The 70567-nt window shown below is 54.6% G+C and overlaps 1 long non-coding RNA gene across 1 annotated transcript; it reads left to right on the top strand.

Annotated features, from left to right (window-relative positions):
• Positions 1–37438: 37438 nt before the first annotated feature.
• LOC122419782 lies at positions 37439–54843 on the top strand. Its single transcript, XR_006262997.1, has 3 exons — positions 37439–37715; positions 53935–54033; positions 54688–54843. It is a non-coding gene; the product is annotated as an uncharacterized LOC122419782 (long non-coding RNA).
• Positions 54844–70567: the final 15724 nt, after the last annotated feature.

The raw sequence follows: 70567 nt of genomic DNA, 5'->3' as shown, positions 1-70567 counted from the left end.
ACCTCACCTGCTTCCCAGACGGAGAGAGGGGTGAGAGGATGGTGATGGGCGGCATACTTCTTCCTTGAAGGCTGTGGCCTGGGAGCCGCGGCACCATTTCTGTTCACACCCTACTGGCCAGAGCCTTGTTCTATGCCCACACCTCGTGCGTTCACCCTCTGTCCTCTGTCAGACAGAGGACGACAGAGGGTGAGATGGATGGCATCACCTCCTCAACGGTCATGAGTTCGAGCAAGCCCCTGCAGACGGTGAAGGACAGGGAAGCCCGGGGAGCTGCAGTCCATGGGGTCACAGGGGGTCAGACACGACTGAGCGACTGAACAGCAAAGTGCACCCACCTGTCCATGTTCAGTGAGGAGCCCGGGAGCTTATTCTAACTGTGAGCGGGACACAGCCAGCCTCACATGATAGGGCTCTACCCAGTGACAACTGAGGACGGTTTTCAGCCTAAGTCTGCAGCTTGAGCGGAGGACGCAGACTGGGTAGCATAAAGTTAGGGAAGACAGGTGCTGTGGGCGGAGCGGTGAACTCAGGGTGAGTGACAGCGTGCGGCATCACTGACAAGACGGAGCTGGGAATAAACGACACAACCCACAGTTTCCCAGCAGAGCTTCTCGCTGGCCAGACGTCCCCCAGAGTGCAAAGGGCAAGGGAGCCCGGGCCACTGCTCACCAGGGCAGCCGCCCTGGGCACAGGGCTCAGTGAGGAGGCATAGCACATAGACGTGGAGAGGCACCCAGTCGATCCTAGCAGTCCCAGGTGCGTGGTCAGGAGGTAACAGGGTCCTGTGGGCTCCACTCAAAGTTCCATCCTTTGGGAGAAGAGGGACTGGACGCTGAAAGGCAAGAAGCAGTTTGGATGCTTCCTTCCCCTTGGGGCTGCCAAACTGGGAAGACTTCAGTCTGAGGACGGCAGACACCATTTGCTGTCAGGCATGGAAATCCTTCGAGAGAGGAGGTGGCCAACAGGGAAGAGAGTAAAAAGCAAAGGTGGAGGGCGGACGGATGACGAATCACGGAGTGCCTTGATCCAGCCGCGCCTGAAGTCACTCTCCTGGCAGACTTTTCAGTTAGACGCGCGTGTCTGTTCTGTTCAGGGCTCTTAATCCCACGGCAGTGTTCCTGTTTACTTGGCTGCACTTCAGCATTCTAGAGCTTGTTCCGGGTTCCTTCTGACATTTATCTGAGGCTGAAGCCAGGAAAAGACAAACGAGCTGCCCCCACAGCCAAGCCTTATGCCAACAACCCAGCCATCACTTCTCTTTCCTGTAGGTGACGCTTCTTTTATGCTCAAGGGGCTTGACTTCCAAGACTCCTTCCTTATGCAGGGCCCTCAGGCAGAGGGTTCCTTTAACTTCTGGTGAGAAGTTTAATGGTTGGCTGAGTGGGAGCTTGTTCTGTTCTCTCTGGCTTGTTGCAACTTATGTCAATGACCTCACAGGGTTGGAATGGTTCATGCCAGGTTCTGCCGGCCTCTCCTGGGGGTGGTTTATGAATTCACAGGTGAAGAAGGCAGAATTGCCATGTGGTGAATGAAGCCTGTGGGCTTCCTGAGTGGGGATCATCCAAGGAAACCCAACACATGCCTGCCTTTTATTCCTCCATTATTTGGTGAATGTACGTGGGTGGAATATTCCAAGATGTAGTCAGTGCCCATGCCTCGGCAGGAACATGAACACAGGCTGCAAGCCAGACCAGTGAAGTGAGTGTCTCTGGCATGGATCCTGGACATCAGCATTTTACCTAAATTCCAGGATGCAGACAAGTTGAAGAACCACTGCCCCAAGCCACTGTCACTCCCTGCTGGGTGGGGCCACCTCTTCTCCCAGGCTTCAACTTCCACAGCGTCCGTCAGCGTGCAGCTGCCTTGCGGGGGGCACAGACAAGCTCTGCCACCTCTTTGACCCGGGTGCCCATGCTTCTGCCTTTGGTCCCTGATTCTGAGGCTAGTTCTACTTCAGAACAGAACAACAGGGACTCCAATCTACCACCTTGATCTGCACGAAATTGAAGGGAAGCTCTTACACAGTCTACACCAGAAGCTTATACCAGACAGGGAGAATAGAGTCAGAAATCAAATGAACTCAACCACAAAGCAAGGTCAGAGTGCACCCCAGGAGCTCAGGGCGAACTTTGGAAAGTAACAGTGACCGTCGCTCCCCGTCGTGTCCGACTCTGCGACCCCATGGACTGTAGCCCTCCAGGCTCCTCTGTCCACGGGATCGTCCAGGCAATAATACTGGAGTGGGCTGCCATTTCCTTCTCCAGGGGATCTTCCCAACACAGGGGTCAAACCTGGTCTCCTGCATTGCAGGCACATTCTTTACCACTGAGCCTCCGGGGAAGACCTTTGAAAAGATAGCCTCAAATCCCCTGAGGCCAATGCCCAATCCACCCAAGGTGGAATCTCAATCTGCTAATCTCAAGGACTGTGAGCCAGACTGACTTTACCACTGAGCCCACAGAGATGCAAAGGATAATTCTGTGAAAACTTGATGCCAACAGCAACCTGGTTCCTTTTCCCATTCATGTAGCCGATAACTAAGCCAGTGCTGAAACTGGAATAGCACAAGCTTTGTTCAGTGGCCAAAGGAAGGAGAAGTGGGAACCTAGTTTGCAAATCAACTTCTTAATGCAGTTTGGGCCAGGACACCAAATACAAAGGAGGTTAAAAGGGAGAGAGTAAAGAGTGGGAGTAACATTCATGAACAGGAGTGTGGATTGGACCTGGTACTGAAGCAGCTCTCGTTTTTGAAGTCCTTGTATGGACTTTTCCCAGTGGTTGTCATGGCAACTGTCCTGGCACTGGTGGGCATGCCATTTAATCTATGCTAATATATTACAATGAGCGTATAAGGTCCGCTGGAGGGCAGGTCTTCCGCCATCTTGGGCCTAGTTGACTGTAAGCACTTCTTATTTTTTTCTCTTTACAGCTTCCTCTGGAAACCTACGGGCATGTTCCAGGGAGGGGTAGAGGCATGATTTTGGGGCAACAGCCTTGGAAGCAAAGAAGAATTTAGAATCTTATATACAGATGCTCTGCCCTCTGGAAGGAGGGTCACAGCTCCCCACTCACTTGTATCTACATCATATTAAACATGAGTTCATGCTGGAGTCTCCAACCCTAATCCATTATAGCATGGGTCATCCTAGACTCCTCCTCTTGCTTATCTGTAAATTCCCTTCCAACAATGAGAAGTCTAACTTGCATCCACTCACTCAGTGGTTTAAGTGTGGGCTGCAGAGAGACTTCCTTCTGAAGAGGACACTGCGGAAAGTCACTTCCCAGAGGAGACAAACACCCCTCAGATAATTCAACACCCACAGAGACACATCCTGTCGATAGGATGCCCCTGATAACGTGTCACAATCGTCACACTCAAGTTCTGTGATGCCTTCCTGAAACCCATAATACCAGTCAACCGTGAGAAAAGCATCAGGCCGTTCCCATAGCATTTGGAAGCCACTAAAAAAAATACCCGACCAGAATTCTTCAATCTGTCAAGGTCATCAAAAACAAAGTCTGAGATCAACTCTCTCCCAACACTGTGATTTTTTTTACCTACTCAAAACACTTTTGACACCTAATGTGTGGGTTTTCCACACCAAGCAATTCTTCAATTTTCTGTGGACATCAGCTGAGTGTCCTACAATTTAACTCAATCTTGAAAGTCCCTGGAGTTAGTGCAGACCCCACAAGTTAGGGGTTCAGCCCCTCTAGACTCCCCCCGCTTCAGACACCAGGCCAGTCACAAGTACAAGCCACTTATACTTCTGAACAACTGACCACAAGTCAGGGGTCCCCATGACTCCCTCCTTGGGCTGGATAATTTGCTAGAACCGCTCATCAGATTCAGAGAAACACTCTACTTTCATTTGCTCTTTTCTTATTTGGGGTGTTACAAAGGATTCAAATGGACAGCCAGATGAAGAGGTGCTTAGGGTGATATCTGGAAGGGTCTTGAGTATGGGGGTTTCTGTTCCCGTGGAGTTTGGGGTGCATCATCGCCCAGCACATGGATGATCACCAAGCAGGGAAGTCTCGGAATCCCATTGTTTAGTGTTTTTGTAGAGGTCCCCTTATGGAGGCATTCCAGGCCTTCCCAGATGGCACAGTGGTAAAGAATCCGCTGGCAAATGCAAAAGATGCAGGAGACAAACGGGTTTGATCCCTGGTTTGGGGGGACCCCCTGGAGAAGGAAATGGCAGCTCACTCCAGTATCCTTGCCTTGAAAGTCCCAAGGACAGAGGAGCCTGGCGAGGTAGAGTTCGTGGGGTCACAAAGAGTCAGACATGGCTGAGCAAGCACGCAAGCAAGGAATCTGGTGATCCCTGGAAGCACGCTTGATTGAATCATTGCGCATTGGTGGGTGCCTCGATCGCCAGCCCTCGTCAGCCCCATGGGGCTCAGGTGTGGGTGGGATTGGAGGTGCCGCCCACCTCTGGTCGCACAGTGGGTCCCTCTGGCCGCCAGCCTCCATCCTGAAGCCTTCCAGTGGCTCAGCAAGGTCACCTCATTGGAGTAAACTCGGGTGTGGCTGATCTTGTGCGTTCACTCGCGTCGGACTCTCTGTGACCCCACGGACTGTAGCCCACCAGGCTCCTCTGTCCATGGGATTCTCCAGGCAAGACTATTGGAGCAGGTTGCCATTTCCTCTTCCAGGGGATCTTCCCGACCCAGGGATCGAACCCGCATCTCTTTCGTCTCCTGCATTCCAGGTAGGCTCTTTACCTCTGAGCTACCAGGTGTGGTGGAAGGGCCTTTCTATGAGCAACAAAAAGCACTCCTCTCACCCCAGCCCTCAGGAGATTAAGGCTTTTAGGAGCTCCCTGTGGAACCAGGGACAAGACTAAATATACATTTCTTAGTATATCGCCATTTCACACTGTCACAGCCAAGAGGAGCCTGGGGAGACTTGATGACTAGATGGAATGTGGAATCCTGGATGGGGTCCTGGGACAGAAAAAGACCTCCGGGAAAACATCAGGGAATCTGAGTCGAGTATGAACTTCAGTTAATGCTGCTGTATCCGCACTGGTTCATCAGTGCTGGCAGGAGAACCACACCAACGTAAGATGTTAATTATAGGAAGCGTATGGGGGCTCTGCACTGTCTTCTCAATTTTCCTAAAACTGTTCTAAAAACTACAGTCTACTTTAAAAAATATAAACATGCTGCCAGCCAGTGGGTGAAGGCTCTGAAGAATGAGGGACGGCCCTCAGGGAGGCATTTTGCAAGAAATGTGTTGATCTGATCACAACAGGAGGCATTATAAGGGATGTGTTTAGAATTCCAGTGTCAAGAAAACACATATCTCGTTTTCCATGGAGCTGAAATATTTGTACAACCTATCGCCCACGTGTGTTGATTCCAGGACGCAAAAAGCCAGGCCCTTCCTTCAGCTGAGAAGTGGCAGGTTTGAGTTTGGTGGCTGTGGAGAGGCTCAGCGCCTCCCTCCTAAGCAGGAATCCAGCGACTATGTGCAGAGCCCCTGTCCTCCAAGCCTCGGAGGAAAGACCTGGAATCAGACAGGCTCAGCCACAGGACGGCTTCCCAGACCTCAGAGGGTGCAGCTCCTCTCCCCTTGCAAAACTAGGATGGTGGTTTTGTTCTAGTAAGAAAGATGCGTGAACTGAAGTATTACCTGCTGTATCAAAAAACTGGGCTTCCCTGGTGGCTCAGACGGTAAAGCGTCTGCCTGCAATGCAGGAGACCTGGGTTCGTTCCCTGGGTCAGGAAGATCCCCTGGAGAAGGGAACGGCTGCCCACTCCAGTATTCTGGCTTGGAGAATCCCATGGACGGAGGAGTCTGGAGGGCTACAATCCATGAGTTCACAAAGAGTCAGACACAACTGAATGACTAACATCTTAGACTTCTTATTTGGAAATAATTCCAAACTAACAAAAAACTTTCAAAAATAAAAATAGTAGGACCGTGGGGGAGGGGGACCCTGAGTCCGGAGACCCCGGGGGGAGGTGACAGAGACTCTCCCATAGTTGGAAGCCTTTGGGTGGACCCATCCCTCCCACCCGCTGATGAGGAGGAGGGGGCGGAAATGGAGGCTCAGGGCTGGGTTAAAAAAATAAATAAAAGTAGTGCAAGACACAGCCAGACACCCTTTACCCAGATCTACCTCTTGTTCAGTCCATCTGCTTTATCATTTACACTCTCCCATGCTCCCTTAAGCTTTCTGAAGAATTTGGGCTTACACATAGAGCGACCCTTTGGAATATGTCACTGTGTTTCCTAAGAACAGGGACATTTTCTTACCCAAAGAGTCACAGCTTCATAATTTACATCAACGTGTTTATCGAATGTACGCCCATATTCCATTGTTGTCAGTTGATGGCATCATAACCTTTAGAGCACCCCCCCACACACACACTTGATCATTTTGGGGGTGCAAGAAGGTGAGTTGTTAACAGTTACGCTGGACGCAGGGATCCAGGGCTACCCCAGGCTCTCTGACACCCCGCTGCCTCCCTATCGTGGGCTCTGTCTGTGTTGTTAAGTTCCTGAATACACGAGAGTTTTTTTCCTTTACTCTTAAATATGGATGGGAAATACAATTCTTGGGTCCTACTTTTTGTCCTCAGAACCTTGCAGCTACTGTCTTCTGATATTGAAATGTTTCCTGTGATCATTTTTAGGGGCTTCCCAGGTGATAATAGGGGTAAAGAACCCACCTGCCAATGCAGGAGACCTAAGAGACACAGGTTCGATCCCTGGGCCGGGAAGATCCCCCGGAGGAGGGCACGGCAACCCACTCTAGAACTCTTGCCTGGAGAATCCCAGGGACAGAGGAGCCTGGTGGGCTACAGTCCATGGGGTCACAAAGAGTCAGACACGACTGAGTGACTGCACGCATGATGATTCCTATATCCGTGAGATTTAATAGCTGCAGGAGATTGTCCTCAGGACAAGAGCAGCTTTGAGCTCCACATTCACGCTTAAGGGAAGGTTTTATCACATTCTAAGGGTTTTTTCTTTCTGTGTGTTTTGCTCTGTTTGGGAGCCTCAATTATGCATTTGTTAAATCTTCCTGGTTTGAATTCATCCTTACCAGACTCTCCATTACTTTTACACTGTAGTTATCTCACTTTACTTTCTGTGATTTCTTCAAGCCCATACCCTCCCTTTAAAGGCGTTTCTGGGCATGTGTAGCTTTCTCTGCGTTCAGGTGTGGGTCTCGTCTCCGCCAGGCTTTCTGCCGTCCTCCTCAGAGCTCGGACGCTCACTGCTGCTGTTAACTCCCTGGTCTCCTCTTTGAAACCGCGTCTCTTCCTGGAGCCGCTCCCCGCCCACAGGCAGATCGGCTTGTTGTGTTGGAGCAACAGACGTCTGTTGGTCTCCACGCCCTGTGTTTCTGGGGGTAATTCCTCTTGTGGATAATCTTCCCCGGTCACTTACGCCGGATAATTTCACCTTAATGCTGTGAAGCGTTCATGAGCAGCTGTGACACTTCCTCCTCTGTAATGAGAGCACTTCTGTAACTCGAAAGGGTTTTCCATGAAGTGCGTGTAGACAGCAGTGGGCAAGCATCGGTCAGGCCGGTTTTCCCCAAAGCCTTCCCCCATCCACCTTCGTGCCCCTTGGACAAGCTCCATGCCAGCCTTTGGTTTGGGCAGTTGACTCACTCAGCGGCCCTCGGGTGACAGCCCCTGCTGCAGTCTGCAGGTTGTGACCCCCACAGTCATATGCTGAGACCTAACCCTCAAAGGGGATGGTATGAGGAGGCGCGCCTTCGGGTGGTGCTGAGCTCATGAGGATGGAGCCCTCACAAGTGGAATTAGTGCCCTTCTAAAAGGCGGCCGAGCACTCCCCTGCCCATCCACCATGTGAGGAGTCTGCCCCCCAAAAGGGGCCCCATCCCAGCCGCACTGGCACCCTGATCTCAGAGTCCAGCCTCCAGGCTGCGAGGAATAAACTCCTGTTGTTTATAAGGTGCCCAGTTTATGTTGTTCTGTTACAGCAGCAGGAAGAGACTAAGCCAGCTCTTATGCCGTCAGCGGACGGTCATTATTATCACTGCCTTAAGTGTCTTCCAGAGTTCCTTCAGGCAGTCGCAGGCACATCTAAATCTATATGATTTCCCCACTTCTGTGCAAGAGGCAGCCTCCTGCGTTCCTTGCTGTGTGCCGTTCGGTTTCCCATTAGACGACGCGCAGTCGTGCCGGCCTCCTGGGGCTGCTGCGCAGACGGGAGCTTTTGCAGCCAGCCTTGCCCAGTGGCCACCTGCCAGGGCCCCTCCCCAGGGGCTGCCGCCGGCGGCTTTGGGGTGTCCCGCCTGGGCAGGGCCCACGCACCGGCTGTCACGCAGAGCATGTTGGTTTGAACTGAAGTGAGATGCACGCACGTGCAGTGTACAGCCTGAGGAGTGTGAGGCATGCATCCCCGGGGTCGCCCACATCTGTGAGACACTGATGATGTCCCCCCACCCGCACACCCAGAGGTGCTCTGGTCCCTTCCCTTTCAGCCTCGCTCCTTCCAGAGGCAGCTGCTGTTGTAGGCCTTTCGCTGTGTCTGTTCTGTCCGCTGGATGGAGTCCCCGGGGATCCCTCCACGCTGGCCACCCACAAGGCTCAGACCTGTCCTTCTTGGGTACTTCATGCCTCCCCTGGCGTACGGACCACTCGCTGTGTGGATGGCCCCTGCAGGTATTTATCCTCTGTTGATGGGCACTGCGGAGGTTTCCTTTTCAGCCGTGAACGTTCACACGCAGATCTGCTTGTGGACACGCCTGTTTCTCCTGGGAGAGGAGTGATGGTCAGAGGGGCATGTGCTGCCTTGGTGGGGCTGCCAAGTGACAAGTCAGCGAGCCCTTTACCATCTGCTCCCCCCACCACGTCCCGGGCAGACCTCCGGTCCTGCCGCTCCCCATCCTCGCCATGCCTCGCGTCTTGGCCCCGTCACCCTGGCGGCCAGCGGGTCTGGGCCATCTGTCGGGCACCCGAGGCTCCCCTCTCCGGTCATCGGCACAGCTGCTGTCTCTAGTGACTCCGACACTTGAAAGGAATGAGCTCTCCTTTAACTTTTTGTGTTTAAAAAGACAGTCCCTCTGGGTTTGCCTGAGAATCGCTGTGGGGTGGAGTGAGCTCGCTAAGATGGGGGTGGGTGGGGGTTGTGGGTGGTGCACAGCTGCTCACCCCATCCCTGGGAGGCTGCTGCCTTTGGCTCCCCTTGGACTCAGGACTAGGGACAGTTCGGTCCTCCCAGCTCCCCAGCACAGGAGATGAGACCTGGATCAGCCAGCCCCAAATCCAACAAGCATCCTTATAGCGTGTGGAGGGGAGACACACAGGAGGGGTCACGAGGAGACGGAGGGGTGACGTGAGGGAGCCGGCCACAAGCCCGGGGACCTGGAGCCGCCAGAGAAGGAAATGAGGGGTCCTGGCCTGCAGCCTCCGGAGGGAGCCTGGCCCTGCCCTTGACTTCTGGCCTCAGAGCTGCAAGCAGACAAATGCGTGTTGTTGAGAGCCCCGTGGTGTATGGGCACTTCATGCGGGGCCCCAGGGGCTGAGACAGAGCCTCAGGGGTCCCCAGTTTGTACGGGTCCAAGCTGGGGCCAGGGCCCAGCTTCCCTTCCTGTTCAAAGTTAGGGGTTCACACGGGACTGCACCGTCCCTGCAACAAGGCAGGCTCCGGCTTCTGGGTTCAAGGGCGACAGGGGGCCGTCTGCCGCCAGGCTTCCTGGGCTGGTGTGAAGGTGGTGGCCATGCACACCCCACCCACGTGCCCCCTGCCCAGGAGGCCTGCAGGCCCCGGGGCCCCCCACGTGGCGTTGTTGCTTTAGCTGCCATGGGCCCCACGGCCGGCTTTCAAGCCTGTGTTGTTTCCCATGGGACTCAGCCTCTCTGAACCAACAGCTTGAAGCTATTTGCATGTTTGTGTGGTTGGGACAGGGCCCTCATTCCAGGCATAGCTGGCCTGCCAGCCTCGCTGCCCGGGGAGGCCCAGCAGAAGCCACTGCAAGCAGAAAGGCTTGCCTTGTGACAGCTATGCTCAGCTCTCCCCCGCCCTGGACAGCTCCAGCCTTGCCGTCCCCGGGCTTGGCCTGGGCGAGTCCTGAACCTCTGGACCCCCCCAAGCCCCTCAGGTCCCACCTCCCACAAGGCTTGGCTGAGCGGTGCTGCAGGCCTGGGAGGCCGCATGCGTGAGGCGGGGTCCGCCCTCCCAGGCAGCCGAAGTCAAGCCCACTCCCAAGGGTGTGACCCCATTCCCCGGACGCACCTTCCAGACCGTATCCCTGTTCTCCATGGAGGCTGGCGATGCTGGGTGCGCTGAGGGGGTGCAGAGCCACCCGCTGGCTCTCCCACCGTCCCTGGGCCATGAGTGGGGCACCCAGGGCTGGTACAGGGCCTCCGCCCACCTCAGCCCCCAGGGAAAGACCAGGCAGCTTGTCATTCTTTCCTCACCCAGCCCTCGAGGAGGGTTAAGGGTCACAGAACTGGTCTTCCCAGAAAGCGGTCCGGGAGCCATGACTGGACTCGCAGTGTGGACTCACTGGCTGACACGGAGCCCTGAGCCAGGCATGGGCATCCCTGAGCGCGCTGGCAGCCCCGTGGTCCCAGCTGCCCCCTGCAGAACACCCCACACCCGCCCCATGGTCCCGGCTGCCCCCTGCAGAACACCCCTGCACCTGCCCCGTGGTCCTGGCTGCCCCCTGCAGAACACCCCGTGCCCACCCCAAGAGGAGCTGGAGAGCCTGTGGGTCCTGGGACCCCAGGGTGGGCCTCACTAGGGCCTGCCAATCAGAGGGCCCTGCAGACAGCGGGGCATGACCACCAGTGGCCCTAGGAACATGCAGATGGCCAGACGGGGCCTCCTCCCGGACAGTCTGACAAGCCTGTGGACGTGAGGCATCGTGATGTGTGAGCCTCCTCTTGGCAGCCCCAGAGAGTGGAGGAGGTGGTGAGGCGGGCCGGGCCGGAGAGGAGGGCCCGCCGGGAGCAGGGGTGCTGGGCTCACACACGGCCTGCCTCCCGGCTGCACCAGGACGCGGGACCTGCGGGGTGAAGGCCTGGGCCCAGTGGGCAGGCGTGTGTCACCGGGTGGGGGCCCCGCTGCGGCTGGACCTTCTCTGCTCCCCACCTCCTGCCACATCTGAGGAGCTGGAAGCAGGGGCCCGAGGGTGCCCCAAGTCCAGGAAAGGGGGTGGTAAAACCCCCAGCACCCTGGGAGGACAGCTGGAGAAAGGGGTCAAGGGGGCGGGGCAGGTAGAGAGGGCGGGTGGAGACGGGGGTTCTAGGGGCTTCAGTGAGGAACTCAGGGGCAGATGGGACCCCGGGCAGAGCCGAGGCTTGTCCTCTGAAAACACAGCAGCAGCCAGAAGAGAGGAAGGTCCACATCCGGGAATGAGTGAGACCGCTGGGCCTGGGGGTCCGGGACCCTCCGGCCCTGCCGGAGCCAAGCCTCCACTGCTTGGAAGAGGCAGAGTGGGCGGCCCAGACCTCTGAGAACGAAGGGCCATTCTCCTTTGGAGGGCTCCCTTGGGCCGGGCCCGCAACGCGGGGTGGGGTGATGCCCAGCCCAGCTCCCAACACCTGCCCCGAGGAGGGGCTCCCCCAGGGACATCCCTGGAAACCTCGCTCCGGGAGGTGGGACTCGGGGACCGCAAGGGCAGCAGGCGAAGAGCTTTGACTCTGCAGACCCCAAGTTATATCAAAATGGGCAGATCAGACAAAGTCCCCCGGGGGGAATCATACTAAAATGCGGAAAACAGGGAGCAAGGAGAAAATTGCTCAAGTCTCTGGAAGAGACAGATCATCTTAAAAAGCAGCAAACGCAGCCCACAGCCTTCTCCACAGGGACGCCCGAGCCCGCAGGACGACGAGACGTCACCGTGAGAGGACCTGAGGGGCGCAACTCGGAGTTGAATCCCACCCGCAGAAAACAGGCTGCGCACACGGGTGACCGGGGCGCATTCTCGGGCAAATCTGCCGCCAGCCTCTCTTCACTACAGTGAACGTGCTAGATCCTCAGCCGAGTCTGACTCTGCAACCCCGTGGACTGCAGCCCACCAAGCTCCTCCTCTGTCTGTGGGATTCTCCGGGAGACCCCGGGGCGGGACCCCGGTCTGCTGCATTGCAGGCAGATTCTTTACTGCCTGAGCTAAGGGCAACCCTAAAGGGGGCTCTCAGGGAAAAAGGAAACTGAACGCGAAAGGAAGGCGAATCGGATCCAGGTGCCACGCAGAGTGCTTTGGCCCTGCTGTGAGGATGGGACGTTTACCGCAAGGACTTAGTCGGGGGCCTTCCCCAGTGGTTCAGTGGTTAAGATGCTGCGCTTTCAACACAGGGGGTGCAAGTCTGATCCCTGGCTGGGGAACTAAGACCTCACATGCCACAAGGCACCGCCAAGGCAAAAAGGCCTCCTGGGTGGGCAGGGGGTTGCTGGTGAGGGCAGGAGAGAAGTCTGACGTGACAGTAGTGACAGGAGGTGACTCCAGGGTGAAGGGGCCGTGCAGGGAGCCGGGGGGGGGGGTGCTCCCTTTTGTCCAGGCTGAGAGCGAGGGCGCCCAGGAGACCGCGTGGTTGTGCCCCTGGAGGGGGGCCCAGTGAGGCTGGCGGATCTGGGCGTGGTGCCTTAGCTGGGATTGGGGGCTGGTGTCGGCCACTTGCTCATGCTGTTGGGGCCAGGGCGGGGAGGCGGTGCTGGTCCCTTCTCCCCACCCTCCTCCCCACCCTGGCCTCTGGAAGCCAGCACAAGGGCGGCTGGGGCGCCGATGGATTCACACGTGCGGGGGGGGGATTCTGTCCGGGTGTGAAGAGCCTCCTCTGCAGGGGGTGCCCTTTGCTGGGCGTTCACCTGGAATGCATGCCCCTTCACAGTTGGTGCTGCTTGGGAGGTCCACCCACATGTCTTTCCTCAGGCTTCCTGGTCACTAACCCTCCGGTCCCGTTCTCCCAGGTCCCTGACCACCTGGCCCATCTGGCAGCAGCTGCCCGTGACTCAGCGCAGATCTGTGCCCTGGACGCCGCTCACTCACATATGGGCCAAACGGACGGCTGAAGTTCTGCCCCTGGAGAAGGCTCCTTTGCTGTGTCCTGGGCCACCCTGAGCAGGGCTGCAGAGCTGTCCGCTTGTGGACGGTACCAGCAGACAAGGAAGGCCCATCTGTCAGCCGGGCTCAGCTTCTGTCCTCCTCTGATGGATTGTGGGGAACACCCCAGGGTGCCCTCGGCAGACCCGAGGGAGAGGAGGGCACGCAGCTGAAGTCTGTGCTGAAGGGGTCTGAGCCCCTGACGCACCCCGCATGCATAAGCCCCGGGCCTGTGGGAAGCGGGGCTCCGACACATCACTCTTGGAGGGCACAGGTGGCTTGTCCAGGCTCTGCCCCCTGGCCAGCGGTCAGGCAACCACCTGCTGTCTCATGGGGAAGTCCTCCTGGCGGGACCAGAAGCTATCTCTCAGAAGGAGAACAGTTATCTCCAGAAGAGAGGATGGATTCACCCCGAAGTCCCAGAGTGCTTTGGCCAGCCCCTCGCCAGAGGCTGCATACGGCCTTCCTGGGGCCCCGAGCACTTGGGGACGCTGGGTCACCGGCATCATAAGACCGTGGGCCAGGGCACCCCAGGCCGCGTCCTGAACCTGCCGCGTGCCCGTCTCTCCTGGCCCACCCACGCTGCAGCCTTGCAGGCACCTGTTGGTGGAGGGATCTGGAACCTTCGAACCTGTGACGTGAGGCATGGAGCCCTGTGTTCCACCTGGAGGGAATGTCTTAACAGACCGCAGCCATGGCGCCTCCGGGAACCTCACTGCCACAGCGGCCCCCTGGGCTTCCCGGGGTCTGCTGCCTCTCCTAGCTGGTGTGTGTCTTCAAGTGCTTGGAGTTCTCCCCGCCTCCTGGCTGGATGATACCATCCGTGTGGCGGCCAGCATGATGCTCTGTGCCGGGAAAGGTCTCTGGTGAAAAACACACACAGTCCTGGGGCACGGCTGTGAGTTTGGACCATTGGCCCTGCCGGGTAAAACCACGCTCCGGTCAGCCTTATAGATTGTCGTGGAGAAAAAAAAGACATTCCCAGGTCAGCGGCGGCCTCCCAAGGGTGAGGAGGGGGGTCCATTGGCTCCAGTGAAGGTACGACGAGGCTCAGGGGGCGGCAGGTGCGGGGGACGGACACCTGAGTGAGTTTACGGAGGGGCAGCCCTTCCCGGGACCCGTCCAGCTTCTGCCTGAGCTGCGCTCAGCCCCACTCGTAAGACGGGGACTGTGCTAGACTTTGGCTCTCCTGCTGCTTTCAAGCCTCTGATGAGGCACTGATTTCTGCAGTCTCTGCAGGGACCTGGCACTGCCCCTCATTTCTATCTGGATGGGAGAGGAAGTGCCAGGGTCTCCATTCAGCCCCTCCCACCATGCTGAGGATGTACTGGGATGGCGTAACGAGCCCCTGTCCACGGGTTGGAGAACTCATGTGGGGAAGTTACCTGTTTCCACCTCAACCCCAACCAGCTATGCCAGCCCTGGGGATCTAACCCAGCTGGGCTCTGCGGAAGGCTCCCCCCTGAGGATCAGCCTGCCATCAGTTACCTGACTGCAGCCAGTTCCCACGTGGACCCATTGGCTGCGGTCATGATTCGGGCCCCCGGAATTATTGTCAGTTCAGAGTCGGTTTTCAGGAACCCTCAAGAGGCCAAGGATTTCCTTTCTGCAGTTCAGTTACCACCGCAGGTGGTTGCAGCTCCCTTGGGAAAGGCTTGGGGTTTGCAGGCAGTGCCTGCACTTGCCTTGGGGCTACGACCTGACCTCGGCGTGGAAATGGGGTTCCAATCTGGTAAGGACAGTCCACTGTCAAGTGAGCTCGGAGTGGCCCAGGGGTCCTCAAGACGAGCTTCTGGTCCCAGTCTTTCCCAGTCGCGGCTGAACATTTAACATTAAACTTGGCAGGACTGGATTCAACTGATGGCGTAATTCAGCAACCTGCATAAGTAGATTTTATGGTTTAACTCATTAAGTGTTTTTATCGTAGAGCAGGTTTAGATTTACAGAAAAATTTGAAGGCAGTTGTCAGGTTCCCATGGAGCCCACATTCTGTCTCCTCTGCACCATCTTTTACAGAAATGGGGTGCGTTTGTTATAATTAACGAACCAGTATAGATACCCTGAGTTTCTCAGGTGGTGGTAGAGGTAGAGAACCTGCCTGCAAATGCAGAAAGTGTAAGAGACCCAGGTTTAATCCCTGGGTCGGAAAATCCCCTGGAGGAGGGCATGGCAACCCACTCCAGTGTTCCTGCCTGGAGAATCCCATGGACAGAGGAGCCTGTGGGAAACAGTCCATGGGGTAGCAAAGAGTCAGACACGACTGAAGCGATTTAGCAAGCACGCATGGATACAAGGTTGTTACCGCAAGTCCACGCTTTACTCAGATTCCCGAGTTTCCCCGTCAAGCTTACTTCCTATTCCAGGACCCCACCAGGACACCTTGTCACTTCACTCATGCTGTCTTCCTAGGCTCCTTGTGGCTGGGATGAGGCTCTAGGTTTTCCTTGTTTGGGTGACTGGCCAGCGTTGAGAACTGCTCAGGTGCCTTGTGGGAGGTTCCTTGGGTGGGGTCTGTCTGATGCTTCCCTTTTGGTTAGACTGAGGTTGCGTGCTTCTGGGGAGGAAGCACCCAGAGGGGAAGGGCCCTTCTCATGACTTCACATGTCAACATCACGTGTCACAGCAGCAGACACGTGAGGGGTGTGGTCAGGCTTCTTTCGGGGAAGGGACCCCCCTCCCTGTCCACGCTGTCCTCTGGGAGGTGTCCCTGCTCTGCCCTGGGGTGTTAGGTCCTGCTTTTGCCCCAGTTTACGTATGTGATCACTTTTATATCAACAGGACTTTATGGAAATTTTATAGCTGGTGTTAAAATCCAGCAGACACTCACTTGCTCACGCTGTTGCAGCCTTGCTCGTCAGGAGCTCTGCGGTGGCTCCCGCCTCCCTTTGCCAGGACCCGCGGGCGTGTGTGAGTGTGGTCTGTGTTTTATTGTTTAAATTTGTTTCTTTTTCTTGGAGGATGATTGCTTTCCAATGTCCTGCTGGTTTCTGCCCCACGTCAGCATGGATCAGCCACAGGCCCTCCTGGAGCTCCTCCCATCCGCCACGCTCCGGGCCGTCACCTAGACCAGGTCGCACTCCCCGCCTCACACGGCACACTCCCAGCCGCGCGCTGTGTCCCCGCGGCGACGCACGTTTCTCTGCTGTTCTCCCCACGCGTCCCCGCCTCCTTCCCAGCGTCCACAGGTCTGCTCTCTGCGCCTCCACTGCTGCCCCGCAAACCGGCTCACCGTATGTAGTCTGTGTGTGTGGTGTGTGTGTGTGTGTGTGGTGTGTGTGTGGTATTCATGCGGCACAGCCCCCCGGCAACTGGCTGCGGAGAGGGTAGGTCTGTTCATGGAAGCCGGTGGGGCCAGGACCCAGGCCTGGATCCCTTGACGGCTCCGACGTGGGGGCTGAGATGCAGCAACCCCAGACCCTCGAACGGGAGTGGCACGTGTAGGAAATACCCGAAACCGGTTCTGGGCTCTGCAGACTCAGGCAGCGAGACGATGTGCTGGGGGCCCAGCCCTGCTCCCCGACGAGCGACGGGTGCCCAGGAGGAGGCCGCAGGGGGCTCACCGGTCCCAAGCTGGGTCCTCCGGGTTTGGGACTCCCCCCGGGGAATGCTGGGGCAGAGGGGCTGACCACCTAGAAGAGAAGGGGAGCCTGGTGGGAAAGTGAGCCCGTGGGTGAGGCTGGGGGGTGGGAGGACGCCTGCCTTTCCCCGAGGGCGGGGTCCCTGGGCCCGCGGAACCGCCCGTTCCCTTGCCTGACCCACCTCTCCTCCCCTCTCTCTCCGCATGCCCGCCTTCTCCTCCTCCAGGAATGGAATACGCTCACAGTGTTGGGAGCCTCTCCACCTACCCAGCCCCAAACCGGAACCGTCACCCTGTATAGCAACGCCACGCCCCCGGGGCGGTCCCTCCCCACGCCCACCCCCCAGCCCCGGGGACCAGCCGTCTCTCTTCTGTCCGTGGGTCTGCCCGTCGCGGAGCGCTCACGTGAATGGAGTCACGCAGCACGCGTGTCTGCGCTCTCGGCACACTCTGAGGTCCACCCTCAGGTGCTGTGTCTGAACCCCCCTTTTCTTGGCTGCATAGTATTCCCTTTATGGATGGCCCAGGAGGTCTCAATTGATCCGTCCACTGATGGCTTTTTGGGCTAGAGGGAGCCTCTTGAAGCACAGGGTTTAGTGAAGTCTCTTCTCGTTACAAGCTTCCAGGGCTTGGCAAGATCCGCAGGAGCCCGTGTGGCCCCCCGGGGACCTCTGGGGACCCTCGTCCACCCCCGGCCTCGCCCTCGGTCCTCCGCCCCCGCCGCCCTTTCCCCGCTCCTGCACCTCGCCGGCTCTCCGCCACCTGCGTTTCCCACGTGCCCTCCCGTTGCCAGACTGTGCTGCTCTGCCCTGCCCTCTGGCCAGGTGGCCCTCACCCTCCACGTCACTCCAAGGGATGGCCCCCGCCCCGCCCCACCCCAGCCACACGCAGGGACCGTGGGCCCTGTCAAAGCCCAGCCGTGTGCCGACCATCCCGGCACTTCCATCTCTACGGCCCTGAGCCCAGCGGGGCGGCCGCAGCCCGGCTGGTCTTGGCGCTCTCCCAGCACGCTCCACCAGGGCGCCTGGCACGGGCTGGGCACTGGCCGCGGGCTGCGTGCGTTCCTGGAGGGCGGGGTCTGTGCACGCGCGGGGCACCGGGCAGCAGTGCTTCACTGTGGCTGCACGCTCCTGCTTGGCGTCTGCGCCCAGCTGGCATCAGACGGCAGCAACCAGGCCTCCATCCAGCTGGCCGGGCGCACACTTGGTCTGCACCCGCTCCAGAGAGTGTGACATATTTTTATTTAAAAAAAGAATCAATAAATCATTTACAGGGCTGTCACCAGCCATTATGAGACTGCTTTAACCCCCTGTCTGCCGTGCTGAGAGGGTGGTGTTTTCACCCCTTCGTCTTAAATCCTGGGAGCAGGTGGCCAGGCGACCACCTCTGGTGGGAGTGCAGGACTGGACTTCTGGGAGGCCCTCGGGGACTGAGGCCTTGCTGCTCAGAGGTGCCCCCCAGCCACCGTCTCGGTGTGAAGCCGGCCTGGGCTGACCAGCTACCCACCGGGGGGCTGTGGCCGCAGAACTTATCTGAACCCCCAGTTCCTCGCTCCTGGGGATGCTGCCCACCCAGCCAGAGTCCATGGAGCCTTGTAGCCATGAGGGGGGTCATGGCGGACCCCAGGGGCAGTCCGGCCTCCATCAGCCCGCCTCCTGCTCCGTTGCCACCGTCCCCAAAACATTCGGCTTCTTAGGTCCTGCGGGGTCCCCAGTCCCCCCACCCTGGGGGACTCTGCACAAGCCACTCCTCCGGGAAGCCTTCCAGAACACTCCAAAGCCCCTGCTGCTTTCTTGGTCCCACACCCTTGTTCTTTGGCAAGTGCTGCGGCCAGGCCTTTCTCCTGGCACACGCTCGCACCAGAGCTGGGGGTTTGCGGGTGCCCCTCCGCCCGGGCCTGGAGGGGTGTCAGGGCCCCCAAGCCAACAAGTGACTCCGGACGGTCTGGGCACCCACCCACTGTGCCCGCTCCCCGTTCTCTGACCCGGAGGGCGGTCATCACAGGAGCAGACCGTCCCCTTCCATGTGTCTTTGGCTTTGAACCACGGTAGATGTTTTGGCACCAGATTCACCTCCTTAATTATGTGTCTCGGGCTGGTATTTCAATCAGTTTGCATTCCTCGAGCATATGCCAGCCTCCAGAACAGCTCCACCTCCGAGAATGGCTGGAGACCATCCCTCCTACGGCTCTGCCCTCGTCACAGTGGGTGGGAGGAGGCTGGCCACCCCACCCATGCCCCCTCCCCCTTGGTCTGGCATCTAAGGCCCCACTGTCTGCCTCAGGCGGCCTCCCAGCCCCGCACACGACCTGCCTTCCCACTTTCACGGTCCCACCGGTGTGCTGCGCTTGGCCACACGAGCCCTGTCCAGCTCCTGCACTTTGATGTCTTTTGATCATTTGACCAACATCCTTGGCTCCCTGAGCGCCCCTGAGAGCTCTCTGAACCTGGAGTTGACCTGCGCTCCTTTGGGCGTCTCCCGCCTGCAGGAACCTGCCGCTGGTCTCTGCTGCCCGCACCGCGCATCTGCTAAGTCGTCTCAGTTGTGTCCAGCCGTAGCTAACCAGGCTCCTCTGTCCGTCATATTCTCCAGGCAGGAACCCAGGAAGGGGTGGCCATGCCCTTCTCCAGGGGATCTTCCTGACTGAGGGATCGAACCTCTGTCTCTTAAGTCTCCTGCATCGGCAGGGGGATTCATCACCGGGACTGGCTCATGGGCAATTGACCTGCACACCACAGCCGTCTTCCAGGGCTTGCATGGAGCCGGCGTGCCTGTGCTGTGGGCAAGAACAGTCGGCGAGGCTCTGGGTGGGGCCTGACCCACTCCAGCCTGGCCACCACCGCCTGGGATACAGGCTCCCCACCACGGGGAACATCAGGAGATACTGTTTCCTGAGTTGGAAATGGCTTTGCTCATTTAAATACGCTGAACACAGATGGCCGTCCCCAACATGCAGGATAACCAGGGGCTCGTCCCCTGACCGCCCGGATTGACCTGGGTCTGTTTTCACACTTAAGGTTGGAAAAACGCCTGGAAAGACCTGGAAGGTGTTCGGGAAACCTGGAGCACGAATACATCTGGGGAAGGCCTGGGGCTGCGAGGCTCTCCTGTTAAAATATTAAGCCTGTTTTGTGCGTTATTTGTGTATTTTCCAAACAGATGCTGTAGAAACAAACAAGACTTTAAGAGCAGCACATTGAAATAAAAGTCCTGCTGGTCAATGTCAGCGTCTCCCTTTGCTCGCCGGGCCCTGCATGGGGTGGAGGCGGGGAGGACCCCGGCCTCTCTGGCTGCTGGTCTCGGGGTCCCCTGGCCCCAGCGCACACGTGCATTTATTCACCTGTCACCGTGCGCAGGAGGCCCGCCCCGCAGTGCTGGCCTGTGGACTGCGCGTGGGGGGATCTGAGGTCTGAGTGCCACGTGGTGACAGGCGAGGGCTGGCGCCCCGGCGCTGAGGGGCGGGTGGGGACGTGCGAGCTGGGGGTGGGCGGGGGTCTGGCGGCCTCACCGGGTGGGGACCCGAGCGCCAGCTGCCTTTGCTGGCGGGGCCGGCGCCTTGCCACCACGCGGCAGAATCGGCAGCGCAAGCAGCAGCCGGAGTCTTGGCTGGGAGCAGCAGTGGCAGCGCCAGGCCCAGCTCCTAGCCAGGCGCCCTGGCAAGCCCTGCAGGACACATTGAGCTCCAAACGCCAGCCGGTGGATCGCAGATGGGCCTCCGCTTGCCAGCAGAAGCGGTGGTGGAATGCAAGGCCCCGCCGCCCCGCCCCACAGAGCCTCTGCCTCTGGGGGGCTCGCAGAGCAGCCTCGGGGACCTCTGGTGAGGTTCTCTCCCCAGGGCGGAGGCAGCTGGCACTTCGAGGGGGCCCTCCTCCTTCTCCGCAAACCCCGCCACCTCTGCCATTTGTCCTAAACAACCATCCCCTCCGTTCGAGCCCCTGAATCAAATCTCTTTCGCAATTTGTCAAATTATGCAGAGGAGCCGGCAGAAAGGAAAGGAAGTCATTTGATTCTATTATGTGGAAATTAGCCTGAAACAGAGGCTGTTCGCCCGTTGGAGCAATTTCTCTCCATTTGTTCCCGGAGAAAATTGCCCGCCTGTCCTCAGCTGGCCTGAGCTGGCTCCCCTCCCCAGGCCAGGAGGGACGGGGCTGTGCCCATCGGCAGGAGTGGAGAAAAGGAGGCTTCCCGCAGCTGTCCTGGGAGGGCTGGGCCAGGCAGGCAGGATGGGCAGGCCCACCCGGCTGCCGTCTGCCCCGGAGACTGACGCCCAGCTCCGGATGGCCAGGATTCAGGCTCCCTGCGGGACGGCCAGCCAAGCCCCGCGTGGAGGGAGCCCGGGTGGGTGGGTGGGTGGGGGGCTGGAGGAGGGACGCTGTGCCTGAGGGATCTGGGGGGACAGGAGTGCTGCAGGAGGGGCTGGAGAGTCCAGCTGGGGGCACAGAGGCTGTGGGCTTGATCTTGCCCTGCAGAAGTCCAGGCAAGACCAGGGTGTGGAGGCCCACGTGCGTCCTATGTCCTTCTAGAGGTGACAACCACCCACCCCAGGGTCCCCCCAACCTGGCTCTGCTGCAGGGGTCACCGAGTCTGGGGGGCTGCCGGCTGCAGCCCCTCCCGGCCTCCTGTGAGCAGATGCCCATCAGATGCCATCTGCGTGCTGCCCGGAGCTCCTGCACCAGCGTCGGGAAGGCGCCTCCGTCCCTGGTTATGGGGGGGCCTGAGTTACGGCCCCGTGCCTCTGAGTGGGCACGCTCATTCACAGTCAGGACCCACTGATCCCCAAGCCCACCACCCGCAAGGGCTCTGAGCGAAGGCACGGGGTTCGGTGGGCCGCTGGGGGCCCTGCTGGGCATCGTGGAGGAGACTCAGGGCCAGAGGCTCAGGTGGGGTCAGAGATCAACCTTACCTGGCCCTGGTGGAGGAGAGGGGAGCCCCTCCCGGCCGCGGCCATATCCTTTTGGGGGCAGTCTTGCTTTTCATGAAGTAAAGTTTACATGAAGGGCCATGCACAGATCTTGAGGGTCCATTTTGACGGACACGTGCATGCATGGGACCAGCGCCCAGTCACGCTGATGGCCACCTCCGCCGTCCAGAACTGGGCTGCCCCATACCCCGGCCGCCTGTACTCTGATTTCGTTAGGTTGGTTCTGCCTGTTCTGGATCTCAAGTAAATGAAATTGTGTGGCGTGCATCCTGTTTCTGGCTTCTTCGATTTAACGTAATGTTTCTGAGACCTGCTCATGCGGTTTGTTCTCTGTTGTTATTGGGGAGTATTCCATTTTATTCCAGAATGCACTGGTGCTTTTTTTCCCCAGTATTTGACTATTACAAAGGAAGCTGCTACTACAAAACTTCTTGCGCAAAGTACATGTGGGGACGTAAGTTTTCCTTTCTTTGGGGTTCATTTCCAGGAGTGGAATGGCCAGGCCGTGGACTGGGTGCGTGTTTATGTACAGAGAGAAGACCAAACTCTTTTCCAAGTGTATGAGGATCTGATTTCCCGTAGGAACCCGAACGTTTGGCCTTATTAATCCAGGGGGCAGAAGTCCTAACTCCTTGAGATTTTAATTTACATTGCTCTAATGAATAATGATGTTGAAGGACGTCCTTTCATGTGCTTTTTGGCCATTTGTCTATCTTCTTTGTGAAGCATCTGTTCATGTCTTTTGCAGGTTTTCAGTGAATTTTTTTTTCTTTCAGTTTTATCAAGATTTGACTTACATGCAGCACTGAGTGAGTTTAAGGTGTGCAGACGTACATATATCATGAAATCATTACCACAGTAATTAGTAAAAATCCATCTCTTCATATAGTCACAAAAAATGGTTTTCTCTCTGAGATGAGAGCTTTTAGGACCTGTTGTCTGAGCAGGTTCCGTACCCCACGTGGCGGTGCTGAGTGTGGTCCCGTGCTGGGCGCTGCCCCTCCCGCAGTTACAACCGTAAGTCCGAACCTTTTGATCACCTCTGCCTGTCTTTTTATCTTTTCTTTGTAGTAACAATAATGTGCATGTTCTGGACATAGGACGTGTGTGTATAGACATCACATCTCCCCGACTCTGCGCCTCTCTGTCTTCTTTCTCGTCTCTTTTTCTCCCCTTCCCTTCTTTTTCGTGTTTTGCGCTTTTCTTTTCTCTGAAGACCAAAGGGACTCTTCTGTTGTTTGAATGAGTGATGGGGAGACATAATTTACACGCATGAAACTCCTGGGAAGGGGACAGACGATCCAAACCAATGTAGAGGAAATGTTGACCTGTGTTCTGGGCACTGAAAGCGTAATGGGGTCATTGAGCAGAGTCCTTGGAGGAGCTGGGTGAGGGCTGGGCTCTGAAAGATGGTGCGTCAGGTAGATTCACTCCACTGCAAGTGATGGAAACTCAGCAAAATGGCATTTAAACAACATGGAGGGCATGGCAACCCACTCCAGTGTTCCTGCCTGTAGAATCCCATGGACAGAGGAGCCTGGCGGGCTGTGATCCACAGGGCCGCACAGAATCAGACACGACTGAAGCAACTTGGCATGCAGGCATGTCTTTTTTCCTTACAGAGCAGGAAGTTTAAGAACTGGTCAGTTGTTGGCAGTGACAGATTTTATTTTCTTGGGCTCCAAAATCATTGCCGATGGTGACTGCAGCTACGAAATTAAAAGGCTCTTGCTCCTTGGAAGGAAAACCATGACAAACCTAGACAGCTTATTAAAAAGCAGAGACATCACTTTGCTGACAAAGGTCTGTATAAGACAAAGATACGGTTTTTCTAGTCGTCATGTGCGGATGTGAGAGTTGAACCATAAAGAAGGCTGAGTGTTGAAGAACTGATGCTTTCGAACTGTGCTGCTAGAGAAGACTATTAAGAGTCCCTTGGGCTGCAAGGAAATCAAACCAGTCCATCCTAAAGGAAACCAGCCCTGAATGTTCATTAGAAGCACTGATGCTGAAGCTGAAACTCCAATACTTTGGCCACCTGATGTGAAGAGCTGACTCATCGGAAAAGACCCTGATGCTGAAAGATTGAAGGCTGGAGGAGAAGGGGACGACAGAGGATGAGACGGTTGGATGGCGTCACTGACTCAATGGACATGAGTTTGAGCAAATTCTGAGAGTTGGAGATGGACAGGGAGGCCTGGCGCGCTGCTGTCCATGGGGTCGCAGAGTCAGACACGACTGAGCGACTGAACTGAAACAGTTGTTGGCAGTGGTCCAGTGTCTCCAGTTCGTTGGGCTGAGGTCTCTTCTTCTCTTGTGATTAGAAGTGGCTGCTTAATTGAGTCACTAGGGCCTTGTTACAGCAGAAACGTAAAAGAGCAAGCGGGAAGTTGATGGTGAACGGGCAGACTCTGGAGTCTGGAAACACCAGGCCAGCAACTCCCAGGGGCCTTACACTTTTCTGTGAAGGGCCACAGTTGGTTAGATGGGCCAGACACTTATTTCTTTCTTAAACTGAGGTTTAATTGACATATGACATAATGTTAGTTTCAAGTGTACCCTGTAATGATTTGATAACCGTTTGTTTTCTCAGTGCTGTCTTGGATACATTAAGTTTTACATTTTGATGAAATTGTCAGTCATTTTTCCTTTTCTCTCCCAGTGCCTTCTACATCCTCCCCAAGGACATCTAGCTTACTGCAAGCTTGCAAAGGTTTTCTCCCCAGAGTCCTTCTAGACGTCTCCTAGTTGGTCTCTCATCTTTAGATCTGTGACCCATGTTGAGTTAATTGTTACATACAGCGTGAGGAGAGGGTCTATTTCCCCTACGTTTATCCCGCTGTTGAGACGACTTTCCTTTGTGCATTGAATTGTCTTGGAGCCTTTGTCAAAAATCAATGGGCGGGCTTCCCTTGTGGTCCAGTGGCTGAGAATCTGTCTGCCAGTGCAGGGGACACAGGTTCAATCCCTGATCCAGGAAGATCCCACATGCTGCAGAACAACCAAGCCCATGTGCCACAAGTACTGAACCTGTGTTCTGGGGCCCGGGAGCCACAACTGCTGAAGCTTGAGTGCCCAGGGCCTGTGCCCCACAGCAGGAGAAGCCACTGCGGTGAGGAGCCCGGGCACCAGAGCAGCTCCCGCCCCCACAGCTAGAGAAAGCCCACACACAGCAGCGAAGACCAGCACAGCCACAGGGAAATGCATCTTTTAAAAGAATCGGTGGGTCACGTGTTCGTGGGTCTGGCTTTGGAGTCTGTCTGCTTCCCTTTTGTACCTCCACCCTTTCATGGTGTCTCACCACTTCGATTTTGGTGGGTTTGTAGCACATCCTGAAATTGGGTGGTGTGGGTTCAACTCTGTCTTTTCCAAGATGGGTCTTCTATTTCTAGATCCTTGGCACTTCCAGATACGTTCTAGAATGTCCTCTAGACGTCTGTGCATGTCTGCAGAAAGCCTGCTGGGATTCTGATGGGGATGGCTCTGGGTCTGTGGATCCGCCTGAGGTGTCTGGACATCTCACTGCAGCAGCAGCCCCCCGACCTGTCGGTCCTCCGTGAGGCTTTTCTTCTCTTTCTCTCAGCAGTGTCTCTGGGTCGGATCTGCCTGTGTCAGAGTTAGGGGGCCGTGTGGGCTGCAATCTGGAAAGAAGGACCAGATGCCCCCAACCCTGGTCCAGGGAGGCTCTGAGCAGCGGAGGCAGCCCCTTGGCTTCTGTTCCTGGCGGATGCGGCTCAGCCTCTTCGAACTGACCCATAGACTCATGTGATCTTCATCAGAACCCCAACAGACTTTTTTGATAGAAGTTCGTAGACTGATTCTAAAACTGGGCTGGACGTGCTGAAACTCTGGAAATGGAAAGGCTCTTGGTGATGCTCGGATGCACACATCTCCACGGGGGTTGCCCTCCTCCCACCCCAGCCCCAGCTCAGCCTTGGAAGATTCTACGTTATCCTTCGTCAGAGGAGGAAAGGGAAGAAAGTGGTCCCAGAGGCCCCAAACCTGGCGTTACTGAGAGGCCCCAGCATCCAGCCCCGGTCTCTGCTTTTGCCCTCGGGGTTTGGTTACACGTTGACAAAGACACCCAGAAAGTTGAACAAGACTCAGTTCTCATCTGTTGTTATGGTTACAAGGAGGGGAAATAATTTCCTGTGAGGTATCTTCTGATCACTGCTGTCGGATGCAGGAGCAGATTAGGAGAGCACCATGGTGATGTCCCTGGCTTGCTGGGGGCCACGAGACATTCGTTTTGACCTCGTATGTGGGGTTACAGTCTGCCCGCTTCACTGGGGAGATAGAATGGACCTCATTAACAGCCATCAGATGATCACTTTGCTGGTTTTATTGGGCTTGTAAAATTGCCTTTACCCTGTTCTCTCCGAAACGCTGGATTACGACATTGCAAGAGATCAAGGAGGCTGGTGTGTGTGTGGTGGGGAGGGGGGTGCTGGGTGTGCGGGGGCTGGAAGGGAGCCCACCACCAAGCCCAGGGTTGTGGCCGGTGGTCTCCTTCCTACAGGGAGTCAGCCCGCTGGCACTGGGACCCCACACGACTTGAGACACACTCTCTGGGGTGACTCCCACTTCCCCCTGACCGCTGACCCTGCCCTGAATGGCAAGGGGAGGGGGTGGAGATGGACGATGTGACCAGCAAGACATCAGGGGTTTCTGGTTGGGGGCCTGGGGGCAGGGGCTGTGGCCAAGGAGGGTCTGCCACAGTCTGGGGCGCAGTGGGCTGGGGGGTGCAAGCGGTGCAGTGGTCAGAACCCCAAGGCGGCCTGGGCCTCGTGAGAGAAGAATCTCCTGCCTGCTCTTGGGGGTGGGGGTTGGGCACAGAGAGCGCCCAGCTGGGGTGGTACCAGGGCTGGGGTGGGGGGGGGGGCTTGCTCATCCGAGGCCTCAGTGCAGCCCGCTCCTCTGGACCCCAGGACCCAGGGCGCCTCCAGAGACCACGGTCCTATTCTGCCGGCTCCGGGCAAGGCCTGCTTCCTCCTCCCGATGGGGTGTGGGCATCAGAGATGGGGAGCCCAGGCCACCTCCGAGGTCTGGGGCCTGAGTACTGGGAGGACAGCTGTGCCCCCACAGGGGACGGAAACTGCAGGCTGCCCAGGACGCAAGGTCAGGCGCAGCCAGGGTGGGCGGGCTGCACCCCTCCCGGCCCCTCTCACGCGGGCTCACCTTCCCCGTGTGAGCCCGTGTGGTCTCTGCGGGACCCCGCAGTCCCATCAGAAAGGCCCCTCCCCTGCCCCTGGTAACCACACTCTGGGTCAAGTGGGTGGGCGACCACCTCGGGGGTCTCCTTCCCTGCTTGGGCCTTCGTTGCTTTTTCATAAACTGAAGAAATTTCTGCAAGCGCGGCTCACTCGCCACCCCCCAAGAAGCTTCCCTTTCTTCCTGTTTTTCATCAACAATGGATAGAGAGGAGCACGTTTTTAGTGTCAAAAATCAGCGGGTGGGGCCTCTCGGAGACTGTCTGGACTTAAACTCTCCTGCCTTAGACAGCCAGGAAACTGGACAGAAGATGCGAGGCAACCATCCACAGACCCTGGACAGTGGGCAGCTCGGGACCGAGGGCCCCGATCGAGGGGACAGGTGAGTGAGCCGCCGCCGCGCTGCCTCCTGCCAGGGGAGGGCACACAGGGCCCAGAGGTCCTGGAGACTTGAGGGGGTGGGGGTCAGAGTGCTGGGAGGCTCAGGCGGCTGGAATCTGCAGGACAGGACTGGGAAAGAGAGAGGAAGGCAGAGAAAGAGCTGTGGAAGCCCGCACCCAGATTCCCCCAGGGGTCTCTGCCTGAAGGCCCAGAGTCCCATCCGTGGGGTGAGGCTGCCAGAGAGACTGCGGAGAAGCAGCACAGGCCAGGGCTCCGGGCGAGTGATGTCTGAGCCGGTGGCCTGACCCTCCCCGCCGGGGGCGGAGAACTCGCTGACCCTCCCCGAGCCAGAGGGGGAGGACTCGCTGACCCTCCCCCAGCCAGAGGGGGAGAACTTGCTGACCCTCCCCCAGCCAGAGGGGGAGGACTCGCTGACCCTCCCCTGAGCCAAATGGGGAGGACTCGCTGACCCTCCTCCAGCCAGAGGGGGAGAACTTGCTGACCCTCCCCTGGCCGGAGGGGGAGAACTCGCTGAATACTAAACACGTGGATGTTCATAGGATGGACTCCATGAGAGCCCCACCTCCTCAGTGGGATGATAATCCTGGAGAAAGTCACAGCCTATAGCTGTTCCCAGAAGCATCAAAGTGAAACTGAAAGTGTCAGTCGCTCAGTCCCGCCTTTGCAACCCCGTGGACTGTATGGACTGCAGCCCGCCAGGCTCCTCCACCCATGGGATTCTCCAGGCCAGAGTACTGGAGTGGGTTGCCATTTCCTTCTCCAGGGGATCTTCCCGACCCAGGGACTGAACCGGGTCTCTGTGTCATAGGCAGATTTTTTACTGCTTAAATGACCAGGGAAGTCCCAGAAGCCTCAAAACCAGCCCCCAAAGGACCACACTTCAAAGGGATGTGATGGAATTGCACACTCAGCAGTGTGTGTTCAACAGCCAATCCGAATCCGTGGGAAAAGCAAAGGCCCAGGAAGCTGTGTCCCAGGAGCAGGAGAAAACTCAGTTCGTGGAAACAGACCTGGAAATGACAGAGCTGATGGAAAAGACAGGCAAGGATGTCAAAACACTTGCTATAGATAGGTTCATCTGCCTAAGGGCTTAAAGGAAAACATGAACACAATGAGGAGAAAAGTGAGATACAAACATTTCAAATGGAAATCATGGTAAAGATGGAAATACAATCCTAGAGTGAATATTTCATGGGGTGGGATCAGACTCCACAGAAGAACCAGTAGGTTTGTGTTAGCATCGAAAGCAGGAGTCGGGAAAACGTGGCTAGCTTGCCTGCTTTTGTAAATACAGGATTTTGTGGGCGCACGATCAGACTTGTCTGCTGCGTGTCATCCACGACTGCTTCTGAGCCGCTGCGTCGGACCTGAGCGGCTGTGACAGCAACCGTGTGGCTGAAATGCTATGCAGCCCGTGACAGAAAAGGTCGGCTCACCCTAATTTCAAGTATTTACCTTGTGGTCTCCATACACCATAAATTGTAGAGCAAACCCTCTGTTTCTCAAAACCAAGGCACAGGTTAATTTTAAGCCAATGGATCAGAGGGATTCCCAATCAGTAGAACATGAACTCTGAGGATGGGAATGTAACCTGGGTTACACTTTGGGGAAGGCGGGAAGTGGGGAGAGCCGCTCCCCCTCCCAGAGCTCCTCTGGGGCCCTGGGCGCTGAGCACTGGGGTCTGTGACCTGCTGGGTCTTGGGGCTCTGTGTTTCCACCAGAACGTGAGCCTCACTGGCAGGGTTGTCTCCCTCACTCTGTGCCCCGAGGCCCCATCCTGACCGGACGCAGGAACGGGCTGGCTGCAGGAACGGCCGGCTGCAGGACCGGCTGTGGGCACTGGAGTCTCACACCGATACCCGGCCGTGGTCAGAAAACTTGGCCTTTCTCTCAACACCGCATGTTCCCCTCCTCCTCCCCTTCCCCCTCTTCGCTCGGTTTTTTAGCTGACATCTATAATTTGGAAAGCCATAAAAATGAATATAGATGAAATATTAGAGGGTGACAGTATGAAAAAAGCATGAACAAAGAGGCTCTCACCGCTTTAAATAGGCCTTAAAACTGCTTTCATCCACGTGCCCGCCTCAGCCCAGTGAAATTGATTCATTGACCAAATTGGCCATTTAAAATTCAAAAGCCTGTGTTCCCTGAGCTCGGCTCCCTCCTCTGCAGATTTATGGGGCCGCAGGGAGGCACCCGGGGTGTCTCTGGGTTCTTTTTTAAGGATGATCTATAGTGAGGCAACAGGCCCCTTCTTCCTGGGGAGCCTGTGCTCACCCCACACTGTGGACTAAAGCAGGCAGGGCCAGTGCTGGCTCTCGGGACCCCAGAGGGCACCTTTGCAGGTGCTGTCCCGGGACCCCCATCTGTGGGCCGGCCTCCCCTCCCAGCTCGATACCTTCTGAAGATCCCGCCCCCAGAGGGAGATGAGAACAGGAGGTGAATCTACAGAAAGGAGTGAAGTACGGGGTTGGGGGGAGGCCTGAGATCCTGGTCTGTGGGCAGCTGGTGGAATCTCAGGGAGACCGAGGTCACCCAGCCTCCACCTCTAAACTCACCTTGGCAGGAGCTCAGACAGCACTGGGGAAGCCCAGAGGCTGAGCCCGAGGCGACCCAGGCAGGTGTGGGCTTCCCTGCAGAAGAATTTTGTGACAATCAGCAGTGCAAGGGTGGGGTCTGTTTTACACCCGTCGCTTCAAGGATGGTGAGGCTAAAACATCAGGAGATGACGGCCCCTGAAGGACAGACAGCTTATTACTCACAGACCACAAGAGGAGGGGTCCGGCCACGCCCTGCAGGGCCTTGCGGAAGCACCAGGGTCAGCTGGGAGGCAGAAGGTGAACCGAGGGCCATAGCCTTTCTTGTGGCTTCCACGGGGAGGAGGGTGAGGCTGGGAGCAAGGTCAGGACTGGCTGGTTTAGGTGATTCACTGGGCTCTGGGGCAGGCCTGTCCCCGGTCCCTGGGCCTGGGATACGGTGCAGAGTGTGGGAGCCCACAGCAAGGCTGGGGGGCGGGCGCTGGACGGCTGGTTTGCATTTGAAGGTGTACTTATGGGAGCGGCGGTGGCGTGAGCTCTTCACTGTCTCTAGGAGTTGAGTGGCCCCTGCATGGTCAGCAAGGCCCCAGGTGTCAGAGCATCCGAACGTGGAAAATACCAGATGTGGTTCACACAGGGTCTGGGAGCCCCAGGGGGCGGCTGCCTCACCCCTCACACCACCTGGTGAGTAGGCAACGATGCCGTCCCTGGTCTGGGAGCCCCAGGGGGTGAGTCTCTCACCTCCCAGCCTGCGCCCCGCCAGGTGGATAAGCAATGGTGGGCCATCCCTGGCCTGGGAGCCCCAGGGGGTGGGTCTCTCCCCACTACCCCCCCACCCAGCTGGGTAGGCAATGGTGGGCCTTCCCTGGACTGAGTTACCCTGCAGGGACCTCCATCCCTGCGGTCACCTGGGCTCCGGCCACTCTTCTACTAAACCAGCTGCGCCTGCAGAAGTGCTGCCTGGAAGCACGACAACTGGGGGGCTGGGGGGCCGGGAGGGGACGCTGCTGAGGGCGTGGGGGCTGGGCGCAGAGCCCACGTCCGTCCCAGAGCTCAGAGCAGGTGGGGCTGCTCCACTCACCAGGGAAGCCTCCAGGAGGGAGTGCAGGAGGCCGAGAAAACGGGGCGGGAGATGGGTCTGCAGATGCTGTGGCGAGTCTGAGACCAGGAGGAGGGCTCCGTCTGAGACCTGGGCCAGGCTCTGTCTGAGACTGGGATTCAGGCTCAGTCTGGACCCGGCACTGGGGCTCGGCCTAGACCAGGACTCCGAGTTCAGTCTGAGACCAGGAGGAGGGTTCCGTCTGAGACCCGGGCCAGGCTCTGTCTGAGACTGGGATTCAGACTCAGTCTGGACCCGGCACTGGGGCTCGGCCTAGACCAGGACTCCGAGTTCAGTCTGAGACCAGGAGGAGGGTTCCGTCTGAGACCTGGGCCAGGCTCTGTCTGAGACTGGGATTCAGACTCAGTCTGGACCCGGCACTGGGGCTCGGCCTAGACCAGGACTCCGAGTTCAGTCTGAGACCAGGGCCTTCCCAGCCGTGGGCAGGGCTCAGTGTCCGTCTCTGCACACGACAGCTAAAATCCGTGCGGAGGGAACAGGCGGTCCTTTCATTCGAGAAAGCTGCGCCTCTGCCCCCACCTCCAGTGCAGCAGGAGGTGGGCTGGACCCAGCCAGGCCCCCGCCCAAGGCCTGGGCCCCCAGCACGCTGGGCTGCTTCCCTACCCCACTCGGGGTGGAGTCGGGGCTCCCTGCAAACACTCAAGTCTCCATTTTAATTACTCCATCTTATTTTGTAACTTTAATTATATAATAAGTGACACTAAAAAACCATCGTTAAATTTTAAGCCTTTGTAATAACACCATTTTATTACATTTTGATGACTTTATAACTATGATTCTTTATTATTCGTCCCGTGTTATTTTATGACAGCACAGTGAGATTTTTAATATCTAATTACAGAACCCAGTGATCATTAAGTACATCTGATACATAAGCTCGCTGCGACCTGGTCCCAGGAGCGCCCGTGTGAGCAGAAATTGGAGACCTGCGTCCTTTCTGGGCGGAGGGGTGGGCAGTCCTGCTGCTGGATCAGAGAGGACAGTGCAGGGTGCTGGGGTGTCTCTATGCAGCCAGACGAATCTTATGAAAGGTCATGGCCAGCTGGACACACCCCGAACACATCCTGGGCTCCCAGGTGGGGGTCCTGAGGTGGCCAGCCCCGAGCAGCCCACTGCCTGCAGGGCTGGCAGGTCCACTGGCCTCCATACTAGTGGGAAGGGCTTCTCTGCGCTTCAAGTCTGTGCCCCAGGACACCCTTGTGAACTCAGGGGGAACTGCACAGAAGTCCTGGGGACTTCTGGTCTACCTGTGAAGGCATTCACGCAAACAGAATCTCCGACCAGAGAGGGGTAACTTGCCAAGGTCACCCTGAAATTCAGTGGCACCCCCCCGGAAGAGAACCCAGGAGCCTCCCCCCTCCCCGCCCCCAAAGGGCCGAGCAGCCAGGACTTAACTGGGCGACGATGAGGCGGGGCTGGGAGACTGGGGTGGGGGCAGGTCAGGGCGGCAGAGCAGCGAGAGAGGCAGACAGTGTTCTCACACACGTGGAGCCTCTCCAGCGCCCCTCTTCTGCAGACACAGGCTCCGCCTAGGGACCCTGCAGAGGGGCTCTACATGAGGCTGTCCACCCCAGCAGTGAGCCCCCCCTATAAAACTGGTCTCACTGACTGGGCTGAGAGCTCCTTGGAGGCAGAAGGAAGGCTCTGGACCCCTAGAGAGAAGAAGCCTAGACATGCTTGTTGCTGGGACTCAGAGGGCCGAGTCTAGCCCCTTTGGCCCGCCTATGAGGCCGGCCTTGGCCACGTGCCCCTGCCCCTCCTGCCGCATCTGTGCTCCCGCCCCGAGATTCTTCCCCATCCCAGGCTTCCCTGTCTTGAGCTGTGGTCTCTTCAAAATCCACTCAGGGTGACGGGAAGGCCCAGGAGAGCACTGGTCACCTCCCAACCCCAGACCTCCCACCAGGGCCTCGTCTCTCTGACCCCTTTGGGGCTGGAATGGTGGATGTCCGGGCTTGGGCAAGTCCCCCGGGGGACCCTGCTCCAACAGGCTGCGCTGCACGGATGCCCGTGGGTGATGATGCCCAGCACACGCCGCTGCCTTAGATGCGGAGGGCAGGGTCTGATGCAGACTGGGGCCTGGCCTGCCGCACGCACAGGTGGAGGACACACAAGACTCTGGGGAGCATCTCCCCGGCCCGCTGCACCTGCAGGCCAGGAGGGGAGCCAGACGCGGGACCTACGTTCTGATGGGTAGCAGGAAAGTGCTGCTCGCGTCCGTCTCCAGGGGAACGGGAGTGGGGTGTTCTGTCTGTCTCCCTGTGCAGACAGCCCACCCTGGGGCTCGGGGAGCAATCTTCCCGCATGCAGGACTCAGTCCTTCCAATCCCATGATTCAGTAGCCTTGCCCAGGCTCTGACTGGATTTGATCATCCTAGAAATGATATCGTTGTCGCGTCCCACTTGGAGGAAGCTCAATTGCCTGAATTGGGAGCAATCAGCATCTCGTCCCCGCGGCCGCAGTGAGGCAAGAACTGCTGAGCTTCTGCTCTGCTGGGCTTGAGTTTCTGCCATGGCGAGTCAAGACCCTGATTCCAGGGGACCCCCCGCCCGGACATTCTGGTGATTCAATGCAGGACCGCTGTGAAATCTTTTCTCATTTGCCTAAAACTGAAAAACAATCAAGCCCCTAAGCAGAAACTGTCTGCTGTGGCTCCAGTTCATTTCAGGGGATTCCTTTCCTGGGCAGCACCCCAATGCCTGGAAACGGTTCTGATTCCATGACAGGATGGCTCAGGGCTCAGTGCTCTGTGCTCAGGCGCTTAGTTAAGTCTGACTTTTTGTGACCCCCAAGGACTGTAGCCCACCAGGCTCCTCTTTCCACGGGATTCTCTCGGCAAGAACACTGGAGTGGGATGCCATTTTCTCCTCCAGGAGATCTTCCCAACCCAGGGATCGAAACTGTGCCTCTTACATCTTCCGCACTAGCAGGCAGTTTCTTTACTGCTAGCGCCACTGGGAAGCGCATGATGGAGTGGGGAGGGGGCACTTTAACAAACAGCAGATGGAAAATCCCTGGGGCAAGGTGGTGATGCCCCGGGTGGGTCCAGGATCCCCAGGCTTATCCCCGCCTGTGTCTCCCAGGACAAGGCTCCCACCCAGGGAGTGGGGTTCTGGCTGAGCTCCCGATGTGCCCCGAGCCTGCGCCTGTGCTTCCCGGCCACGTGCAGGGCCCTGGGTGTGGCTGCTCAGCCCCTCTGAGCTTTCCAACACAGAGGGCAGGACAACTTTTACTTAACTTCACTGAGCCTCAGTTTCCTCATCTGTAAAATGGGGATTCCATGATTCCATGCTGCCTAGAATGTTTTGTTTTTTTTTAACTGTAGCATTCAGGAGCTTTTAGTATGTTTACAGAGTAGTGCAATTAAACCATTATTCTTGTTGTTGTTAGTTATTCAGTCATGTCCAACTCTTTGCAATCCCATGGATTGCGGCCCACCAGGCTCCTCTGTCTATGGGATTCTCCAGACAAGACTACCCTGGAAGGGGTAGTCATTCCCTTCTCCAAGGGACCTTCCTGATCCAGGGACTGAACTCAAGTCTCCCAGATTGCAGGCAGATTCTTTATGGTCTGAACCCCCAGGGGAGCCCCAATTAATGGTAATTAAACCACTGTCATAATCTAATTTTAGAGCATTTCCCTCAGCCTGCCCCCTCAAGCAACCTCGCACTGTTAGGAATCACTCCAGCACCCCGTCCCGCTTCGAGTGGCCGCTGATGTCCGTTCTGTCTGCAGATTTGCTCATCTCCACACTTCGTGTAAAGGCAGCTACTGCGTGGCCTTGATGACTGGCTGCCTTCACGGTGCATCGCATTTTCATCCATGTTCTAGGCTGTATCAGCACTTCATTCCCTTTATCAAAATGACTTTCTATCACAAGGACATATCACATTTTGTTTACCCATTCTTGTTGATGGACATTTGGACTGTTTCCATCTTTCAGCTGTTGCGAATGATGCTGCTGAGAACATGCGTGTATGAGTTTTTGTGCAAACGTATGGCTTCATTTTCCATAGGGTTTCCATAGGGTTATGGTTTCGATGCCCAGGAGTGGGATTGCAGGGTCAGGGGTCACCCCTCCGTGTCATTTTGAGAAGCGGCCAGACTCTCTTCCACAACAGCAGCGCCACTCCACGTTCCCACCGACAGCGTGTGAGGATGCTAATTTCGCCACATCCCCACCAACACTGGTTGTTTTCTGGTTTGGGGACTTTTGAGTGGCCGTCCTGGTGGGCATGAGGTTGTGTCTCACTGTGGTTGTGGCTTGTGTTTCCCTGTGACTAATGCTGGGGAGCATCTTCCCATGGGCTCGCCGGCCATCTGACCATCTTCCTTGGAGAAATGTCTATCCCAGCCCTTCACCCCGTGTTTGGTTGCTTGGTTCTATTTTCCCTGTTGACTGTCGCCCCAGGAGTTGGTGAGAAGGTGTGAGAGGAGGTGCCGCCCCCGCCCCCCTGCACTGTCCCCCGAGTCCAGCTCTCCTCTAGCCTTCCGAGGTTTGTTTTCTCTGCAGAAAAGGTGGGGCTGGGACATCAGGGGGGCCGCACGGCTTCTCGTTTGTCTGAGAGCTGCTCCCCCGCCCCAGGCGCTCACAGAGGCAGATGCCACCAGTCAACCTGCAGACACAGTCCAGTTCTGGGGAGCCGGTGGGGGATCGACGGGGTGGTGCTCACTGAAATTGCTTCCGGATGTGCCCGTGCCCGTGCGGGGCTCTCTGTGCAGACCAGGCCCTCCGGGTCCTCCCGCTCAGCTTCACCAACGACGGGAGATTGCCCACCAGCTCCTGATGGCTGGCAGCCCTTTTTGTAACAGGAGGCTTGGGCCCGATGCTAGGGTGGGGGGCCGGGGGGATCTCCCCTGAGTGCTGTCCCCAGGGCTGCGGGGAGAGAGCTGACCCTTGTCCTGCCCTGGGAGTCTGGGTCCAGTTGAGCAGGTGGCCTTTGTGTTCCTGGGGTTCTGGAGCCGGCTGAGTGTCCGGGAAGGGCGGGATCCAGGCGGCCCAGGGAGGTGAAGGCCCAAGAGACCCCTGGGGGTGGGGACTACTCTCGGCAGCTCCTCTTCTGCCAAGACTGCTCTGGGGAAGCCCACCCCTGAACCCTCACCAGGGAGCCCCAACCGCCAGCCCCTAGGGTCCCCTGGGGTGGGGGTGGACACCCACCCAGGGTCACACAGTCAGGGAGGGAGCCTCTGGGTGCCCAAAGCCGAAAGCCCCTGACTCATAGCTGAGACTGCCGCACGTGCCCCTACTGTGCCCGGGCGTGGCCCCGCAGTCCCGCTAGACGGGCATCACTCAGGAGGGAGCCAGGGCACAGAGAGGTTGAGAAACCTGCCTGCAGTCACACAGCCGGAGTCCAGAACTGGAGCCCACACTGTGAGCCCTGTGCCGGGGCCTGAGAACTGACCTCTGACCCAGGAGGAAGCACTCCAGATGGGAGTGAGGACGTCCAGGAATTGCAAGACCCCTTCCCCCTCCCCAGACAAAACAAGATGCTTGTCTGGAGGTATGTCCTCACTTCCACCCTCCGTGGTTCTTGGGTCTGGTTCACTCACGTGTCCTCCCTGCCTCCCCGCTTTCATGCTGGAAGAGGACGATGAGGGTCTCAGCTCCCAGGAGCTGGCAGGTCAGATGGCCGCTGGCCGGGCCTCACAGGCACAGTGGACAGCCAGCTGGCCCAGATGGAAATGCGGCTGGCGGGGGTGGAATCCTGCAGGCCCCAGGGTGTTGAGAGCAGGCATGGGACTCACGTTCTGGGGCTACAGGGATGTGATGTGTGAGGCTCTGGCTGCAAGAACTCCCGCTGGCAGCTGGCGATTCCCAGAAAGCAGTGCTGTGGGCGGGAGGGTGGGGACACAGCAGGCACGCGGGTGGTGTGTGTGTAAAGCCTGCGTCACACTTGTGTGTGGAGAAGGCAGTGGCAGCCCACTCCAGTACTCTTGCCTGGAAAATCACGTGGATGGAGGAGCCTGGTAGGCTGCAGTCCATGGGGTCGCTAAGAGTCGGACATGACTGAGCGACTTCACTTTCACTTTTCACTTTCATGCATTGAAGGAAATGGCAGCCCACTGCAGTGTTCTTGCCTGGAGAAGCCCAGGGACGGGGGAGCCTGGCGGGCTGCCATCTACGGGGTCGCAGAGAGTCGGACACGACTGAAGACTTAGCAGCCGCAGCAGCAGCAGCACTTGCGTGAGCAGGACCAAGCCGCTGGCCAGAGGCTTTGCCCGCGGACCTGCCGACAGCCCCTCTCGCAGGGGCTGGAGTCCAGTGTGGGGGTGTGGGCCCCAGGCTTCCGGGGGCGCAAGGGGGGCTCTGCCAGGGGCAGGGTCTGCCCTTCACTCTGGGGACGGTGCTTCAGGAAGGCCCTTGGCGGGGCCTCCGCGGCTGTGGAGGATGGTTCTCAGGCTGGAAGGGGCTGAGGGCTGAGCCACCTAACTGCCCTTTCCTTTGTCCCTCTGTCTCTCCCTTCATCTGCACCCCTCCTTCCCCTCTGTGGTTGGCAGGATTCTCGGGGGCCCCTATGGCCTGATGGGCACATCCCGGGGGCCCCGGGGAGAGAGGAGACCTCACTGCCGTGAGTGGCCACCTGTGTCCGCAGGGAGATTGTCCTGGGGTGAGGGGAGGGGGTGACCTCTTCAGAGGGGGCTTCCTGGAAGGTGAGGAAGCAGACACAGCTGGGAAGAAGGGAAACGGGCATGTGGGCTGCTGGCCGGAGCCTCCGGGAGCGGGGTGCAGTCCCCAGACAAAGGGCAGAAGGAAGATGAAGACTGCAGCCCTCCAGCCTCGCCCAGTGAGCTGGCAGGGCAGCCCGACCTCCAGGAAGAGGTGCGGCTGGCCGACCTGGACTGCGGCTCTGAGCTCCTGCGCAGACGAGCAGCTGACCCATGGCTGGGCTCCCACCCGGAGGAAACTGTGAGATCCTTCGTCTAACATATTTGTGTTTAAGCTGCTGGGTGGTTTGTTTCAGAGCTTGGGGAACCAGTGCGCTCTGTCAGCCGGAGAGCTGGCGGTGGGGGTGCAGGAGCTTGCGGAAGCTTCCCCTGGGGTGTCTCCCGTCTGGGCAACAGACGGAGCAGGCCCGGCCCAGGGAAGGCTGCTCCAGAGCCAGGCCCACCCAGGCTAGGGGTGGGACTCGACCGGGAGACTCATGGGGAGGGGCGGGCTAGGACCCCAGCTCGGCCACTCCCAGCTCCTCCTTCCTGCCCCCGGGCACATTTCCCCACACCAGCGCAGCCCGCTCAGACCAGCAGGTTTGTGGGGGGAGCCAGGATCCCCACTAGGGGTGAGTGTACCCTGCCAGGTGGGCCCCCAGAGGCCCCTGGTGACCCCTGAGAGGTCACCAGCCTCCCGCCCTGCCGCTCCCACGTGCTCTGGATGAGACCCCAAAAGCACAGCAACAAGTAAAATAAACAAGCGAATCCGTGTCAGAAAAAGGCTGTGCGCTGCCAGAGAGACAGTCAACAGAGGGGACAGGCAGTCAGTCAGATGGGAGAAAGCGCCTGCAAACCGTGCGTCTGATAAGAGGTTCGTATCCAAAATGTAAGGAACTCCTATGACGCAACAGCAAGAAAACACAAACAGTCCAATTAAGAAACAGGCAGAGGAGGTGAATAGACATTTTTTTCAAGACCTACAAACAGCCAACAGGTACATGAAAATGTTCTCAACATCACTCATCATCAGGGAAATGCAAATGAAACCATAGTGAGATATCACTTCACCCCACACCTGTTAGAATGTCTATTATCAAAAAACAAGACAGAAGAAGAGTTGGTGGGGGATGTAGGGGAAAGGGAAGCCTGCGTCCTGTCAGTGGGAATGTAAGTTGGTGCAGCCACTGTGGAAAACAGGATGGAGGTCACTGAAAACTAAAAACAGAGTTACCAGATCATCCAGCAAGCCCACCTCCGAGTGTATGTTTGAAGGAGAAAAAGTCACAATCTTGAAAGATACCTACACCCTTATGTTCAGAGCAGCACCATTTACAACAGCCAATGATGAAAGCAACCTAAGTGTCCGCTGACTGATGGACAGGTAAAGAAGATGTGCGGGGTACAGACAATGGAATATTACTCAACCACAGGAGGAGGAAATCTTGCCATTTGCAACAACAGGGATGAATCTTGAGGGTATATCATGCTAAGTGAGAGAAGTCAGACAAGAAAGACAAATGCTGTGTGATCTCACGTCTGTGTGGGATCTAAACACAGAGAGCAGCTGGGGGTCGCCGGAGGCTGGGGGGGGGCGGCGGGGGACGTGGGGAGATGCTGGCCTACGGGTTCAAGCTTTCAGTTAAAAGATGGGTGAGTTCTGAGGACAGAATGTACAGCAAGGTGACTCTAGCTAATAACGACGTGTTTTTTAGAAGTTTGTTTTTGAACTTTTGGCCGTGCTGGGTCTTCGTTCCTGCGAGCAGGCTCTTCTCGCTGCGGTGCCTCCTCCTGCGGAGCCGGGCTCCAGGCGTTCCGGCTTCAGCAGGGGCAGCACACGGGCTGTGTCCCCCACACTGCAAGGCACGCTCTTCACCAGTGAAGCACCAGGGAGCCTGGTGATGCCGTACTTTACATAAACTTGTAGCTATGAAAGGGACACCCTAACTTTTTCCTCAACAACCTCAGAATGGTAATTACGTGAGATGACGGGTGTGTTAACTAATCTTATTGTGGTAAAGATTTTGCAATACATATTTGTGTGCTAAGTCACTTCAGTCATGTCCAACTCTTTGCGACCCCATGAACTGTTTCTCACCAGGCTCCTCTGTCCATGGGATTCTCCAAGCGAGAATACTGGAGTGGGTTGCCGTGCCCTCCTCCAGGGGATCTTCCCAAACTAGGGATCAAGCCTGTGCCTCTTACATCTCCTCCATTGGCAGGCAGGTTCTTTACCACTAGAGCCATCTGCTAAGCCCCAGCAATACATACATGTGTATCAAATCACCCGTTCTACATTTTTAAATTTCATATGTTGTGTGTCAATCATGTTGAGAAAAAAAAGGAAGGAAGGAACGTCCTCCGGGGGCCTGGCCAGGCCCTCAGTCTCCTCAGTGAGGGAGGTCCCAGTAGACCCCGCCGTATTCATTTGTGAGACTGCCTCTCCGCGGGCTCCCCTTGTTTTCAGCTTCAGAGTTTCTCTTGCTGCCTCTGCGGACAATGTCATGAGTGGAAGCATCTTTGCTCTTCTATCTTAATACACAAGTATTTTCAGTTCTGTGGAAGCCAGCCCAGGGGCTGTGTTTTGGGCTGAATCTTGTACCCCAAATTCATATGCTAGAGTCCTAATCCCCAGGAGAACCAGACTTCATCTGGAGACGGGGTCTTTAAACAGACAAAGGTTGATCACCTTTGTATTTAAAGGTCTGTAGACTCAAAGCTATGGTTTTTCCAGTAGTCACGTACGGATGTGAGAGTTGGACTATAAAGAAAGCTGAGTGCTGAAGAACTGATGTTTTTGAACTGTGGTGCTAGAGAAGACTCTTGAGGATCCCTTGGACTGCAAGGAGATCAAACTAGACAATCCTAAAGGAGATCAACCCTGAATATTCACCAAAATGACTGATGTGGAAGCTGAAGCTTCAATACTTTGCCACCTGATGTGAAGAGCCAACTCATTGGAAAAGACCCTGATGCTGGGCAAGACTGAAGGCAGGAGGAGAATGGGGTGACAGAGGATCAGATGGTTAGAGGGCATCACTGACTCGATGGAGGGCATCACCGACTCGATGGATGTGAATTTGAGCAAGCTCCAGGAGATGCTGAAGGGCAAGGAAGCCTGGCGTGCTGCAGTCCATGGGGTCGCAGAGAGTTAGACACGACTGAGTGACTGAACAGCAACAGGAAATAGACATTAGGGTGGCCCTAATGCAACCCAGCTGGGGTCTCTAAGAGGGGCTTGGGACTCAGACACGCGCAGGGGGACGTGCACGTGAGGACCTCGGAGGAGACGGCCGTCTGCAAGCCAAGCAGAGAGGCCTTGGGGCAACCAGCCCTGCCGACACACACATTGGACTTCCAGTCTCCAGGAAGGGAGACACTAAACATCGGCTGTCCAAACGTCTGTGACACTTTGTGATGGTCACTCGAGCAAATGAGTCCTGACCGGGACTTGGGGTAAAAGGGAACACGTGGTTCCTTGGGCTGATCTGTTGCAGATATGGGGACTGCTTCCAGGGCCTGAGCGTGGGCTCTTGTCTAACACTCAGAAATGAAGTGTCCAAGGAGACACACGTGCTGGCAAAGCAAGAGACCTGATTGGGAAGGGGCGCCCGGGTGGAGAGCAGGAGGGGAAGGGGACCCAGCAGGACTTCTCGGCCATATGGGTCACAGGCCCGGGTTTTATGGTGATGGGATTAGTCTCCAGGTTGTCTCTGGCCAATCATTCTGACTCAGGGTCCTTCCTGGTGGGGAGTGTGTCCCTCGGCCAAGACGGATTCCAGCGAGGAAGATTCTGGGAGGTAAGGCAGGACATGTGGACTGGCGTCTCCTCTCTCCTTTTGACCTTTCCCGACTTCTTCCATTGGTGGTGGCTGGCTAGTTCCGAGGTCCTCCCCAGGACCTCCTGATCTAAGCCGCTCATGCGAGGGGCTCCTCTCCTGCTGGCCAGGGCAGGCAGTTCCCGTTGGTGCTTCCCCGAACAACGTCACTAGAGGACTTTCCACACACGCTGTCATGCCCTGCTCCCTCCCGCGGCCCCAGAGGACCTGCTCTCCACTTAGCAAACGGGTAGCTCCGGTTCTGAGAGTTTTAAGTGATTGCTCACTGATACTTTAAATTACATTTCCCTGACTATTAGTGATTTTGAGCACTTTTTATATGCCGTTTCCCATTCGAATTTACTCTTTAGTGAATTCACACTCTTGGCCCATTTTTTTTTTCATTGGATTGTTTGTTTTCCTCTTATCAGTCTGTAAGCACTCCACATCTCATAGATAGTAGCTTCAGATTGTCATTCTCATTGTAGAGAAATTTTTATTCTTCCAAACTCATCGTTTGTCTGTTGACTTTGTTTTAGGCGTCGATCCGTAGATGTGCTTTATGCTATTATACAGCCCTGCATATTTATAACATAAGGACTTCGGAGGTTTCAGTCTTGTTTAGTAAGGACTCCTTACTCCGACATTGCGCACAGTCTCCCAGATTTTCCTGCAGTGCTCTTATTTCATTTCACTTTATTTCACATTTGAGTCCTTAATCTGCTTAGAATTTTCTCTCGATTAAGAGGTGAGAGTGGCTATGCATGCATGATCTTCGAGGAGGTAGCGAGCTGTTCTGGTTCCATTTATGAAATGCTGCTTCCTTTTACTCTGAAACAAAGCCCTTGACCTACATTAACTTCTTGGTCAAGCCAAGGCATTTCCTGACTGTGCTGTGTGCATTTAGGACTTGGATTCGCCTTTAATCCATTTTGAGTTTATTTTTGTGTATGGAGTGAGAGAGTAGTCCAGCTTGATTCTTTTGCATGTAGCGGTCCAGTTTTTCCCAACACAATTTATTGAAGATACTGCCTTTTCTCTATTGTATTTTCTTGCCTTCCTTGTTGTAGATTAATTACTCTTATAGTGCAAATCACTCAATTGTGTCTGACTCTTTGCGACGGTACCCTGCCAGTTTCCTCTGTTCATGGAATTCTCCAGGCCAGAATACTGGACAGGGAGGCCATTCTCTTCTCCAGGGGATCTTCCCAAGCCAGGGATCGAACCCAGGTCTCCCGCATTGCAGGTGGGTTTATTTCTGGGCTCTCTATTTTGTTCCATTGATCTATGTGTCTGTTTTTATGTCAGTTGCTAAGTTCTGTCTAACTGTCTGGGACCCCATGGACTGCAGCACGCCAGGCTTCCCTGTCCTTCACTCCTGGAGTTTGCTCAGATTCATGTCCATTGAGTCAGTGATGCTATCTAACCGTCTCATCTTCTGTCATCCCCTTCTCCTTCTGCCCTCAACCTTTTCCAGCATTAGGGTCTTTTCCAATAAGTCAGCTCTTCGAATCAGGTGGCCAAATTATTAGAGCTTCTGCTTCAGCATCAGTCCTTCCAAAGAATATTCAGAGTTGATTCCCTTTAGGATTGACTGATTTGATCTCCTTGCAGTCCAAAGGACTCTCAAGAGTCTTCTCCAGCACCACAATTCAAAAGCATTGATTCTTTGGTACTTAGCCTTCTTTGTGGTCCAACTCTCACATCCATACCTGACTACTGGAAAAACCATAGCTTTGATTGTACACACCTTTGTTAGTAAAGTGATGTCTCTGCTTTTTAATATGCTGTCTAGGCTTTTCATAGCTTTTCTTCCAAGGACCAAGCGTCTTTTAATATCATGGCTACAGTCACCATCCACAGTGATTTTGGAGCCCAAGAAAATAAAGTCTGTCACTGTTTCTACTTTTTCCCTATCTATTTGCCATGAAGTGATGGTCCCAGATGCCATGATCTTAGTTTTTTGAATGTTGAGGGTTGTTTTTTTTTAAGCATTTATTTATTTAGCTGTGTCAGGCCTTAGTTGCTGCCTGTGGGATCTTTAGTTGCGTCATGCAAACTCTTAGAAGCAGCACATGGGATCTAGTTCCCTGACCAGGGATTGAATTCAGGGCCCCTGCACTGGGAGCTCAGAGTCTTAGCCACTGGACCAGCAAGGAAGTCCCTTGAAGGCTGAGTTTTAAGCGATTTTTTCAACTCTCCTCTTCACCTTCATCAACAGGCTGTTTATGTGTGCTGTGTGTATGCAGTTGTTCAGTCATGTCTGACTCTTTGCGACCCCATGGACTGTTGCCTGCCAGGCCCCTCTGTCTATGGGATATCCCCAGGCAAGAATACTGGAGTGGGTTGCCATTTACTCCTCCAGGGGATCTTCCCAAGCCAGGAATCAAACCTGGGTCTCCTGCATTGCAGGTGGATTCTTTACTGACTGAGCCAGGTTCCTCTTTGCTTTCTGCCATTAGAGTAGTAACATCTGCGTATCTGAGGTTGTGACATTTCTCTTGGCAATACTGATTCCAGCTTGTGCTTCATCCAGCCTGGCATTTTGCATGATGTACCCTGCACAGAAGTGAAGTAAGCAGGGTGACAATGTACAGCCTTGCCGAACTCCTTTCCCAGTGTTGAACCTGACACTTGTTCCATGTCCGGTCAACATTAGTAGTGATAAATCATGTTGGTAGCATGTACCCTAAGTATGACGTGATGAGGATGGCTCTTTGCCTCTCCCAAACACAGTGAAAGGGAAAGTGAAGTTGCTCAGTCGTGTCCGACTCTTAGCGATCCCATAGACTGCAGCCTACCAGGCTCCTCCGTCCATGGGATTTTCCAGGCAAGAGTACTGGAGTGGGGTGCCATTGCCTTCTCCCTCCCAAACCCAGAGGCCCAGTCTAATCATGAGAAAAACATCAGACAAATTTCACCCGATGGTCATTCTTTAAGATACCTCTAACTTTTCTCATGTTTGGGCTCCTAAATTTATTTTCAAAGTTCTTTATATGTTTTATCATAAGTTCTTTCTCCCTATACGTTTGCTCTTTCTTCATTTTTTTTTTAATGATGAGAAAAACAATCACATATTTATTAGTTTGATCTTACTATTAAATAATATCAGCATTTGGGTGTATGACTTTCTGGACCTTATTTACGCATATAGTTTTAGTTTGTTTTCATTTTTAATAATATAGCTATGGTAATACAAACTGTTAAATATCATGAATCTCATTTCTGCTTAGCAATTTGATTCTTTTACCATGCTAGTGTTCTTTAACTGGATTAGTTAATTAAAGTGTAGTATTTAATTAATTTTTATAATGAACTTTTATTGTCCTTGATAAGCATTTACAGGGTTTTCAACATACTGTTTAGATAGCACCATGATGACCATTCTTGAAGCAGTTTTATACTCCAGGGTCCTCTGATAACTGGAGCAGCTGGTATCCTATGCTGTTCCTGGGAGGAGGGCCTGGGACACTTGATCAATGAAGAATCACCCTAGGTTTGCCTCAAGAAGGAGGGCGGGGACTGTTTCCTGTTCTCGCCAGCAACTCAGTCATGCCAGCGACTCACAGGGCCCACAGCCCCCGTCAGGAGCTTGGATCCGGCACCCTCATCCGTCCTGTCCGGGAGTCCTCACCCAGCTTTCCTGGTCTCACCGGGGGTCTCACCTCTTGGCTCGCGGCACTGCCCGCGGCCCTTCACGAAACTGGACGTGACAAGGGAGGGTCCACTGCAGACACTGCTGGTCCGCCAGGAAGGCAGAAAGCCCAGGTGAGGCAGCTACTGCCTCCTACAGGGGTCGGGAGGCGGCATGGCTGGCCGGCGGGGGGCCGCGGCTCCCTCGTCCACCAGTGCCCGCAGCCCCCGGCATCTGGCACCGACGGAAGGACGGGCATGGGCGGGGGCAGGTACGCATGTGCTTCAGCCTTCAGCCCCCAAAGGCTGCACAGTGTGACCCCCTCGAGGGGGCGCAGTGCCGATGACCCGCGGGCTGCGCTCTCTGCCTGCCACACCCGGGTGGGTACACAGCTGCTTGGCGGCGTCACTCCGAAGGCTGCCATCGCTGTACCCGGCCAGAGCCTCCTCAGAGCCGGTTATCCTCACACAAACCTCCCAGAGCCTCCGCCGTCCTCCGGCTGGAGCCAGGGTGAGCCTAAACTTGCTACTGACCCCGGGCAGTCAGGTCCCCGTAAGTGTCCTGCTGGGGCCGCTTATGCCAATAAAACGAGATGGAGTTTGATTCCAAGAGTTGCATGCTTGCGCTCCAGAGTCCACACTCTGCCCGACCTCTGCTCATAATTTTTATGCCCCGTCTTCCAGGCCACTGACTTGGGTCTGAACGACGACCATGCTATCCTTCAGCCTGTCTCCTGAAAGGCTGCTGTGAACTCCAGCGACAAGCCTGCACCGTCCTTGAAGCTACTTCTGTGTCTTCACTGTCCTCATTTGCTCTGCTTCCCCCGTCTCCTCCATCAGCAACATGTATTCTTGGTTCTGCCTGGTCTTTCATCTCTGGTGGCTGCCCTTCCCTACCCTCCTTGTTTTGGGGTATTTTCTTTCTTGGCTCCCTGGGGCTCAACAGCGATAACTGTGTTCCCTGCACATAGCGGTTCTGCAGGTGGTGGACTCTGTTGAGGCTGATGATGTAGAAAGAGGCCTGTGACCAGCCCTGTGGGTCTCCTAAGCTGCCGATTCCACTTTCTGTCTCTCCTGCCATCCCAGGGCTGCCTGGGAGCTGGCACCCATTTCAGGGGAGGTGGGCAGATCGATCTGAGAGGGGAGCAGACCAACCTATGCCTCCAGAATCTTCTTCCCACTGTTTAACCTGGAAAATCATGTTGGACACCCCAACTCTATGCCCCTGAAAGAGATAAAGAGGTCAGGTCATCCCCCTGAGGACCAAGGCCAAAGCCACTTCTTCTCTGCAACTGTCCAAGGGAAGGCATGTCTCCGATTCCACCAAGGATGATGTGTTCTAAACATCAGTTACTGGTTTTCAAGTCACAAATTCTGCAACAAAGTGACATAAGGGGACGGCGTTTCTCTCCCACTGCAGTGAGCTGTCAGGGACCGTTGCGGCAAAGCAATGGGAACGGCTCAAGAAGGAATCTAGGGGCACTTGGAGCCGCATCCCAGAATATGGTCCGAACCCTCGACGGCGAGTCCATGGCGTCGGGAAGAGGTGCGTGGTGGCTCAGGGCACCGCCTATTAACCACAGCACGGTCGGGGTTCCTGGCTGCTTCCTCCCTCCCTTCATCAGCTCACCCTTGGCCCATGAGCCAGTGAGACGTCCCTGCACGGCCTCATGCTCACACTCCCACGTCTGTCTCATGAGCCGTGGGTCCGTGGATGCCTCCGACCGCCTCTGCACTGTGCAGCCAGGCAGCCCAGTTGCTGGGTGAGTTCAGCTCACGTCCTCCACCCTGGACCTCTCCTCTCCTTTTGCGGGGAGGCACTGAGCAGGAGAAAGCGCTCCACGGGGGGAGGTTCCAGAAGTCTGGCCACACCCCACCCTGTTGCTATGCTACGCCCTTTGTGTCCTGTTGTCTGGGGAACGTGAGCCCATCAGGGGCTGCGGGGTGGACACTGGCAGCGCCAAGGAAGGGGCGCTCTGAGGCCCTGGGGCAGGCGGAAGGAGGGCAGTCGGAGAACCCAGAGGGCCTGGGGCTCCTGGGCTCCGAGCCCAGCAGTAACAGGGCTGCTCCTCTGGTGGGACGGACGTATTTCTGCCAACCGTTTTCTCCAGACAGAATGAGTCTGCCTCCTCACTGGAGCAGGCACTATTTTTTCAGTATAGGAGCATCTTCAGTGATAAATCCTTGGATAAGGGCTCCCTTCTCCTCCGAGAGTTTGTCCAAAGAGCTTCTTGAGTGCAGGCAGGGCAGGGATAACCAGAGTCACAGGGTTTTGGGGGGCTGCCAGTGGGCCCCAGAGGGCGGGCGCACGGCCGTCCCGACCTGTCACATACCAGGAGGGAGGAGGGTGGGGATCGCTGTGACCGAGTATATTTTGTCCCAGGAACGTAAGCGTAAAATAGTGCCAGGAGATCTCGTGTAATTCACCTCATCAGTAGATGGTAGGAGGCAAGCTCACGATCATCTCAGAGGATGCAGACTGGGTTTAAGCCCACCCCCTTCTCGGTGGAAACGCTCAGATGATTAGAGATAGGAAGGTGACCTTAACAGGTGAAGGGCAACTGCCGCCACACAGCAGAGCGCCGGCTTCCGTTAACTTCCGACGCAGCCCACGGAGGTCGGGACTTGGAGAGCTGACGTGTCTCGTGGCTGTTACTCTCCATGGCACCGATGGTCCGACCAGCAATACAAGACAGGAGGAGAAGCGGGGATGAGGACTGGAAAGGAGACACGAGTCAGCACTTAGGTAGACAACGTACCTTTCTGCATAAACAAATTTTCAAGGAAATTTTGCAGATAGAATTAATCAGGTTTGATATAAGGAGGTGTAAAAATCCAAGGCATTTCTATGCAACAGCCATCACTAACTGGAAAGTGCAAAGAAAAACCACGCCGCCTGCAATAGCAGTAGAACTACTGCTCAGCAGTCAAGAGAGACGTGCCCCACCCCCAGGGAGGAGACAGCACCCTTTTACTGGATGATGGAGAGGGGGAGTTAACTGTGGGAGAGGCCTAGCAGGAGCAGAGAAACTCAGCTTTAAGTGTTCGGTTCTCTCTTAAAATAATCTGTGAAGTGAACGTAATTTCATTTGAAATCCTAACAGCATCCCTCACGGCACCTGCTCAGGTGAGCTTCTGCTCTGCATGGAACATTGAAGGGTTTGTCCCACCGAATATCAAGGCTTCGGCCAGGGCTGTGATAGACTGCATGAACAGACAAGTCATTGGAAGAGAGCAGGGCCCCAGCCAGACCTGCACGCACTCCTGAAAGTGGGGTGCCTCAGAGGCAGCTACAGATCAGGCTGTCACCTGTCACCAACAGGAAAGCAAAATAATTCGGGTCATGAGCTAATTCTGTACAGAGAATAAACTTCATGTGGGTTAAATTCTTACATCTGAAATGTTGAATTTTAGAACAATTAGAAAAAAACTATCGGAGAATGGCTTTATGATGTCAGGTACAGAAAAATTTCTTAAGCAAGACCTGCAAACACAAACCATAAAACTGAAGCTGATCAGTTCGACTTTCTGATAATTAGTATCGTCTGTACAACAAAAAGCACCATGAACAAAGTTAGAAGTTAAAAAAAAAATAAGCGGCAGACCAAGAGGAATTATTTTCTATAAACATAGCCGACCAATGATTATCCAGCATATATAAAGATCTCAGGGTAATCAATGAGACAACAAGAGAAAAGAACTGGGGGAAGAGGAGGGAAGGCTCAAGAGGGAGGGGATATATGTGTACAAAAAGCTGATTGACTTTGTTGTAGAGCAGAAACTAACAACATTGTAAAACAATTATACTTCAATAATGAAACATACAATGAAAAAGCCAGAAAAAAAGAATCAGTTAGAACAGGGCAAAGATGTGACCACATGATTAACAAGAAAGGTGACTGAATGGCCAATGTCCTCTCCCCAGGAAACTGGGAGATGAAATTAAAGCAGTGGTTTTACAATCATCTGGTTAACAATGGTTAAGGATCTAGTGGTAACGGGGCTAGCCACGGATGAGTGAGCTGCGGGACAGAGCTAGGGAGGGTGCACTGACTCCACCCTTTGAAGAGAAATCTGTCCACTCCCCAGCCTGGCTGATCCTTCTCCCAGCACGTCCATCTCTCCTTCTGGGGACACTGTTGCATTTTGCACAAGAGCCGGAAATAGGTGGCCCCTCTAGAACAACCCATGAGAACAGTGGAAGGTGTCAGGCAGGGACAGATCGGTCCTTAAGATGGAGGGTGCATGGACGCGGGCCAACATGGACCCATGATGTGGCGTGAAGAAGGAGACAAAGGGCCTTCCCTGGCGGTCCACCTGCCAATGCAGGGAATGCGGGCTCCATCCCTGGTCTGGGAAGATCCCCCACGCTGTGGGGCAACTGAGCCCAGGCGCCACAACTGCTGTGCCCTCGGGCCTGGGAGCTGCAAGTAGCTGAAGCCCGGGCGCCTGGAGCCCGAGAGCTGCAACCACAGAGTAACTCCTACTCACCGCAGCTAGACAAAGTCCACACACAGCAACTAAGACCCAGCACAGAGAAATAAGCAGAAAAGATGCACAGTTACACACAGGGCCTGATATCACCCATGCAAAGCCTTAAAATGCACGTATGTTTACAAAACAACACGCTATATTGTAGTAAAGATATCGAGCCGTGACCAGTGAGGCTACCAAGAAGTGAGGCAGATCAGATGGGTGGGTGCTGCCCGGGGCTTCCTCCATTTTAACATAGCACTTTGGAAAACATCACCTGAGGCAAATAGAGCAGAACGCTAACGTCTGGTAGGTCTGGGTGGTGAGTACGAATCATCCTGTGTAATTTGCTCAGAACGTTGAACTATCCCGTAACAAAACACTGGGACAAAGACCAGAGATCCCCGGGGAGTTGGGGTGGGGTGCGGGGGAGGGCAGGGACTAAGAAGAAATAGGAGAAAACAAAAGCTGCTAAGATGGCAGAATAGGTTAATAGGATGAAAAGTAAGAGAGTGGAAATGGAAAGAGCTCAGGGTGGAAATGAAAGAGGGAAAGAACCATCCCAGATATGCGCGTGGAGGAGGCGGCTGAGAGCATCTCAAGGACGCACATCTTCAACAGATGACAATTGAACACCTGCGGGGAGCTGGGCCCGGGCCTCAGAGCCTTCCCTCCCGGTGGGCCGCTCTTAGCACGCAGCGCGTGCCCCCGTCCCGAGCCCGGCAGAGGCTCCGGGTACAGGCGCATCTCAGGGGCCTGGTGTGCACGAGCTGGGGCCTCCGGGGTCTGGGTCTTTGCTTTCCCGGAGACGTCCTCCGTGGACCGCATCAGGTGTGTTAGGAACACCCAGCGGCACGTGTTTTCTTTAATTTTCCGTTCCCAGTAGCAATACTTGGAGAAGGCAATGGCAGCCCACTCCAGTACTCTTGCCTGGAAAATCCCATGGATGGAGGAGCCTGGTAGGCTGGGCAGTCCATGGGGTCGCTAAGAGTCAGACACAACTGAGCGACTTCACTTTCACTTTTCACTTTCATGCATGGAGAAGGAAATGGCAACCCACTCCAGTGTTCTTGCCTGGAGAATCCCAGGGACGGGGGAGCCTGGTGGGCTGCCGTCTATGGGGTCGCACAGAGTCGGACACGACTGAAGTGACTTAGCAGCAGCAGCAGCAGTACTGACCTGCGCTCTCCCCAGGGCCAGGGCCAGGCAGAGTTAACGCCTCCCTGGCTTATGTCCTCTCCTCCGACTCGGTGGGCGGGGGCCGGCCAGTCTCCACCGCCCACCCAGCGTGAACGGTCCAGTGCAGTTCAGTTTTGACCCACTCCCGACTGGGCTCCATTTGGCTCAGTTGGCACGTGGCTTCTGCTCCTTCCCCGTCCACTTTCGGTTCAGTCGAGGTCAGTGTCGGTTCAGCCCAGTTCATTTCCAAGGTCAGCGTCTACCTTGCTTAGCAGCTCCTGTGCCCCAGTCCGAAGCTGGGGTCTGTGGGGAAGACGTGCCGTGGGGCCCGGTGGGTCCCAGCCCGAGGTGCCTGGGGAGCAGCTGTGCGCGTGTGGAGGCCACGTGCCCCGTAACCACATGCACGGCCCCGGCCGAGCGTGATGCAGGCTCAGACCGCTCCCCAGGCAGCCCCGCGAGTGTGGGCAGGTGTGCTGCGGGTCACAGGCGTGGCAGAGCCGGCCGGAAACACAACGGAACTCAGGGAAGCCCCTTCCGCAAGGTAGGGTCTTCAAAGCGCTGTGTGTGCTGTGAGACCCTAAGGCGGGGCTGATGTGGAGGATGTTCTAGAAATTGTCCACTAGTTCCAGGTGACCCGGGCTGCTGAGGGCAAGTCCTGGGCCGGGGTCAGGGCAGCTGGGTTCTCCCGTCCTTGTCTGCTGGGGCGGAGGTTGTGCTGACGGCCCAGCTCTGGGGTCCCCAGCCTCTCCAGGCCCCACGTGGTCGTCATGTTTCAACCTAGCCCGTGGCTGCTCCCAGCTCTCAGGATTCCCCAGGACGGAGTCCCCGAGCCCAGCCTCTGCAGTGGCCCATGAGGAACTTCTCGCTCATGAAGACGCAAACCCCACCTGGCAGAGTCCTGGCTCAGTGGCCGCTCTCTGGGGACCCTGCATCCAGCCCTTCCCAGGGGCCAGAAAGCAAAGTCTCACCATCCTCTGCCCTCCAGACGATGGATTCCCAGACTCCCCGCAAAACCACCCAAAGTGGAATCTCAGACTCTTCAGGGCAGGAGCAGGTTGCCTGGGAAATTTGAGGACACAAGTTCAATTCTTCATTATTTACGAACCAACAGGGAGGGGTTTATTACTCGGATTACTCACTAATCATCCCCCGTAAATGCAGGAACCAACAAAATCCCACAGAATCAATAACGTGGTAAGTTCCCCGTCTAAATCACGGCACCTAGCATTCTTGAGTAAACCTTTCGGTAATTTACAAAGGCTGTTGAATTTTATAGTAAGTGTTTTTCAAACCAAGCTGGATTCTAAACAATAATGACTTTTTAATGTGGCTCTGTGATTACATTGTCATGGTGAAATACGGGGGTCTCTGACTGCATCCGAAATGAGCCTGGTGTGAATTACTTGCCGGCACAGACCAGCGCGGCCGCAGGTAAAGCAATCTTCATAAATTACCCTCCAATCCGGGTGGCCTGGCAGGCGAGGCCTGATGCCAATGTTGGCAACTTAAATTTCAGCGGACAATTTGTAAACAAGCTCTTCCTTTTGTTCCGGAGCGGTGGCCATGGCCCTCTCGGGGGCGGGGGGCCGCGCCGCCTCGGTCCGCCGGGCGAACACCAGCTATGACCTTGTATGACGCCAGTTACGGGGCCACCAGCCCACAGGCTTGCTGACTTGAAAGGTGGTGAGCTAGTCCCGGGGAGCCTTGCGCCCAGGGCGCCGTGGCCCACGCGGCCGGTGGCTGTCGTGTCTGGCAGTGTGGGTGGAGACGTTCTGGGGCTGGCGCTGGTGGAGGGCCGGGCGCGGGCCGCCCGCGGTCAGGTGGGTCTCCCTCCCTCTCTTGCTGTCGTCCGTGGCGCCATGTCCAGCCGGGAAGGCCCCGAGGTCCCAGCACTCCGAGACTGGGGACCTGCCCACCCTGTCTCTGAGCCGCCGAGTGACCGTCTGGGTGGCTCAGCTGCCCCGGGCTTGGCACCAAGCAGGACTCAGAGTCAGACAGGGCCCGGCGAGGGACGTTTGCCTCCAGGACCTTCAGGCCACCTGGACGGATGGTGGGGGGTGGGAGGACACACTGGAGTCACCCGCCCTCCCCCCATGGACCCTGTGCTGGGGCCCCTCAGGCCTTCCTGCTGTTCCAGCCTGGGGTGAGGTGGGGGCTCCTCTGGATGGACCCCGAGCCTCCGAGTCCAGAGTCGAGCCTGGCCATGCCAGGAGACTGGGAGTCGGGGGGGAGCTTGCAGAAGGTGCCCTCCCCTTTCTCCTCTTCCCTCCCCTCCCCCTCACTGCATCTCAGGTGTCTCCAGGGCTCAGGCCTGTTTTTTTCCTTTGAGCCATGTGGCATGTGGGATCTTAGTTCCCTCACCAGGGATCAAACATGGACTGCCTTCACTGGAAGCTCGGAGGCTTAACCTTGGACCATCAGGGACGACCCAGGCCTGTTTTTTAAAAGCCCCAGACTTAAAAAACTCTCTTCTACTCCAGTGTTATCTTTTGTGATGTAACATAACCCCAGGGCTTCACAGCTAAACGTGTTGATTCCAGCATTCTGTGGGTGTAACTCCCCGGGACCCCCGGCTTCCGCCTCCAGTGGGTCTCAGGGTGGCTCCCGAGCTGCCTGCTCCGTCGGGGGCTGTGTGGGGCCGTCTGTGTCTCAGAGTGGAGACCCCCCACCCAGGTCTCAGTGGTGTCTCCTTTCCAGAGGCCGTCCCCACAGGAAGTGGGCAGTGCCGCGGGCTGGAGAAGGGGCTCACCTTTGCTAAGTGCTGCTGGGGAAATGTGGGCTTTCCTGGTGGCTCAGCTGGTAAAGAATCCGCCTGCAATGCAGGAGACCCGGGTTCAATCCCTGGGTGGGGAAGACCCCCTGGAGAAGGGAATGGCTACCCACTCCAATATTCCTACCCAGAGGGAAACACAGAGGGAGGGGCCGGAGAGGCTGGAGGCCCATGGGGGTGGAGGCTGTGCACCCTGGGCCTCCTGTCCTCAAGACTGTCAAGGGAGCTGTGTGGGGTTGGCGACCCGGCCCAGCCTCCCGTGATGGGGGCTTGAGGTCCCCAGGCCAGCTGCTCCTTGGTGAGCCCCAGGAAGGCCCCGTGGCCTGGTCAGCAAGACTCGTGATGATGGGGGCGGAGAGGGGGGCCAACAGCAGCCGCAGCCCCTGGGAAGGGGTTGTCACCATCTGCTTTGGAGACGGGACACGGAGGCAGAGAGAGGAAGGGACCCCACCTTCCCGTGGGCTGCAGGGGGTAAGGGGAGGGTCTCCTGCCTGTCACTCAAGTGCCTGCTTGCCTCGTGCACAGCTGCGGGTGGGGCAGGACCGACGGTCAGTGGCGTGGCCTCCTCCATCCTCACAACACCTCACCTTCTTATCCCCATTTTGCAGGTCTGAAGACTGAGGCCCAGAGTGGTGATGACCCAACCAGCCTGAGGCCGCACACCCAGGAGCTGGGATCCAAGCTCCCTCCCCACCCAGGGCTGTAGGGTAAGTCCCCATTCACAGCCAGCCCTTGTCCCGGGCAGCTCTGCCTGCTCCCGTGGGGCTAGTGGGGGAGCCCGACTTCACACAATTGCTGAGAAAGACAGATGAGTCAATGAATTGCAGACAGGGAGACCCCAGTGAGGGGTGATTATTAAGCTCCTCCTTGGGATTTAGCAGAAGCGCTTATTTGCAGCCAGAGGACCACTTTTGAGAGGAAAAAGGCCCACCAGTGAAGCAGCAGTCTCTTTAATCTCTCTTCTTCTAAATCTAAAAATGAGGAGGACGAACTTAGGAGTCTATCAGCCTCCCACTCAGACACCAGAGACACGGACTGAGTTTCCGTGGAGTGGACCTGGGCTGGGAAGGCAGAGGAGCCCCCTGGAACACACCAGGCGCTCAGGGGAGGAAGCGCCAGGCATAGCGCGTCGAAATTAACATATGAACTTCCAGCCTCCGCGCCAATTCAGAATCTGATTGAACAAACTGCTCTTATTAAAGTCAATTGGTGAACATTCTATTATAAAAACAAATGAAATCCTCCCGTCTACCAGATAAATAATTTTCTCCCCACACCTAAGCAGGAGGCATTAACTTAACGGGTAATGATCTAAATTATGTATTAAACTCAATTACTTTTTATGACTACTTTCCAATTAGGGCGCCCTGATTGACTCGCCCGCGTGGAGACTTCTCGCGACATACCTGGTCTCCGCCGGCTCTGTGCTCGCTGCTCACCCAGCTTAATTGAGTGTGTCTCTCCCTCGCTACTCTAACCAGCCACGAGGTGCGGCTTTTAATGATGAATAAACAACAGCGCCGGCATGATTACCAGCTAAATTACCCATCTGCAGAGTCACTCTCAGCAAACACTTCTAATGTAAAAATATCTCCCCGCCTTCCAGCTCCAAGCTTCCCTAATCAAGATGCATTCCCAAGGCGGGCTCCGGGGGAAGCCAGGGTTCCGCCTGGTCTGGTACCATGTTGTTGCTGAGAGGCGCCTCCGACATGCTCGGAGTTATGTCTGAGTCCCCCACAGAGTGCTGGTCGGCGGGGCCGTCCGTCAGCAGACGCCCCGCCGTCAGAGCTCCCCCTGTGCAGCTAAGAGCTCTCCTTCTAAGACTGCAAATTCATCTGACAGGGGTCATGGGTGTGCTCACCTCTGTGCATTTGGGCTGCCCGCACACTGGGGGGTCTGTGATAAGAACTTTATTCCTCGTGGTTCTGGCAGCTGCAAGTCTAGCGCAAAGCACCAGCACATTCAGTGTTTAGTGAGGACCGGCTTTCCGGTTCATAGACAGCATCGGGGTCTTCTCACTCTGTCCTCACTGGTGGGAGCGTTCGGGGGTCTCCTTCATTAGGGCGCTAATTCCTCTCTCAGGACCTCGTCACCTCCCAAAGCGCGGCCTTCAAATGCCATCACCTAGGGGGTGAGGTGTCCACGTGTGAATCTGGGGGGAGGGCACATTCAGTCCATTACAGTCTCCACTTTTCAAACAAGCACCAAACGACTTTTTTTCTTTGAGTCACGCCTTAAGGCTTGTGAGATCTTGGTTCCCTGACCAGGGCTCAAACCTGTGCCCCCCCCCGCCACCACCCCTGCGTTGGAAGCATGGAGTCTTAACCGGGAGGGAAGTCCCCAGAACTACTTTTAAAGTTAAAAAAAAAATTGCATAGACCCGCCCGGCTCCGCAAGCACTAAAATGCAGCTCTTTAGCAGCCCACTTTGTGCCAGAGTAAAGGCAAGTGCAAGACAGCCCAGCACACAGCGAGACGCGGGTGAAAGGGGGTCAGGCAGGCGCCAGGACCTTCGCTCACCAAGGACTCACTGGACAGCTGTGTGCAGTGGGACGCCCAGCAAGGCAGGCAGAGGCGGGGCCGGGGGCTGACGGGGTCAGGATGCCCCGTCTGGGGTGGTAAGGGCTGCGGAGGTCGGGGGAGGGTCTGCACGGTCACACAGGCTGGTCGGGAGGCTGGCTTTGAGGCGGTGACTCGAGGTGGAGGGCATGTTGTTGCTGCAGCACTCAGGAACCCTCGCGGGTTCGGGGCGGCAGCTGGTGGGGTGAGCCTCCTCAAGCCGGGCTTCCCCAGAGGCCTCTCCGTCCTCCCTGCCACACACAAAGGGCAAGGCTGGAGGTGGGGGGGTTCCCCGAGAGGCCCCCAGGGAATGAAGGGAGGCCCTCCTTGGGAGGGCCGGGGGCTGGGACCCCCAAAAGTGCTGGGGGTTTGGCTCCTGCTGGCTGGCCTGGGCCGGGCTTGTCCCGCCAGGCCTGGGAGCAGCCTTGAGGGGGTCTGGTCGTGTGTGTGTCATGGGTGGGTGGGGGTAGGTGAGCCTAGGGGCGGAGCTGGGTGGTCTCACACGTCGGGCAGCGGAGAAGAGCCTCCCTGCTGGCCCTGAGAGAATGCCCTGGGAAGCTGGCAGCCAGGCCTGGGTGACCCCCCGGGGCCCCCTGCCAGCCCACCTGAAGCTGAAAACGTCCCCAAACCAGCAGCGACGCAGGACCCGCGTCTCAAGCGGGAAGGCGCCCGATCCCCAGAAAAGAAGCCCTCCCATCGTCCGTGTTCCGGTGCCGCTCCCCAAGCCCGCGCGGACTGATGGCGCCGCTGAGGCCCAGGCCTCCCTCGCGGCCCCGCGGTCCCCCTCTGCCCAAGGGGCAGGAGGGCCCTCTCTCCTGCAGGCCGGCGAGGGGAGAGAGGCTCCGCAGCGGCTCTTGAGTGCCCGAGGAAGGGCGAGACGGAGGCAGCAGGGGGCCGGGCAGTCGGGGCGGCGCGGAGGGACACTGGGATGGCCAGGTGTGACGGGTGGAGGGTGACCCCCAGACCCTGCATGGGGGCGTGTGAGTGCATGTGGGTGTGTGTGTGGTGTGTGAGGTGAGTGTGTGGGGTGAGTGTGTGGTGTGTGAGTGTGTGGGGTGAGTGTGTGGGGTGAGTGTGTGGTGTGTGAGCCTGTGTGGTGTGAGTGTGTGGTGTGTGAGCCTGTGTGTGGTGTGTGAGTGTGTGGTGTGAGTGTGTGGGCTGAGTGTGTGGAACGTGAGCGTGGTGTGTGAGTGTGTGGGGTGAGTGTGGTGTGTGAGTGTGTGGGGTGAGTGTGTGGGGTGTGGGGTAAGTGTGTGGTGTCTGTGTGGGGTGAGTGTGTGGGGTGTGAGTGTGTGGTGTGAGTGTGTGGGGTGAGTGTGTGGTGTGTGAGTGTGTGGGGTGAGTGTGTGGTGTGTGAGTGTGTGGGGTGAGTGTGTGGGGTGAGTGTGTGGTGTGTGAGTGTGTGGGGTGAGTGTGTGGGGTGTGAGTGTGTGGGGTGAGTGTGTGGTGTGAGTGTGTGGGTGAGTGTGTGGGTGAGTGTGTGGGGTGTGTGTGGGGGGTGAGTGTGTGGGGTGGGTGTGTGGTGTGTGTGTGTGGGGTGTGTGTGTGAGCCTGTGTGTGGGGTGAGTGTGTGGAGTGTGTGTGGTGAGTGTGTGGGGTGAGTGTGTGGTGTGTGAGTGTGGTGTGGGTGTGTGGCGTGTGATCTGTGTGCTGGGGCTCACAGTGAGCCTCTCAGGCCGTCCTACCTGCCCTGAGGCCCCGCCCCGCGCACGGGAGTGTGGGGAGGATCATGGCGTCCGGGTCTGGTCTCCTCGTTCGCCGCCGAGCAGCCTCAGTCAGGAGACCAACGAGGACCCCCATGGGCTCCCAGGTGGCCCCTCTGCCCACAGCCGCTGCCTGGAGGCCACGCAGGCTCCCAGCGGGGCTGGAAGGAGGTGGCCAGGGGACAGACGGCGGCAGATCCTGGTTTCTGGCCCCTGAGCCCTTCGGGGAGGTGTCCCTGGGCTGGGCCCGGGTGGCTGCTTTCAGCCTCCGGAGCTGAAGGAGCCATGGTCTGGCAGTCAGACCAGGAGGGAGAGGGCCCTGAGCTTGGAAGAGTCAAGGAATCCTGCCTGGAGGAGGCGGCCTGTAAGTCCCGGCTCAGGGGCCCCTGAGAGGGAGAGCCTCCAGCGGGGACCGGCATCCTCCCCCCGGGCAGTCCCAACGCCAGCGACAGGAAGGCACCACCCCCGGGGCGGGCACACAGACCACGGGCCCCCACCCTGCTCACACACGCCCTAGAGTTTGCTTTTTGTTTGTTTGATGAATTTCTCTGATGTTCTAGAAAGAAATTAATTTCACTTATTCCTCCAAGCGGTCATTAGAAAAGCTTTTAATGAACACAGTAAAACCCAACTAATTATCGCAATGGCATTTCACTCTAAATAAAATTGACAGGAACCACGAATATGACGCGTATAATTCTCCTTAGTTTATTAAAACCCATTTATCACATTTTATCCTAGAGGAAACTGATCATATTAGTCTGTGATAATTTAACTAATATTTCCTCACTGCATCTAATATTTAAGGGGAGTTTACTGATATTAAAGTCATATGCACTGTATGGAGGTGACTTTGCATCATAATCACTTTTCTTGGTGAGGAATGAGCTAGGACGATTCTGTCTGTGCTTTCCCGATGGGAGCGGCGGGCACGTAAACTCAGGGAAAGTCCTGTCCTGGTGTTGCTGGATACGCGTGGTGTCATCTTCCCTCCTGGAACGCGGGCTGGGGCCTTGCCGTTGGAGACGACCCTCCCTCACCCCCCAAAGTGGTCCCCAGGCTTCAGAAATCCAGCATTTCCAGCCATTCCCTGAGTGACAAGGTGGAACCCAAATTCCGCCCCTCCTGGGGTGCCCCAAAACTCAACAGACACACCCGAGTGTGGAAAAGAGCGTTGGCTTATCATTAACCCGAAGGCCACTTTCCTCCCCAAAGCAGGCTTGAATCTGCACGTCTTGCCCCGGGAGTGTTCTTTCTGAGCACGGATTGCTGAGGAGGTGGGGCGCGGGTCCACTTCCTCCATCACCATCAGCAGCTCCGTGACTCTCACACCCACGGGGAAACTCGCCAAGCACCCTCCCTGGGGGACCGTGCACGCGGGCAGAGTGGGCGGCCCCTGCTGGTGAGACACGCGCCGCCCTGGTCCCGGGGGCCTGAAGCCATGAACGGGCTGCTGGGGGGTCTGTTCACAGAGCTTCTCGGGGGCCGGGCGGCTGGGTGTCCTGTCTCCTGATGCTGCCCTCTGAGCGCCGGGCTCAGGGGTCCGGGCACAGGATCGGGGTGGTCACAGCCCCTTGGTCCTGCAGGCTCACTCCAGGGTGTCCCAGCTTCCACGGTCCAGATCAGGGCACACGGGCGCTGAAGTCCAGGCGGCAGTGAGGTGCCGGCCCTGCCCAAGGCCCGGGAGGCATCCTGGCGAGCCCCAAGTGCAGACCTGCGTCTCCCCCACGGGGCACCGCCTCTGTGCCTCCAGCCGTGGCCCAGGCGCCCCACAGCGGGCTCTCCAGCCCTGTCAGGGCCCCCAGGGACCCCCACGCCCTTCCCGACCCCTCAGGGCTCCATTCCTCCGTGGCCCACAGCCCCCTGGCCCCAGGATCCTTCACTGCCCTGTACCGTCCTCCCTCCTGTGGCCCCTGACCCTCTCTCCCAGCCACGGGGAGGACCCACACGGACGAGCCCACCATCCAGGCCCCCAAGAACATTCGTGCTGGGTTGGTGGTGTCTCCAGAGTCACGTGGGCCTGACCCCAAAGACCCCAGACCCTGCTCAGCAATTGCACCTGCTAAGGGCATGTGGCCCACCGTCCGCCAAGCCTCCCCCATCCTGTCCCCGACGCCCATCGGGGGCACCTGCTGTCTCGCCGAGCCTCCTGCCTCCAACGCCAGGAGGATGGGGGAGAGGCCCCTGAGACTCCCGCACACTCCCTTCTATCCCCGCCCAAGGCTCAGGGAGCTCTCACGGCACCGTCTTCACAAAGGCACAGGGAGGGACTTCCCTGGTGGCCCAGTGGTGACGACCCCGCTCTTAATGCGGGTTCCGTCCCTGCTGGGGGGACTGAGATCCCACACGCTGGACAGTGAGGCTAAAAATCCAAAAGCAGGTTGTCACAGGAACTATCATCAGTAATACTAGGTGCCGGAAGACAGCAAAATAACAAGGAAAAAAAAAAAGGTGGAGGGAGACACAGACCAGCCCAGCCCACCGAGCCGGCCCTCCCCAGCTCCCCGCACCCTCCCCTGCTGGCTCCCTTTCTCCCAGGCTCCTGCTGAGTCTGGGGCTCCTCTCTTGAGCTGCCCCACCCTTCTCGAGGCCCAGGTCCTCTCCTGACCACCCCCCACACCCCCAATGCCCTCCTGGCTCACCCGGCAGCTCCCCCCGCCCGGCTCACGCCCCAAGATCATCCTGGCCATCTCCTCCTCTTCCCAGACGTCTCCCCACCCAGGGCTCCGGGGGTGTCTGTCCCCGACACCTCAAGCCCCACTCTTTTTTCTCGCATTGTCCTTTATTTCTCACATGTCTTTCTTTTTTCAGCTCCAGGCCTGTGCGCGGAGCTGCCTGTTCTAATTTCCTTTCATCGTCACAGGCATTTGTTTGAATTGCATGAGTCACACAGGGACGTGTGTCTGGGGACCGTGTGTGCACGTGGCCGAGACCCGAGTACAAAGCCGGCTCCCTCCCCTCCGCCTGGGCGGCAGGGAGGCGCCCAGACGCACTGTCTACACGCACGTGCACGTGTGTACATACAAGATAAAACACACGCTTGGGTCTGGCCATCTCGCCGCTGCACAAATGGAATTATACATATTTCATGGCTTGTCTGCCACTCCTTTTTTATATTTAACACAACGTCCTGGGGAGCTAGCTTTTGGGCGGGCACTCACAGCCCGACCTTCTTTTATTTTCTATTTATATTTTGACTTCTTAGTCCTGTGGATCATGTTCTGTGTAATACACTCGCCTCTGCTGACGAAGAATTGAACAGTTTCTCTTTCCTTCTCTAATTATTATTTTCTATCACCAAGCACTCACGCCCATGACTCTTCACAGTCCTATGTGTCCCCCACTCTGGGAGCAGAGATCTCAGAGGGTGAGCTGGGCTGTGGGGAGAGGGGGACACATGGATGTTTTTGATGGATATTCCAAATTGCTTTCTGAAAAGACTATAAAAAAATCATTCCTCACTGGATGCACAGGAGAGGGGCTGTTTCTCTTACAATTTTGTCATTGTTAGAAAGCATTAATCCTTTATCTTTTCCCCAATTTTATGGGTAAAACACAATATCTCATCTCTTTGTGGGCTCTGATTACCAGTGAAATCAAGCATTATTTACCTTTGTGTGTGTGTGTGTGTGTGTGTCTTTACATCTATGTCTATAATCTGCAGACTTTATCTGTGTTCATGACTTAGAAATGTACTTGTATTTTGTCCCCCAGGCAGACTGTTCCAGACACATCCGTGGCCCCCGCCCTTCCGCAGGTGAGATGCGCATTGGACAGGCTCTCGGGTCTGTTTCTGGACACTTTGTGCGTTGTCTGCAAATCCAGGGTTCACTGTTCTATTTCAGGTTTGGGTTTGCTATGCCTGGGTGTTTTCTTTTCTGCAGGTGAAGCACGGTAGGCATCACTGACTCGATGGACATGAGTTTGAACAAGCTCTGTCCGGGAGCTGGTGATGGACAGGGGAGCCTGGCGTGCTGCAGTCCATGGGGTCGCAGGGAGTCAGACACGACTGAGCGACTGAACTCAACTGAAGCGTGGTAGGGGTCCCACAGTGTGAACTTGGGTCAGGATTCTCCTATAAGAAGAGGAGCTCTCCCCCACTTGCTCAGACTTTCTTTCGTGTCTGTGGTCAAGTTTATCTTTTCCTTGAATAGGTTAGTCTGCCATTTCTCTTAGTTCTTTCTCCCCAAGATGTTTTCCAGTTTTTCTGGCTGTTGCAAATGAGGACGAATGCTTCTTTTAAGCAGTTATTCCTGGTGTGTGCAGTGAAGCTATGGGTTTTTAGATGTTGGTCTTGCCTCTGTCTTACTAAACTCTCATTATTATTATTTGCTGTTTTTCCTCCCTGGATGACACCGTTAGCAAGTCACAGACTGTGCCTCTTCCTCTCTGGTCCTCATGGCTCTCAGAAAGCAAGCTGTTCTGGTTGGGTCTGCCCATGGAACAGAAGTGTGAGGCTGACAGACTCAACTCGCCCCAGATTTTACCCGGAGCCTTTGCTGCTTCACTGAGCATGAGATCTCCCCTGTTCCCACCATGAGAAGGATTCCCATCCTGAATGGAGGTGGGAGCTTAAGAAACACTTTGTCTGTGTTCATTCTGCTTTCATGAATTCCAATGAGTCACATTTGTAGATTTCAAATGTTAAATGTCCTGGAGGCGCCAGAAGGAACTTCCTGCAGCTTCCAGATCCTGGAGCCGGTCCTGGGTTCCTGAGCGCATTCCAGAGGCTTCAGCTCCTGCAGACAGACAGACGGACGGACGGACAGCTCCAGGAGGCATGCAAGGGAGGAGCTCAGGGCTGTTGGGACGTGTCGTTCCCACATACACAGTTACACTTTTTAATCACATGCACACACATGCAAACAGTCGTTGATGTGTTTTAAAGTTTACATAAATGGTAAAAAGAGTGTGAAATTCTTGCAACTTGCCTGTTTCACTCTGCATCAAGTTTTTGAAATATATTTATGTTGATGGATGTAAACTTAGTGGGGCAGACCCTGTGTTTCTTTTGACTGCGGTAGAACATTCCATGGTGGGAATAAGGCTGGATAGACTGGTCCCTCCCCACTAAAGAAGTCTCTGAGCCTTTCCGGTTTTCTATGCTTACAGACAGCCATCCCACCACGGGCCTCTGCAGGGGCCGGTGATGGGAAGTTCTCCACTGGGGCTAGCGTTTCAGACTTGTGGGGTGTGTATCTTTGGCTCTCCTTTAAGTCCTACGTGCGATACTTTAACCGTGCCTGGCATGCTCTAAGTGCTAACCATCATCATCATTATTAAGTATTGACAAATTGCTGTCCGAAGCTTCTACACCAATTTGCACTCCCGCCAGCGATGGCTGGAGGTCCCGTCTCCACGAATTCATGGCAACACTCAGTGGTGTCAGACTTATTAATTTTTTACACTCAAATGGTTGAAAAATGGCATCTCGTTGTTTTAATTTGTGTTTCTCAGTGTTAGCAGTGAAGTTGAGCATCTTCTCACATATTTATTGCACTTTGTTTTCTCTGATATTTATAGTTTCCTATCATCTCCTCATTTTTCTATTGGGTCGTTTGCCTTTTTCTTATTGATTTTCAGGAATTATTTATGTATCTGGCTAGTGATACTTTATTGGTTATGTTGGTTGCAAATATATCCTCCCAGACTGAGGCCTGTATTTCTTGCCTTATTGATGGCATCTTTTGCTGAACAGAATTTTAAATTTTAATGTGCCCGATTCAACAAACTTGCCCTTATGTTTTGTGATAGTGGTATAAGAGCTTACATTGTCTGTGGCAGTTCTGCATTTTCACGTGTAGGCTTCTACCTACCCGACATCAAGCATCTTTTTTCTGTCGTGCTGGGAGTGTGGCTATAGCCCACTCTTCCCCAGGAGGAAGAAGTCTGTCCTATCACATGCCAAGGTCATGTACGCAGTGGGTCTGGTCCCAGCTATTTCTTCAGTTTCGTTACTTCACTTGTCCATCCCCGAACCATGTAGCTTCACAAACTGAGTCTAGTCTGAGGTGCATCTCTGATCCCTGTCTTCAGGTGTGTCTTGGCTATTTTTACTCTTTGCTTTTATATGTCGATTTTGTAAATCAGCTCAAAAAACTCTTATTGGATATAGATTGTAAATACAGGGAAGTTTCATCATTTTTGAATCTTCTTGTTTATGAATACGGTTCATCTCTCATTTTTAGGTCTTTCATGACTTCAGTAAAGTCTAATCAGCAAAGTTCCTGTAAGAAAGATTGCACATGTTACTTTGCACACATACTCCTAGAAATCTTGTGTTTTGGGACTATTAATGGCATCTTATGATATTACTTTACCTACAAAAAGTGAAGATCATGGCATCCAGTCCCACTACTTCTTGGCAAATAGATGCGGAAGCAATGGAAACACTGACAGACTTTATTTTCTTGGGCTCCAAAATCACTGCAGATGGTGACTGCAGCCATGGAATTAAAAGGTGCTTGTTCCTTGAAAGAAAAGCTATGACAAACCTAGATAGCATATTAAAAAGCAGAGACATTACTTTACCAACAAAGGTCCATCTAGTCAAAGCTATAGTTTTTCCAGTAGTCATGTATGGATGTGAGAGCTGGACCATAAGGAAAGCTGAGAATTGACACTTTTGAATTGTGGTGCCATTGAAGACTCTTGAGAGCCCCTTGGACGGCAAGGAGATCAAACCAGTCAATCCTTAAGGAAGCTAACCCTGCATATTCATTGGAAGGACTGATGCTGAAGCTGAAGCTCCAATACTTTGGCCACCTAATGCAAAGAGCTGAGTCATTGGAAAAGACCCTGATGCTGGGAAAGACTGAAGGTAGGAGGAGAAGGGGACGACAGAGGATGAGATGGTTGGATGGCATCACCGACTCAATGGACATGAGTTTGAGTAAGCTCCGTGTGTTGATGATGGAGAGGGAAGCCTGGTCTGCTGCAGTCCATGGGGTCGCAAAGAGTCAGACATGACTGAGCAATTGAACTGACTGACTGAATCTTTGCAAGTAATTCTTATGTAATTGAAGTTATATTCTGCAACTCATTGAAATCCCTATTAACTTCCATAGTTGTCTACAGATTACCTTGACTTTTTTCTTTAAAAACAACCTGCAAATAGTGACAGTTTCTGGCTTTTCCCCCTTTCTAGACTCTACATTTCTTTTTCTTGGACAATGTGCTTCTAGGTGCTCTACCATCATTGAGGCAGAAAAGTGGAGCTGCTCTGAAAGGGCAGCGGGGCTGAACTCCACCGTCAGGGCAACACGTTCTCTGGGATCTGAGCATCTCTAACACTAAAGGAAATTCTCTCATGTTCTTAGATTATTAAAAGGCTTTTGTCCCCCTCAAATCATGAATTAGTATGTCTTCTCTAATGTTTGGCTCAATAGTAATTTTTCTTTCCTGTTTAAAAATTGAGTTATAGTTGATTTGCAATATAGTATGTTCATATATTTTAGGTGTGGTGGTGGTGGTGGTTTAGTCTCTAAGTTGTGTTTAACCCATTGCAACCCCATGAGCTAGCCCATGAACTAGCCTAACCAGGCTCCTCTGTCCATGGGATTTCCCAGGCAAGAATACTGGAGTGGGTTACTGTTTCCTTCTCTGGGGGATCTTCCTGACCCAGGGATTGAACCTGCATCTCCTGCATCACAGGCAGATTCTATACTGACTGAGCCACATAGGAAGCCCATGTTTTAGGTGTACTACATAATAATTCATATTTGTAAAGGTTATACTCCATTTGTTCAGTTCAGTTCAGTCGCTCAGTCATGTCTGACTGTTTGCGACCCCATGGACTGCGCCACTCCAGGCTTCCTTCTCCATCACCAGCTCATGGAGCTTACTCAAACTCATGTCCATTGAGTTGGTGATGCCATCCAACCATTTATCCTGTCGTCCCCTTCTCCTCCTGCCTTCAATCTTTCCCAGCATCAAGGTCTTTTCCAATCAGTCAGCTCTTCATATCAGGTGGCCAGAGTATCGGAGTTTCAGCTACAGCATCAGTCCTTCCAATGAACATTCAGGACTGATTTCCTTTAGGATGGACTAGTTGGATCTCCTTGCCGTCCAAGGGACTCTCAAGAGTCTTCTCCAACACCACAGTTCAAAAGCATCGATTCTTCAGCGCTCAGCTTTCTTTATAGTCCAACTCTCACTCTATACATGACCACTGGAAAAACCATAGCCTTGACTTAGATGGACCTTTGTCCACAAAGTAATGTCTCTGCTTTTTAGCGTGCTATCTACTTTGGTCATAGCTTTTCTTCCAAGGAGCAAGCATCTTTCAATTTCTTAGCTGCAGTTTTGGAGCCCAAGAAAATAAAGTCTGACACTGTTTCCACTGTCTCCCCATCTATTTCCCATGAGGTGATGGGACCAGATGCCATGATCTTAGTTTTCTGAATGTTGAGCTTTAAGCCAACTTTTTCTCTCTCCTCTTTCACTCTCGTCAAGAAGCTCTTTAGTTCCCCTTCAATCTCTGCCATAAGGGTGGTGTCATCTGCATATCTGAGGTTATTGATATTCCTCCCAGCAATCTTGATTCCAGCTTGTGCTACAATCAGCCCAGCATTTTGCATGATGTACTCTACATATAAGTTAAATAAGCAGGGTGACAATATACGGCCTTGACGGACTCCTTTCCAGATTTGGAACCAGTCTGTTGTTTCTCGTCCAGTTCTAACTGTTGCTTCTTGACCTGCATACAGTTTTCTCAGGAGGCTGGTATTCCCATCTCTTGAAGAATTTTCCATAGTTTGTTGCAATCTACACAGTCAATGACTTTGGCGTACTCAATAAAGCAGAAGTAGATGTTTTTCTGGAACTCTCTTTCTTTTTTGATGATCCAACAGATGTTGGCAACTTGATCTCCGGTTCCTCTGCCTTTTCTAAACCCAGCTTGAACATCTGGAAGTTCGAGGTCACATCCTGTTGAAGCCTGGCTTGGGGAATTTTGAACATTACTTTGCTAGTGTGTGAGATGAGTGCAATTGTGCGGTAGTTTGAACATTCTTTGGCATTGCCTTTCTTAGGGATTGGTCAACTTAGTTTGCATTTTCTATGATTTTTATGTAAAGGAGAGCATAGAATGCATCCTCATTTTTCCTCCTAGCAAAATTGTTTCATGGCTCACTCAGGCTGTGGCCAGTATCAGCAGTGTCACTTCTTTTCATGGCCGAATAGTTCCAATTGCACGAGTGTACATAATTCCTTTATGCACTTACCACTTGGAGAATGTTTGTTGTCTCCCATTTGAAGCTCTTACAAATAAAGTGTCTATGAACACTGGTGCACAAGTCTTTATACAAACATAAGCTTTTATTTCTCTAGGAGTGAAACAGCTGACTCATACAGTAGGTATTTGTTTATCCAGTGAACCATGAAACTGTTTTCCAAGTGACTGCACATTCTGCATTCCCAACTGCAGTGCATGGCGGCTTCCAGCCGCCCCACCTCCTCACCAGCACTTAGCAGGTCAGTCTTTCTCATTCCAGCTGTTCTTGTAGGTGCGTCGTGGTACCTCCTGGTTTTCATTTGGGTCTCTTCGATGACTAACGGTGTCATTTTCCTGATCGTCTTTGCCACCCACGGTTCTCCTGAAGCAGCTGTCCCAAGTTTTGTCACACTTTTCACTGCGTGCTTGGTTTACTTTTTGTAGAGATGTGAGAGCTTTTGTATATTCTGGATAGAGGTCCTTCTCAGGTGCATAATTTGAAAGTTTGGTCTCGGAATCTGCTGCTGTCCCTTCATTCTCTCAGTGGTGTGCTTTGAAGAGCAGAAGTTCCTAGTCTTGACGCAGTGCATTCTATCAATTTGATCTTTTGTGGATTGTGCTTTTACGCCATGTCTAAAAAAACCTCTGTCTAATCCAAGTTTACAAAGACCTCCTATTTTCTTATAGAAGTTTTATAATTTAAGGTCTATGATTAATTTTGAATGATTTTTTTGTATATGTTGTAAGTTTGGGATCAAAGTTTTGTTTTAAATCCAGTGTTACATTGAAAAGACCATTATTTCTCCATTGGATTGTTTTTTCACTTTTGTCAACAGTCAATTGACAATATTTATATGGGTATTTGGAGGGATCCTGTATTCTATATTTATGCCAACACCATACTGTATTGATTAATGTAACTTTAAAATTAGTTTTAAAATCAGATAAAGTTCTCTAACCTTATTTCTTTTTTCCAAGTTGTTTCAACTATTCTAGGTCCTTTTCATTTCCATATGAATTTTAGTTTCCATTTGTTAATTTCTACAGGAAAAACCTACTGGAATTTTGATTGAGATTCCATTGATCCATAGATCAACATGAAGAGAACTCACATCTTAATAACCTTGGGTTTTCTTATCCACAGACATGGTGTACATCTCCATTTAGTTTGACCTTGTTTAATTTTAGCAATGTTTGTGGTTTTCAATGTAGAAGTCTCACATATCTTTTGTCAAACTTCTGCCTACGTATTCCAGATTTGTTAGTGTTGCTTTACAGGTTATAGTATTTAAGATTCCATGTTCTGATTATTTTCTGTGAGTATGTAAATATCCTCACAGCAAGTAACAGTAAAGTGTTAATTGCTCAGTCGTGTCTGAGTCTCTGTGATCCCACGGACTCTAGCCCAGCAGGCTCCTCTGTCCACAGAATTCTCCAGGCAAGAATACTGAAGTGGGTTGCCATTTCTTTCTCTAGGGGGTCTTTCTGACCCAGGGATTGAACTCAGGTGTCCTGCATTGCAGGCAGATTCTTTACCATCTAAGCCACTAGGGAAGACAATGTAAACATACAGTTGGTTCTGTATGTTGATCTTGAACCCTGACACTTTGCTAACTCTTTATTAGTCTAGTAGCTTTTATTTTGTGGACTCCATAGAATAGCTTCTACAAAAAGTTTATTTCTTTCTAATCTGCATGTCTTATTTTCTTGCCTTATTGTGCTAGATACGAACTCCAGGGACTTCCCTGGTGGTCCACTGGGTAAGAGTCTGCCTTCCAATGCAGGGACTATGGATTCAAGCCCTGGTTGAGGAACCAAGATCCCACATGCTGCAGGGCCATAAGCCCACCACCAGAACTCCTGAGTCCGCGCTACAACCAAAGACCCTGCGTGCCTCGGGGACGATCCCGTGTGCCTCAACCAAGACCTGATGCAGCCAAATAAATTAATTAACAAGTTTTTATAAAAAAAGGAAAGGAACTTCAGGAAATGTTCGTTAAAAGTGACAAGCAAGTCAAAGATGAGAACAGGTATCTTTTACCTTGTTCTCAATCTTAGGAAGATGTAAGTTTTGGGGAGATGGGCTTTGTCAGATGCAGAAATTTCATTTTATTCCTAGTTTTTAAGGAGTTTTAACGTGAATTAATATTACATTTTATTAAGTGCTACTTCTATTGAGATGATCATTGTTGTTATTCAGTCACTAACTCTTGGCAACCTCATGGCCTGCAGTATGCCAGACTTCCCTGTCCTTCACTATCTCCTGGAGTTTGCTCAAATTCATGTCCATCGAGGTGAGCATATGTTTTTCCTTTTTAGTACATTAATACGGTGAAGTTTATTGACAGAGTTTTGACATGAAATCAACTTTGCCTTGCTGGGATAAACCTCAATTGTCATGATATAGCATCATAAATGTATGTATATATTTGCCAAAACTCTGGTAGGAATTTCTGCATCCTTGTTTGTGAGAAATGTTGTTTGTTGGTATCATTTTTTGTGATGCCTATGATTAAATATCACAGTAAAACTGGCTTCATCGAACGGTAATGGGGATGACCCCACCTCCTCTATTATCTGAAGGGTTAGTGTAGAATTGGTGTTATTTCTTCCTCATATACAGGTAGACTTCACCCTTGAAACTCTTTGGGCCTGGGGCATTCCTTGTTGTAAGGGCTTTAGTTACAAACTCAGTTTCTTTATCAGATACAGAACTATTCACACTATCTTTCCTTAAGTTAATTTTGATAGTTTACCTCTTTAAAGAAGTTGTCAATTTTATTGGGTAAGAGTTTTTCATAATGTTCAATTTTTTCCTTATACTAACTAGAATATTAGGTGATGTCCACTCTCATTCCTGATTTTGATCATCTTTGCCTTCTCTTTTTTCTTGTTCAGCTGGGATAGAGGTTTATCAGTTTTGACCTTTTAAAATAGTCAGTTTTACTTCTATTGGTTTTCTTTATATTTTCCCCCCTTTTCTTTCATTGATTTCTACTCTTTACTTTCATTCTTGTGCCTGCTTAGGGTTACTTTGCTTTTTTTTTTCCAGTTCTTAAGTTGGAAGCTTTGGTCATTGGCTTGAAATCCTTCCTTTTTGTTATCACATAGGTTCTTGGTGCTGGAAATCTCTTCTGCATTAGCTACATTCCCCTAATTTTGATATGCCAGGTTTTTATTTTCACTCAGTTCAAAAATCTTTCCAATTTCCACTTTGATTTCCTCTGTGAATCATTGGTTATTTAGACATTTGTGCTGTTCAGTCAAATATTTGAGATTTTTTCCAGGTGTCTTTAAGTTATTGATTTTTAATTTACTTCTATTTGGACCACTAACATGATTTGCATAATCTGAATTCTTTCCCATGCATGGTGACTTGTTTTATGATGTGAACTGTGTTTAATCTGAGTAAATGTTCTGTGTGCGCTTTAAAAGTTGTGTGTTCTGCTAGTGTTGGGTGAAGTGGTCTATGAATATCCATCAGTCGGGGTGGCTGAAGCGTTCCTTGCTCAGGTCGTCTTCATCTTCACTCACTTCCTGTACCTCCCTGATCACTGCAGCGCTGAAGGCTCTGGGGGAGTCTGTGGGAACCCGGAGCCCCCCGCCCCACGCATCTCTCCTTCCAAGCATTTCTCTCCCCTCCGATCCTCTGCTCAGCAAATTCCAGTCACCTCATCCTCCCTGAATTCCCAGCCGTGTCTCCTCACCTCTGAGAGCCCCTGGGCTCTGGGCTGAAGCCTGGGTGCAGTGAGCTGGGAGCCTCTCC

This window comes from Cervus canadensis, chromosome 17 (genome assembly GCF_019320065.1).
Source record: "Cervus canadensis isolate Bull #8, Minnesota chromosome 17, ASM1932006v1, whole genome shotgun sequence".
Lineage (NCBI taxonomy): Eukaryota > Metazoa > Chordata > Mammalia > Artiodactyla > Cervidae > Cervus > Cervus canadensis.
Note: the sequence above shows the minus strand (reverse complement) of the source record. Positions and strands in the feature narration are given on the sequence as shown.